Consider the following 72,089-nt stretch of genomic DNA (forward strand, 5'->3'; position numbering starts at 1 on the left):
TGTAATTGTGCAGTAGTTCGAACATTCTTTGGCATTGCCCTTCTTTGGGACTGGAATGAAAATTGACCTTTCCCAGTTCTGTGGCCACTGTTGAGTTTTCCAAATTTGCTGGCATATTGAGTGCAACACTTCCACAGCATCATCTTTTAGGATTTGAAATAGATCTTCGTAGAATCATGCGACTTCAAGTTTTTCAGCATTAGTAGTTGGGGCATAGACTTGGATTACTGTGATGTTGAATGGTTTGCATTGGAAACAAACTACTCCATTCCTTCTAAGGGATTCTTGCCCACAGTAGTAGATATAATGGTCATCTGAATTCAGTTCGCTGATTCCCGTCCATTTTAGTTCACTGATTCCTAAATTATCAATGTTCACTCTTGCCATCTCTTGTTTGACCACAGCCAATTTATCTTGATTCATGGATCTAATGTTCCTGGTTCCTATACAATATTGTTCTTTACAGCATCTGACTTTACTTTCACCAACAGATGCAACACAACTGGGCATCGTTTCTGCTTTGGCTCAGCCTCTTCATTCTTTCTGTAGCTATTTCTCCACTTTTCCCCAGTAGTATATTTTACAGCTACTGACCTGGGAGGTTCATCTTTCAGTACCTTATCTTTTTGCCTTTTCACACTGTTCATAAGGTTTCGAGGCAAGAATACTGAAGTGGTTTGCCATTCCCTTCTCCAGTGGACCACATTTTGTCTGGTACTAACAGAGACATACCTTTAAGCCACTCATTGTAGCTGGATGACATGCCCAGTGCCCTGATTGTCCCAATGCTGGTCCTTGTTGAGTGTTAAAACCTTCACTGGCTGAAGGGTGTCAGTCGATGTGTGGCTGGGAGTCAAAAAATGGCCCTACTGGGGTGGCTGGGAAGCAAGTCTGGGGAAGGCTGGAGCCAACATTGGATGATGCCCGGAGCAGGGGCACCCTGGCGTCACCACTGCCCTCCCTGGAGCCAATCCATCACCCAGGAGTGGACGGTACCCCGGCCTCTCTGCATTGGTCTCCCTGGGGTGGATCCACCATCACCACTGGTGGATCGGCTCCATGGGCAGACATCAACTCCTTGGTGGCAGAATGGCTCCATGGGCAGACAGCGACTCCTGGGTGGTGGATAGGCTCCAGGGTGGGCAGAGGTAAGGCCAGGGTGCCCTCCACTCCTGGGCATCCTCCAACATCAGCTCCAGCCTTTCCCAGACCCCCTTCCCAGCCACTCCAACAGGGTCTTTTCCTTGATCCCCTGGCCGCACACTGACTGACATCCCATGGCCAGTGAAGATTCACACATTCAACAAGGACCAGCATTGCAACAACCAGGGCACCGGGCATGTCATCCAGCTATGCTGAACAGCTGGATGGTTAGTAGGAGGCAGTTTTAATAAATAAGGTGGCTTACATACAAGGTTTGTCTTTGTCAGTCTCAAGACAAGTAGATTTTTCCATCCTCCTGCCACAATCTTAAAAATTTATAAAGAGGCCTTTACATTTTTATTTATTTATTTATTTATTTAATTTTTTAGCTGTGCTGGGTCTTTGTTGCTCTGCATGAGCTTTCTATAGTTGTGGCAATTGGGAGCTACTCTCTAGTTGTGATGGGTAGGCTTCTCATTATGGCAGCTTCTCTTATTGCAGAGCACAGGCTCTAACATGGTCTGGCTTCAGTAGTTGTGGTGTGATGGCTCAGTTGTGCCATGGCATGTAGAATCTTTCTGGACCAGAAATCAAACCAGTGTCCCCTGCATTGACAGGTGGATTTTTAACCACTGAACCACCAGAGAAGTCCTACAATAGGGTCTAGTCACACATCCAGTTCAGATGGTCTCAACAACACAATACTCTCTCTGCATCCTTGAAGTGGCTGCTGGTATGGAAATAGTAGGTGGAAAGTACATTCCAAGGACAGGGCAGAGGTTAAGGAGCCTCTGATCACCTGATTCCTGTTCATGGGTCAATTAGCAGTCACATCCTCTTGATGATCTCCCCCAACAATGACATGACCATCTATATAGGAAATCTGGAAGAAAAAACAAACAACTCATAGAATAAGAAACTACAGCAAGATTGCAGGATGCATGGTTAATATACAAAAGTCGATTGCTTGCCTCTATAACAGCAATGAACTCATGGACTTTGAGATTAAAGACATAATACCATTTATATTAACATCCCCAAAATGAAATGCTGCTGCTGCTGCTAAGTCGCTTCAGTCGTGTCTGACTCTGTGCGACCTCATAGACGGAAGCCCACCAGGCTCCCCCATCCCTGGGATTCTCCAGGCAAGAACACTGGAGTGGGTTGCCATTTCCTTCTCCACCAAAATGAAATACCAAGGTTTAAATCTAAGAAAATATGTGAATATCTGCATGAAAAAAACTATAAAACTCTGATGAACAAAATTAGTGAAGAACTAAATAAATGGAGAAATATTTCTTGTTCAGTTCATTGATAGAAAGACTGAGTACTGTCAAGTTGTCAGTTCTTCCCAGATTGATCTATAGATTCAATGCAATCTCAGTCAAAATCACTGCAAATTATTTTGTGCATATTGATAAGCTGATTATGAACTTTATATGGAAAGGCTTAAGATCCAGAATAGCTAACAGACTATTGAAGAAGAATAGTTTGAAGATTGATGTAACCTGACTTCAAAACTTACTGCAGGCATATCTCAGAGATATTACAGACCCTAGCAATAAACTGAATACTACAATAAAGTAAGTCACACGAACTTTTATTGTTTCCCGGTGTACATGAAATTATGTTTACATTATACTGTAGTCTATTAAGTGTGCAATAACACTGTGTCTAAAAAATGTAAATAATTTAAGTAAAAAATACTTCATTGCTAAAAAATGCTAACCATCACCTGAGCCTCCAATAATTCATAATCTTTTTGCAATGGTAATATTAAATATCACTAATCAGGGATCTCCATAACAAATATAATCATAATGAATATGTGAATTAACAATGAATTGAAATATTGTGAGAATTACCAAAATGTGACAGAGAGATCCAAAGTGAGCAAATGCTGTTGGAAAAATGCCACTGATAGACATGCTTAGGTCAGGGTTGCCACAAAACTTCAATTTGTAAAAAATAAAAATATGTGAAAAGTGCAATAAACTAAAGCACAATAAAACAAGATATGCATGTGTAAACTACAGTAACCAAGATAGCATCATCTTAGTGAAAGAAGGGATCAATGAAATATGATAGAAATCTCACATCAGTTCAGTTCAGTCGCTCAGTCGTGTCCGACTATTTGTGACCACATGGACAGCAGCACGCCAGGCTTCCCTGTCCATTACCAACTCCCAGAGCCTACTCAAACTCATGTCCATCGTGTCAGTGATGCCATTCAACCATCTCATCTTCTGTCATCCCCTTCTCCTCCCACCTCCAATCTTGTCCAGGATCAGGGTCTTTTCCATTGAGTCAGTTTTTCCCATCAGGTGGCCAAAGTACTGGAGTTTCAGCTTCAGCATCAGTCCTTCCAATGAATATTCACGACTGATCTCCTTTAAGATTGACTGGTTGGATCTCCTTTCAGTCCAAGGGACTCTCGAGAGTCTTCTCCAACACCACAGTTCAAAAGCATCAATTCTTTGGCGCTCAGCTTTCTTTATGGTCCAACTCTCACATCCATATATGACTACTGGAAAAACCATAGCTTTGACTAGACAGACTTTTGTTGGTAAAGGAATGTCTCTGCTTTTTAATATGCTGTCTAGGTTGGTCACAGCTTTTCTTCCAAGGAGCAAGCATCTTTTAATTTTGTGGCTTCAGTCACCATCTGCAGTGATCTTGGAGCCTCGAAAGTAAAGTCTGTCACTGTTTTCATTGTTTCCCCATCTATTTGCCATGAAGTGTTGGGACCAGATGCAATGAACTTAGTTTTCTGAATGTTGAGTTTTAAGCCAACTTTTTCACTCTCCTCTTTCACTTTCATCACGAGGCTCTTTAGTCCTTCTTTCCTTTCCACCATAAGGGTGGTGTCATCTGCATATTTGAGGTTATTGATATTTCTCCTGGAAATCTTGATTCCAACCTGTACTTCATCCAGCCCAGGTTTTCTCATGATGTACTCTGCATATAAGTTAAATAAGTAGGGTGACAATATACAGCCTTGATGTACTCCTTTTCCTATTTGGAACCAGTCTGTTGTTCCATGTCCAGTTCTAACAGTTGCTTCTTGACCTGCATACAGATTTCTCAGGAGGCAGGTCAGGTGGTCTGGTATTCCCATCTCTTGAAGAATTTTCCACAGTTTGTTGTGATCCACACAGTCAAAGGATTTGAGGTAGTCGATAAAACAAAAGTAGATGTTTTTCTGGAACTCTTGCTTTCTCAATGATCCAGTGATGTTGGCAATTTGATCTCTGGTTCCTCTGCCTTTTCTAAATCCAGCTTGAACATCTGGAAGTTCACGGTTCAAGTACTGCTGAAGTCTGGCTTGGAGAATTTTGAGCATTAGTTTGCTAGCATGTGAGATGAGTGCAATTGTGCAGCAGTTTGAACATTCTTTGGCATTGCCTTTCTTTGGGATTGGAATGACCTTTGGAATGACTGGAAAACTGACCATTTCCAGTCCTGTGGCCACTGCTGCATTTTCCAGATTTGCTGGCATATTGAGTGCAACATTTTCACAGCATCATCTTTGAGGATTTGAAATAGCTCAACTGGAATTCCACCACTTCCACTAGCTTTGTTCATAATGATGTTTCCTAAGGCCCACTTGACTTCGCATTCCAGGATGTCTGGCTCTAGGTGAGTGATCGCACCATCGTGGTTATCTGGGTCATGAAGATCTTTTTTGTATAGTTCTTCTGTGTATTCTTGCCACCTCTTCTTAATATCTTCTGCTTCTGTTAGGTCCATACCATTTCTGTCCTTTATTGTGCTTATTTTCACATGAAACTTTTCCTTGGTTATCTCTAATATTCTTGAAGAGATCACTAGTCTTTCCCATTCTATTGTTTTCCTGTATTTCTTTGCATTGATTGCTGAGGAAGGCTTTCTTATATCTCCTTGCTATCCTTTGGAACTCTGCATTCAAATTGGTATATCTTTCCTTTTCTCCTTTGCCGTTAGCTTCTCTTCTTTTCTCATCTATTTGCAAGGCCTCATCAGACAACCATTTTGCCCTTTTGCATTTCTTTATCTCGGGAATGGTCTTGATCACTGCCTCCTGTACAATGTCACGAACCTCTGTTCAGGTGCTCTGCTATCAGGTCTAATCCCTTGAATCTATTTGTTGCTACCACTGTATAATCGTAAGAGATTTGATTTAGGTCATACCTGAATGGTCTAGTGATTTTCCCTACTTTCTTCAACTTAAGTCTGAATTTGGCAATAAGGAGTTCATGATCTGAGCCACAGTCAGCTCCCAGTCTTGTTTTTTGCTGACTGTATAGCTTCTCCATGTTTGGCTGCAAAGAATATAATTCATCTGATTGCAGTATTGACCATCTGGTGATGTCCATGTATAGAGTCTTCTCTTGTGTTGTTGGAAGATGGTGTTTGCTATGACCAGTGTGTTCTCTTTGGAAAAGCTGTTAGCCTTTGACCTGCTTCGTTTGTACTCCAAGGCCAAATCTGCCTGTTACTCTAGGTAGCTCTTGACTTCCTACTTTTGCGTTCCAGTCCCCTATAATGATGAGGACATCTTTTTGGGGTGTTAGTTCTAGGTCTTGTAGGTCTTCATAGAACTGTTCAACTTCAGCTCCTTCAGCATTCCTGGTTGGGGCATAGACTTGGATTACTGTTATATTGAATGGTTTGCCTTGGAAACAAACAGAGGTCATTCTGTTGTTTTTGAGATTGCAACCAAGTACTGCCTTTTGGACTCTTTTTTTGACTATGATGGCTACTCCACTTCTTCTAAGGGATTCTTGCCCACAGTAGTAGATATAATGGTCATCTGTGTTAAATTCACCCATTCCAGTCCATTTTAGCTCACTAATTTCTAAAATGTTGATGTTCACTCTTGAAATCCCACATGAATACATCCAATTGATGTTTGACAAAGAGCAAGGGAAATACAATGGAGCAATGACAGTCTCTTCAACAAATGGTGCTGGAAGAACTGAATATCCACACATGCACAAATAAAATGAATCTAGATACAGATCTTACATCCTTCACAAAAATCAACTCAAGATCAACCTATACGTAAAGCGCAAAATGTAAAATTTTTAAAGATAACATAGGAGAAAATCTAGACAACCTTGGGTAAGGTAATGACTTTAGATACAACACCATAAACATGATCAATGACAGAAATAATTGTAAAGTTGGACTTCATCACAATTAAAAACGTCTGCTCTGGTGGTACAGTGGATAAGAATTCACCTGCCGATGCAGGAGACGCGGGTTCAATCCCTGGCCCAGGAAGATTCCCCATGCCACAAAGCAACTATAGCCCAGAGGCCACAACTACTGAGCCTGAGTATTGCAACTACTGAAGCATACCTAGAATCTGTGCTCTGCAACAAGAGAAGCCACCACAATGAGAAGCCCACACACTGCAATGAAGAGTAGCCCTTGCTTGCTGCAACTAGAGAAAGCCTGCATGCAGCAATGAAGACCTAGTGTAGCCAAAATAATACAAATTTTTAAAAAATGTCATGCTGTGAAAGGCACCATCAATCTAATGAGAAGACAAGCCATAGACTGGCTGAAAATCTCTGCAAAAAGCTATATCTGATAAAGGACTTGTCGGATATTATCCAAAATATACAAAGACCATTAAAGCTCAATAGGAAAATACTAATTTTTTAAAAAATGGGCCGAAGACCTTTATGGCAAATAAACATATGAAGATATATGGCAAATAAGTATATGGAAAGATCATCATATGCTCTACATCACATGTCATTAGGGAAATGTATATTAAAATAACAATGAGATTCCTTCACGTGCCTATTAGAATGGCCAAAATCCAGAACACTGACAATACCAAATGCTGTCAAGGATGTAGAGCAAGAGGAAGTTTCATACTTTGCTGAAGGGAATGCAAAATGGGACAGCCATTTTAGAAGACAGTTTAGTAGTTTCTTACAAAACTAAACATATTCTTACCATATAATCCAAGTGTGAAAGTATTAGTCATTCAGTCATGTCTGACTCTTTGTGACCCCATGGACTGTAGCCCGCCAGGCTCCTCTGTCCATGTTGTTTCCCAGACAAGAATACTGGAATAGGTTGCCATTTCCTTATTCATATGACCCAAGAGTCATGCTCAAAAGAGAATTTGAAAGCTATGTCCACACAAAAACTTGCACATGGCCATTTAAGGCAGCTGTATTCATAATTGCCAAAACTTGTAAGCAATCTAGATGCTCTTCAGTAGCTGAAAAGATAAAATTATGGTACATTCAGACCACAGAATATCATTCAACTTTAAAAATCAGTGAACTATTAAGTCACAAAAAGATGCAGAGGAAACATAAATGCATATTACAAAATGAAAGGAGCCAGTTTGAAATGGCTTCATACTGTGTGATACCAACTATATGACATTCTGGAAAAGGCAAAACTATGGAAACAGTAAAAATATCAGTGGTTGCCAGTTAGGGGATAGGGAAGGATGAACAGGCAGAGCACAGAGGATTTAAAGCTGTGAAACTACTCTGTAATCATAGATATGTCATTCATTATATATTTGTTCAAACCTATAGAATATACAAAACCAAGAGTTAACCCTAAAGTAAACTACAGAATTTGAGTAACTGGGATGTCACTGTAGGTTTATCAGTTGTAACAAACATACCACTGTGGTGAATGATGTTGATAATGAGGGAAGCTATGATATGTTGGTGTAGAAAATAAGTGAAAAATTGTTTTATCTTCCTCTCAATCTTGCTGTGAACCTAAAATTGCTCTTTAATACTTTTTTTTCTTTTCTCAAAATTAAAAAAACAGAGGTCTGGTGGACACAGTGGGAGGAGGAGGATAAGAAGAATTGAAAGAGTAGCACATACATGTATACATTTGTTGTCATTGTTGCTGTTCAGCCACTCAGTCGTGTCTGACTCTTTGTGACCCCCATGGACTATAGCACATCAGGTTTTCCTGTCCTTCACCATCTTCAGAAGCTAGCTCAAACTCATTGTCCATTGAGTCAGTGATGCCAGGTACACACTACAATGTGTAAAATAGATAGCTATAGATAGCTAGTAGGAAGCTGCTGTATAGCACAGGGAGCCCAGGCTGTCACTCTGTGATGGTCTAGAGGGATGGTATGGGGGGGGTGGAGGCTGAAGAGGGAAGGCATATTATATATAATTATGACTGATTCATATTGATGTACGATAGAGACCACCACAACTTTGTAAAGTAATTACCCTTCAAAAAAAAACCAAAATGGAGCAAAACAAGAAATTAGTCACCTCTCCCAGTCTTTGCAGACTGGATCTGTGATAGAGAAGTCCTTTACTAATTATCTGGCTTGCTCTCAGCCTATGAATCAGACAGAGGTGAAAACTTAAGATCCCTTTAGGTCTCCTGTGGACATGAATCTTGGTTGGGCCTTGTGTTGCTTTCTCAGCTGCTTTTAAATGTACTGATTTCCCAAGTCTAATTGCAATCACCCCTTAATGGATTACACTCTTGTAATGGCAAAGGGGCTTACATACTCAATGAAGCTATGAGCCATGCTGGGCAGGGCCACTCAAGACATACGGGTCATAGTGGAAAGTTCTGACAAAACATGGTCCATTGGAGGAGGCCATGGTTACCCAATCCAGTGCTCTTTTTTTTTTTTTAACATTTCCAATTTTTATTCATAAAATTATTAATCAAAACAGCAGAAGTGGATTTACAAAGCCACATCAATAATAATAGCAAAACAGGAAGGAAATAAAATACTCCAGAGGGAGACATCTTGAAAAGTTTTAAAGGCCTACATGCCAGGCAAAAAATCTACAGATAAACCGTGGTTGTGCAACAGAGTATATTCATTCCTGCATTTTCTCAATAAGTTCCTCCTTATATTTTCCTTTCTCTTTCCCAACCTGTCGAGATTTGGCTTGGCGTTCAAGAATTTTTTTTCCTATCTTTGTCCAGTTTTAGCCTGGTGATGACCACCTTGCTTGGGTGAATGCCCACGTGGACAGTTGTGCCATTAGCCTTCTCACGCTGCACCCGTTCAATGTAGATGACGTATTTCTTTCTATACACCTGGACTACCTTGCCAATTTGCTGACTTGTAGTGTCCTCGAATCACCTGGGCCTCGTCGTCCTTGTGGATGGGCATGGAGCAGACCTTGTACTTCTGTTGCAGCTCCTTGAAGAGTGGAGACGACATGATTTTCCTGCGCACGTGGGAGGGGGCATTGAAGTGAAGTTTGTGGTTTTTGCTGCGGTCCGAGGTCAGGAAGGGGTTGAACTTCATGGTGTTCGTCGACCGAGCGACCGCCAAGTTCAGGCGGTGCGCACGTAGGGACGGAAGTAGCCCAATCCAGTACTCTTGCCAAGAGAACCCCATGAACAGTATGAAAAGGAAAAAAGATATGACACCAGAAAATGGGCCCTACAGGTCAGAAGATGTCCAGTATGCTAGTGGAAAAGAGCAGAAGGCAGTTACGAAAGAATGAAGCAGCCGGGCCAGAGAGGAAACAACATGCAGTTGTGGATGTATCTGGTGGTGAAAGTAAAGTCTGATGCTGTAAAGAACAACATTGCATAGAAACCTGGATTGTTAGGTCCATGAATCAAGATAAACTGGACACAGTCAAGCAGGAGACGGCCAGAGTGAACATTGACATCTTTGGAATCAGTGAACTAAAATGGACCGGAATGAGTGAATTTAATTCAGATGACCATTATATCTACTACCATGGGAAAGAATCCTTCATAAGAAATGGTGTAGCTCTCTTAGTCAACAAAAGAGTCCAAAATGCAGTATTTGGATACAGTCTCAAAAATGAGAGATTGATCTCAGTTCGTTTCCAAGGCAAACCATTTAACATCACAGTAGTGAAAAGCTATGCCCTAATCACTGATGCTGAAGATGAAGTTGACCAATTCTACAACGACTTACAAGACCTCCTAGAACTAACACCAAAAAGATGTCTTTTTCATTATAGGGGACTGGAATACAAAAGTAGGAACTTAAGAGATACCTGGAATAACAGGGAAGTGTGGTCTTGGAGTACAAAATGATACAGGGCAAAGGCTAGCAGAGTTTTGTCAAGAGAACACACTGGTCATAGCAAACAGCCTTTTCCAACAACCCAAGAGACTACACATAGACATCACCAGATGGTCAATATGAATATCAGATTGATTATGTTCTTTGCAGCCAAAAATGGATAAGCTCTATACAGTAAGTAAAAACAAGGCCTGGAGTTGACTGTGGCTCATATCATGAACTCCTTATGGCAAAATTCAAGCTTAAATGGAAGAAAGTAGGGAAAACCACTAGGCCATTCAGGTCTGGCCTAAATCAAATCTCTTATGATTATACAGCAGAAGTGACAAATAGATTCAAGTGATTAGTTATGGTAGACAGAGTGCCTGAAGAACTATGGACAGAGGTTCCTAACATTGCATAGGAGTTGGTGACCAAAACCATCCCCAAGAAAAAGAAATGCAAGAAGGCAAAGTGGTTATCTGAGGGGGCTTTACAAATAGCTGAAGAGAGAAAGGCAAGGGAGAAAGGGAAAGATATACCCAACTAAATGCAAAATTCCAGAGAATAGCAAGGAGAGATAAGAAAGCCTTTTTAAATGAATAATGTAAGGACACAGAGGAAAACAATAGAATGGGGAAGACTAGGGATGTCTTCAAGAAAATTGGAGATATCAAGGAAACATTTCATGCAAGGATGGGCACAATAAAGGACAGAAACAGTAAGGACCTAAGAGAAGCAAATGAGATTAAGAAGAGGTGGCAAGAATACACATAACTATACAGGAAAGGTCTCAATGACCTGGATAACCATGATGGTGTGGTCACTCACCTAGAGCCAAACATCCTGAGCTGTGAAGTCAAGTGGACCTTAGGAAGCATTACAATAAACAAAGCTAGTGGAGGTGATGGAATTCCAGCTGAGCTATTTCAAATTCTAAAAGATGATGCTGTGAAAGTGCTGCACTCAATATGTCAGCAAATTTGGAAAACTCATGAGTGGCCACAGGACTGAAAAAAGTCAGTTTTCATCCCAATACCAAAGAAGGGCAATGCCAAAGAATGTTCAGACTACCATACAATTGCACTAATTTCACATGCTAGCAAGATTATGCTCAAAATTTTTCAAGTCAGGGTATAGCAGTATATGAGCCAAGAATGTCCAGATGTACAAGTTGGTTTTCAAAGAGGCAGAGGAACCAGAGATTAAATTGCCAACTTTGGCTGAGTCATGGAAAAGTAAAGGAGTTTCAGAAAAGCATTTACTTCTGCTTAATTGACTACGCTAAAGCCTTTGACTATGTGGATCACAACAAATTATGGAAAATTCTTAAGAGATGGGAATACCAGAGTACCTTACCTGCCTCCTGAGAAAACTCTATGTGGGTCAAGAAGCAACAGTCATAACTGGACGTGGAGCAATAGACTGGTTCCAAATTGGGAAAGGAGTACGTCAAGGCTGTATATTATCACCCTGCTTGTTTAACTTCTATGCAGAGTACATTATGTGAATTACCCAGCTGGATGAAGCACAAGCTGGAATCAAGATTGCTTGGAAAAATATCAGTAACCTCAGATATGCAGATGACATGACTCTTATGGCAGAAAGTGAAGAGGAACTAAAGAGCCTCTTAATGAAGGTGAAAGAGGAGAGTGGAAAAGTTGGCTTAAAACTCAACATTCAAAAAATGAAGATCATCACATCTGGTCCCATCACTTCATGAAAATAGAAGAGAAAAAAATGGAAATGGTGAAGGACTTTATTTTCTTGAGCTCCAAAATCACTGCAGATGGTGAATACACCCATGAAATTAAAAGGCACTTGTTCCTTGGATTCTTTACCAACTGAGCTATCAGGGAAGCCCAGTTTTTCCCTCAGTCAGTCTCTCCCATCAGGAAGTTTCCACAAGCCTCTTATCCTTATCCATCAGAGGGCAAAGAATGAAAACCACAATCACAGAAAACTAATCAAAACTGATCACATGGACCACAGCCTTGTCTAACTCAATGAAACTATGCACCATGCCATGTAGTGTTACCCAAGAAGGACAGGTCATGGTGGAGAGTTCTGACAAGACACTGTCCGCTGGAGAAGGAAATGGCAAACTACTTTAGTATTCTTGCCTTGAGAACCCCATCAACAGTATGAAAAGGCAAAAAGATAGTACACTGAAAGCTGAAATCCCCAGGTGGGTAGGTGCCCAATATGCTACTGGAGAAGAGTGGAGAAATAACTCCAGAAAGAATGAAGAGAAGGGGCCAAAGCAAAAACAACACCCAGTTGTGGATGTGACTGGTAATGGAAGTAAAGTCTGATGCTGTAAAGAACAATATTGCATAGGAACCTGGAATGTTAGGTCCATGAATCAAGGTAAATTGGAAGTGGTAAAACAGGAAATGGCAAGAATGAATATCAACCTTTCAGGAATCAGTGAACTTAAACGGACTGGATTGGGTGAATTTAACTCAGATGACCATTATATCTACTACTGTGGGCAAGAATCCCTTAGAAGAAATGGAGTAGCCATCACAGTCAACAAAAGAGTCTGAAATGCAGTACTTGGATGCAATCTCAAAAATGACAGAATGATCTCTGTTCGTCTCCAAGGCAACCCATTCAATACCACAGTAATCCAAGTCTATGCCCCAGCCAGGAATACTGAAGAAGCTGAGGTTGAACAGTTCTGTGAAGACCTACAAGACTTCCTAGAACTAATACCCAGAAAAGATGTCCTTTTCATTATAGGGGACTGGAACGCAAAAGTAGGAAGTCAGGAGCTACCTGGAGTCGGGCAAAGTGGAGTCGGACACAACTGAGAGACTGAACTGAACGAACTGTTCCTTTGAAGGAAAGTTACAAGAAAACTAGAGAGTGTATTAAAAAGTAGAGACATCACTTTACCAACAAAGGTCCGTATAAGTCAATGCTATGGTTCTTCCTGTAGTTGTGTATGAATATGAGAGCTGGTCATTAAAGAAGGCTGAGTGTGGAAGAATAGTTGCTTTTAAACTGTTGTGCTCAAGAAGACTCTTGAGAGTCCCTTGGACTGCAAGGAGACCAAACCAGTCACTCCTAATAGCAATCAACCCTCAATATTCATTGGAAACACTCTTGCTGAGCCCCAATACTTTGTCCACCTGATGCAAAGAGCTGACACATTGGAAAAGACCCTGATGCTGGGAAAGACAAAGGCAAAAGGAGAAGGGGGTGGCAGAGTATAAGATGGTTAGATAGCATCACTGCATCAATCAACAAGAATCTGAGCAAACTCCAGGAAATAGTGGAGGACAGAGGATCCTAATGTGCAAATGTCCTAATGTCCATGAGGTCACAAAGAGTTGAACACAACTTAGTGACTGAACAAGGACAACAACAACCACAGCCTCTCCTCAGAGTTTTAGATGGTCTATCTTATGTTTCTATACTTAATGTCTTGCCCCAAGTGTCTATGGGACTGTAGTCCACCCACATCTTCCACAAGCAGTGCCTGCCACTTCTCCTCACCTGTGTTCTGAGATAGACATGACAGAGCCCAGTATTTCTGGCAGCCCTCAGACAGGGTAGAACTTTACAATAAAAGTTCCTCTGTTCCCACTCTGTTGGAGCAAGGGAATTGGGAACTTAGCTTTGGCCACTCAAGGCAAAGATTTTGCTAAAATGAGACAAGGATGGGGCAAGGGTAAGTAAAAACCACAAAATTTCCCATGATTTCAAATGTGGTTTTCTCCTTGACTGAGTTTTCTTTTTTTTTCTGTAGATCTTTTATGGTTTTTCAGAGCTTTCATATGGTTATTTTAGTTAGTTTCTAGTTGTTTTTTATGTTTACATGGGGGGGGTGGGATATGGGCTTGGAGTTCCCTGTTAAGTCATTTCGCTGATGGCCCTCTACTTTGACTCTTTTGTATTAACATTGTTCTGAAAGGTTGTCGCTATGAGCCGTGAAAGATGCCAGGATTCTTGGCCGCCGGAGGAGAGGAATCCAATCTAGGGCCAGTGACGAGGCTTGACTGCTCAGAGCTTTTGTGTAATAAAGTTTTATTAAAGTATAAAAGAGAGAAAGCTTCTGACATAGACATTAGAAGGGGGCAGAAAGAGTGCCTCTTTGCTAGTTTTTAGCAAGAAGTTATATACCTATCGGCAAGGTGCTAATTAGAGAAAGGAAACGTCTCAAAATTCAGAGAGTGGCACCAGGCCTCTCACCCACAACATGCATTTTGAGATAGCATTGGCACAAGGTGAGTCATCCTTGGCTATGAAACCATAGCTTAAGAGAACATTTCCATGAGTGAAACATACTGGTTTGTTGAGCCATTTTCAGTTCTGAGTCTTAGGCAGAATGGACTTGAAGAAAGACAGAGTCTATGGTAAATACAGAGTTCATTAACATAGCTTAAGAAAAACATTTCCATAAGAAAAACGCATTGGTTAGCTCAAGGTCTGAGAAAAGTTAAATTCGGGTGGAACCAGGTATCATCATGGCAACACAGAATTTTAAAAGAAACTTCCTTTTAATTGCATATAGAGAAGGTAAAAAAAGTCTGATACTTGTAGTGTGTTTCCTCCTGCCACTTAAGAGAGAGATTAAAATGACACTTGCAATCTATTTCCTCCAATTGGGGGTCCCTAGCCTTCTTGCCTGTTACCCTCTCAGTTCTAGAAATTATAGCCCACTCAGTACAGCAACTGAAAGAAATAAAATACAAAAGAAGCAAAAGTTTTGTGAAAGAAGAAAAACTATCATTCACATGTTATATGACATTACACAGAAAATCTGAAACACACAGTAAATTCATTACTGGAATTTATAAGACTTTAGGCAGTAAGTTATACATAAAACCAGTACTTTACAATGAAACTTAAAAAGATATCACTTACAATAGCATCAAAAGTTATGTTGTTTAGTCTCTAAATTGTGTCTGACTCCTTGCAACTATCTTGACTTCTGCACACCAGGCTTCCCTTTCCCTTACTATCTCCCAGAGTTTGCTCTAACTCATGTGCATTGAGTCAGTGATGCTATCTAACTATCTTACCCTCTGCCACCCTCTTCTCCTTTTGCCTTCAGTCTTTCCCAGGATCAGGGTCTTTTCCAGTGATTCAGCTCTTTGCATCAGGTGGCCAAAGTATTGGAGCATCAGTCCTTCCAGTGAATATTCAGGGCTGATTTCCTTTAGGATTTACTGGTTTGATCTCTGAGAGTGTAACAGGCAGGAAGGCTAGGGGTCTGCAAACTGAGGAAATAGGTTGAAGTGTCAGACATTTTTTATCTCTCTCTTTAGCAGCAAGAGGAAACAAACTACAAGTGTCAGATTTTTTCCCTTCTCTATACAAAATTAAAGGAGGTTTCTCTTAAAATTCTGCCATGATGACACTTGGTTCCACCTGAACTTAACTCTTCTCAGATCTTGGGCTGACCAATGCGTTTTTCTAATGGAAATGTTTTTCTTAAGCTATGTTAATGAACTCTGTATTTACCCTAGACTCTGTCTTTCTTCAAGTAGGTTCCCTTAAGACTCAGAACCTATAAGGGTTCAACAAACCAGTATATTTTACTCATACAATTGTTCTCCTAATCTTTGTTAATGAAACCATGTATTTGCTTGGAAACCTGCCTTTCTTCAAGATCCATGTCAGTCGTTTTATGGCCCAGGATGACGCACCTTGTGCCAATGTTATCTCAAAATGCATGTTGTGGGTGAGGGCCTGTGCCACTCTGAGTTTTGAGACATTTCCTTTCTCTAATTAGCAGCCTGCTGATAGGTATGTAACATACTGCCAAAGGCTAGCAGGGGGGCACTCTTTCTGCCCTCTTCTGATGTCTATGTCAGAAGCTTTCTCTATCTCTTTTATTCTTTAATAAAACTTTATTACACAGAAGCTCTGAGTGATCAAGCCTTTTCACTGGCCCCGGATCAAATTCCTCTCCTCCTGAGGCCAAGAATCCCAGCACCTTTCATGGCTCAGCAACAACCTTTCAATCTCCTTGCAGTCCAAGAGACTCTCAAGAGTTTCTCCAGTACCACAATTCAAAAGAATCAATTCTTCGGTCCTCAGCCTTCTTTATGGACCAACTCTCACATCCATATATGACTACTAGAAAAACTATAGATTTGATAATACAGACTTTTGTCAGCAAATTGACATCTCTACTTTTTAATATGCTGTCTAGGTTTGTCATCGCTTGCCTTCCAAGGAGCAAGCGTCTTTTAATTTCATGACAGTAGTCACCATCTGCAGTGATTTTGGAGCCCAAGAAAATAAAGTCTGTCCCTATCCCATTTTTTTCCCATCCTATTTTCCACGAAGTGGTGGGATTGGATGCTGTCATGGTATGGGCACATATTGGAAAAGAATTTCCAGACATGAGACAGAATGAGAGGGAAATAAAGTTTATTAGAGTGGGAGATGCTGTTAGAACAGTGGGCCAGCTCAAGGGAGAACCGACCTTGAACAGGGGTCCTTAGTTCACTTTTATACTCGGGGTAAAAGGAGTGGGATAGGGGTCTTGCAGGTCATTTGCTATTGGATGTGGCACATATACTGGGTGGAAGGAAGAGTAAGGCAAATACCTTCTCCCTATTGGGTAGGAGGACAGACAGTTTATATTGCTCAGTTCAGTTCAGTTCAGTCACTCAGTCGCGTCTGACTTTTTGTGACCCCATGAATCACAGCACGCCAGGCCTCCCTGTATATCACCAACTCCCAAAGTCCACCCAAACCCATGTCCATTGAGTTGGTGATGCCATACAACCATCTCATCCTCTGTCGTCCCCTTCTTCTACTGCCCTCAATCTTTCCCAGCATCAGGGTCTTTTCCAATGAGTCAACTCTTCGCATGAGGTTACCAAAGTATTGGAGCTTCAGCTTCAACATCAGTCCTTCCAATGAACACCCAGGACTGATCTCCTTTAGGATGGACTGGTTGGATCTCCTTGCAGTCCAAGGGACTCTCAAGAGTCTTCTCCAATACCACAGTTCAAAAGCATCAATTTTGTGATGCTTCCTAAGGCTGCGTTCAGCCTTCTTTATAGTCCAACTCTCACATCCATACATGACCACTAGAAAAACCATAGCCTTGACTAGACGATCCACACAGTCAAAGGCTTTGGCATAGTCAATAAAGCAGAAATAGATGATTTTCTGGAACTCTCTTGCTTTTTCGATGATCCAGCAGATGTTGGCAATTTGATCTCTGGTTCCTCTGCCTTTCCTAAAACCAGCTTGAACATTTGGAATTTCATGGTTCACGTATTGCTGAAGCTTGGCTTGGAGAATTTTAAGCATCACTTTACTAGTGTGTGAGATGAGTGCAATTGTGCGGTAGTTTGAGCATTCTTTGGCATTGCCTTTCTTTGGGATTGGAACGAAAACTGACCTTTTCCAGTCCTGTGGCCACTGCTGAGTTTTCCAAATTTGCTGGCATATTGAATGCAGCACTTTCACAGCATCATCTTTCAGGAATTGAAATAGCTCAACTGGAATTCTATCACCTCCACTAGCTTTGTTCTTAGTTGATGCTTCCTAAGGCCCACTTGACTTCACATTTCAGGATATCTGCTCTAGGTGAGTGATCACACCATTGTGATTATCTGGGTCGTGAAGATCTTTTTTGTATAGTTCTTCTGTGTATTCTTGCCACCTCTTCTTAATATATTCTGCTTCTTTTAGGTCCCTACCATTTCTGTCCTTTATCGAGCCCATCTTTGCATTAAACGTTCCCTTGGTATCTCTAATTTTCTTGAAGAGATCTCTAGTCTTTCCCATTCTATTGTTTTCCTCTATTTCTTTGCACTGATCACTGAGGAAGGCTTTCTTATCTCTCCTTGCTATTCTTTGGAACTCTGCGTTCATATGGGTATATCTTTCCTTTTCTCCTTTGCTTTTTGCTTCCCTTTTTTCACAGCCATTTGTAAGGCCTCCTCAGACAGCCATTTTGCTTTTTTGCATTTCTTTTTCCTGGGGATGGTCTTGATTCCTGTCTCCAGTACAATGTCACGAACCTCTGTCCATAGTTCATCAGGCACTCTCTCTACCAGATGTAGCCCCTTAAATCTATTTCTCACTCCCACTGTATAGTCATAAGGGATTTGATTTAGGTCATACTTGAATGGTCTAGTGGTTTTCTCCACTTTCTTCAATTTCAGTCTGAATTTGGCAATAAGGAGTTCATGATCTGAGCCACAGTCAGCTCCCAGTCTTGTTTTTGCTGACTGTATAGAGATTCTCCATCTTTGGCTGCAAAGAATATAAGCAATCTGATTTCGGTGTTGACCATCTGGTGATGTCCATGTGTAGAGTCTTCTCTTGTGTTGTTGGAAGAGGGTGTTTGCTATGGCCAGTGCGTTCTCTTGGCAGAACTCTATTAGCCTTTGCCCTGCTTCATTCTGTACTCCAAGGCCAAATTTGCCTGTTACTCCAGGTGTTTCTTGACTTCCTACTTTTGCATTCCAGTCCCCTATAATGAAAAGGACATCTCTTTTTGGGTGTTAGTTCTAGAAGGTCTTGTAGGTCTTCACAGAACCGTTCAACTTCAGCTTCTTCAGCATTACTTGTTGAGGCATAGACTTGGATTACCATGATATTGAATGGTTTGCCTTGGAAACAAATAGAGATCATTCTGTCATTTTTGAGATTGCATAATATAATGCTCAGGAGGATCTGAAATCCATTAATAGTTACAACATGGGGGAGGGAAGGATGGTAAGGGTCTGGTTTTTCTGTTCCTGCATTCCAAGACCCTCCTTGGTTTTATCTGCTCTTTTGTCCTTGGGTTACCACATTCCCCCCTCTCTTTATCTTTAGGGCCAATTCTTTGGCTCCTGTTGATACCCTGCTCATGTCTAACTATCTGCCTATTTCCCTTCTCAGACATTTGAGAACCTAGTCTCAAAGGAAAGGGGGCGATGATTGCTCTGACTTCTTCAGGCTGTATAGGGGCATCGTGGGGCTCTGGGTTCCCTTTGCCTGCTCTCTGTCAAGGTGCATTTATGGAGGGAGAATCCATGGAATGATAAGGTGGCTTCTTTCAGCATTGTCTAGGTGTTGGTCAAGGAATATTCTTGTTGTACTACCACTTGGGGATTTGTTGTATTCTAGAAGAAACAAATTTAACAAGAAAGTTAAAGGTACATGGCCCAAAGATTAATAGAAGTAGAAAAACTGCTCAGGGGTTAGCCAGGGGAACCAAGACCAGACATTGGTTTGTGACATTAGTGTTTCTCTAGGTATGAGAAGATGTAAGAATTTGGGCTCATAAAATCTTTACCTGAAAACATCTGATTATCTGAAGGCCGGTTCTTCTGAGTTTTTCCCAGAGCACAGAGTGCCTTATTTCTGATCTCCACCCTGAAATCCTTTCAGGGGGTGTTGAAGGCCAGTAGCTTGCAGTGGTCATGATGTAATCTTTGTAGAGGAAGCTGACCAGTGCCAACTTTCAGTCAGTAGGGTCCCTTCATAGCCACATATCTGACCATGCTTTGGGGGCATTTCGTGGCCATTGTGTCCCGCAGTGCTGGGAAGGCTCATTCCCAGGTCTACCGAAGATTCCATTGACAGGCCACTCAGTGTGCTGTTACTGGACCAGACCTTGCAAGTAGCAAAAGTCTCTGGACCATACCTGTCTTACTAGCCTCTTGGTCCAGGAAATGATTCCTCTTGTTGTTTCTTCCCATATCTAGAGTTACATTATTATAATCATTGATCTCATATGGAACTGCATATCAGCATTTTATCACAGGCTCAGTCACACATTTAGTAACATAAGAAATAATCTTCTGAAACAAGCGACATGGAAAATAACATAGCAGTTATTAGTAAGGTCATAAGCAAGAGTTTAGTCAATAACTTTCATTAGGTATAGCCCAGTATATCCCAGGTCATCTGACTTCATTTGTTAAATGACTATCAGTTCAGTTCAGTCACTCCGTCATGTCCGACTCTTTGTGACCCCATGGACTGCAGCACACCAGGCCTCCCTGTCCATCACTAACTCCTGGACTTTACCCAAACTCATGTCCCTTGAGTCGGTGATGCCATCCAACCATCTCATCCACTGCCATCCCCTTCTCCTCCAGCCTTCAATCTTTCCCAGCATCAGGGTCTTTTCAAATAAGTAAGTTCTTCGCATCAGGTGGCCAAAATATTGGAGTTTCAGCTTCAACATCAGTCCTTCCAATGAACACTTAGGACTGATCTCCTTTAGGATGGACTGGTTGGATCTCCTTGCAGTCCAAGGGACTCTCAAAAGTCTTCTCCAACACTACAGTTCAAAAGCGTCAATTCTTCAGCACTCAGCTTTCCTTATAGTCCAACTCTCACATCCATACATGACTACTGGGAAAACCATAACTTTGACTAGACGGATCTTTGTTGGCAAAGTAATGTCTCTGCTTTTTAATATGCTATCTAGGTTGGTCATAACTTGCCTTCCAAGGAGTAAACGTCTTTTAATTTCATGGCTGCAGTCAGCCTCTGCAGTGATTTTGGAGCCCCCAAAATAAAGTCTGCCACTGTTTCCACTGTTTCCCCATCTATTTGCCATGAAGTGATGGGACCGGATGCCATGATCTTAGTTTTCTGAATGCTGAGCTTTAAGCCAACTTTTTCACCCTCCTCTTTCACTTTCATCAAGAGGCTCTTTAGTTCTTGTTCACTTTCTGCCATAAGGGTGGTGTCACCTGCATATCTGAGGTTATTGATATTCTCCCGGAAATCTTGATTCCAGCTTGTGCTTCATCCAGCTCAGGGTTTCTTATGATGTACTCTGCATATAAGTTAAATAAGTTGGGTAACAATATACAGCCTTGATGTACTCCTTCTCCTATTTGGAACCAGTCTGTTGTTCCATGACCAGTTCTAACTGTTGCTTCTTGACCTGCATACAGATTTCTCAAGAGGCAGGTCAGGTGATCTGGTATTCCCATCTCTTTCAGAATCTTCCACAGTTTGTTGTGATCCACACAGTCAAAGGCTTTGGCATAGTCAATAAAGCAGAAGTAGATGTTTTTCTGGAACTCCCTTGCTTTTTAGATGATCCAGTGGATGTTGGCAATTTTATGTCTGGTTCTTCCTCTGCCTTTTCTAAATCCAGCTTGAACATCTGGAAGTTCACAGTTCACATATTGTTGAAGCCTGGCTTGGAGAATTTTGAGCACTAGTTTGTTAGCATGTGAGATGAGTACAATTGTGCGGTACTTTGAACATTCTTTGGCATTGCCTTTCTCTGGGATTAGAATGAAAACTGACCTTTTCCAGTCCTGTGGCCACTGTTGAGTTTTCCAAATTTGCTGGCATATTAAATGACTATAGCCTGATGTTAATATCCTGGTTGTACATCATGGAGCATCTGATCTTTATCTGAAGATTGGTTACTGAGATAAGCTTTAGAAACAAACTTAGAGTGTCCTTCTTAATAACTTAATTGAATCTTTTATCAATATAACATAACAGCAAGGAACTATTTCAGAAGTGAGTCTTAGTAAACACTAGACCTTAATTAACAAAACTAGAAACTTAGTTTAACAATTAACAAAACTTAACATTCAGTTAAACATAATTTTTCATTATGAGGGCATTAACCCTGTAGCCAGGGAAGGCTTTAACCCATCAAATAAAAATCAGGTTTGTCAGGGAGCCAGGAAAATCCAAGCAGCCATCTTGGATTTCCCATAGCCCTAACGCTTTGATTTACAGCTACTGTTTGCCCATTTTTAATTCCCCGATTTAGGAGTAGTCTATTGCCATGTTTTAAGGACATCAGGATAGCAAAAGTATAACCATGAGGGCTTATTTTTTTGTAGAAGCAGAATAAGCTTTGTCTACATGTACCATAATCTTAAATAATGTTTATTTAGTTTACCAAAGTAACAAAAGATTTTAAAAATAAATATAAATCACTTAAAGGCAAAGAAATTCATAATCTGTTATTGAAAGCTGCATTCTAAGAAAACTTTGTTCTCTTAACATAGAGAGTAGACTAAATTCCAGTCTGGTACCAGCTTACTAGATAAGAAACAAAACTTGTTTATCAGTTAATCTTAGAAAAGTTGTTTCCATAAATCTTGAAGTAGCAGTATTCTTGCAAAGGGATCAGAGTGAAACCATAGAAGGCAGGTTTAAAATCTGATCAAATTTTAATTGACAAAGTCACCTGGTCATTGCTGTGACTTGTAACACTTTAACATGATAACTAGAATTATAACTGACAACATTTTACCAGGACATATCAGATTTTCATGAATTTCACATAATTTCTAGGATATCTATATTAGTAACATCAACCATACAATATAACCTGAGAAGATTTATCACCCCTTCAACAGTACTTCCCATGTAATTTAACATGTCCAATGAACCCAGGTAGTTTAATAGCTCCTTGGGATGTCTCAGGGGCCCTCTGAAGCATCCCAAAGTTAGCTAGAAATCAAGTTATTTAGGAAGTTTTGTCGATAAATATCGAAAGGGTTTATAACACTCAGTCAGATAGAATCATATAGATCATTGCGAAAAAATATATTCACTTAGCCAAAGTAACAAAGAAGATTTCAAAGGTAAACATAGAACAGATCACTTCAGAGGTAAAGAAACTTAAAATCCATTATCAAAGCAGTTCAACATCTCAATAAAACTTATATTTATGCCCAAAACTCTTCCCTTGGGGTTCACTTTCCATAAAACCTTCTTATCACTTTCTGTACCCATTACTCTGTTCTCCCATCCTGAAACAGTCATCTGTAAGGCAGACCTACTTCCTTTTCCCTTCATAAAATGTAATTTCATTCCTCATACCTTCTTTACTGAAAACACACATCCTACTTTCTTTAAGCAACCAAGAACTGACCTTTATATTAGCATTCTATAGACTGGTAAACATAAATATCAGTGATAAATTCTAAAAAAAATTCTAGAGAACATCTCAGGATGGTATCAAATATTATTCAACAGTAGTCCAAAATCACCAGTTTCTCTGTAAGAGGAAGTTAGTGTTCAGTTATGAATGTTTCAGAATCTTATTTTATTTGGAAATGACCTACCTATTCAATATACTTCCATCACTTAGTTTAGCACAACCCTAGAAATTCAAGTTACCTCAATCTGAAGAGACTATTTTAGATGGACATTCCTAAACTATAATTATTCTTAATAATTTAACTAAAAGCTCTTGTCTCATTTATATTTTTCTTTTTTAAAAGTTTCTTCACTCAAGTTACTTTCCTTGCTGACAAACTTGTAACAGATATAACAATATAACAATATTTAACTTATAATAAACCTAGGCACAATGAAAATACTAGCTTAATGACTCTTAGACATGTTTACATTAGATTAGCAAGCAAACATTAATGCTAGATATTTAATACTGAAAATTTCCCAGTTTATGTAAATCTGAAATTTATTTAGGTTAATTTCTCTTGTATTTAGGATTGTATGATTTGTAAGCGCTTACTTTTCTTTAGGCCAATTAAATTAGAACTCATTTACAACTTCAGCAATATTATAAAAAAAAAAAAGACACACACTGAGAGATACATAAACCCAGACAGACAGACAGACGGAGATCTCATAGTTTTCCACTTGAGATTTAAAATGTCTCTTTGGCCCCTTGTTTTTTGTTTTTGTTTTTGGCTTGAAGTGCTAATTTGCCCAAGGCTGAGGTCTCAGGTAAAATGGGCTGTGCATTTCTTTTTTTTTTTTTTTATTCTTTTTTTTAAATTTTTTTTTATTTTTTATAAATTTATTTATTTTAGTTGGGGGCTAATTACTTTACAATACTGTAGTAGTTTTTGCCATACATTGACATGAATCAGCCATGGGTTTACATGTGTTCCCCTTCCTGGACCCCCCACCCACCTCCCGCCCCATCCCATCCCTCTGGGTCATCCCATTGCCCCGGCCCTGAGCCCTTGTCTCATGCATCAAACATGGAATGGTGTTCTGTTTCACATATGATAATATACATGTTTCAATGCTATTCTCCCAGAACGTCCCACCCTCACCTTCTCCCTCAGAGTCCATAAAATTGTTCTATGCATCTGTGTCTCTTATTCTGTCTCGCATATAGGGTTATCGTTACCATCTTTCAAATTCCATTTCAAGGACATGGAAAGGGTTAACTTCAAGCTTTTCCCTAGACAAGCCTTTTAACAAGCTAGTTGTTTTTAACTGCATATGCAAAAACAACTGGTTTTGCAGTTTCAAAGGAAAAAAATTTCACTTTAACCAGTTTTCTCCAGAGTCTAAAGAATATCATGGCCATCCTGTGTCAAAAAGTCATCTTTCCTTTCTATAGTCATAGTTTTATACCTAAATTATAGACCAAATAGTGCTCAAATTGATTCTGATATCAGGGATAGATCAGTTGATAAAAATCTTGGATTGTCTCTCTGGTGGGAAGTGAGGTCTTTGTCCCATCAGAAGAATCTGAAGGATTAAGGAAATTTGCAGGGGGAGGCTTGGTCCTTCCTCACTCTTAGAAACAGGAGTAGTTAGAAGGAGTAGCTAGAAGATGTTCAGGAGTGGGGGAAACTTGGTTCCCTCCCCACCTGAGAGATAAACATAGAGGAGAGGTTTTGATCTTTCAGGCTTTTGAATACAGGAGAAAGACCTGGACCAAAGGGAACATCAGAATCCTTTTCTAGAGATCATGTGGATATGCAAGGTCAAGTAGGGGTCATTTAGGAAATCTGATGGAGAGAGACAGAGGGGGCCAGGTGATAGGAAGGCAACAGAAAGACAGATGCAGCATGAGTCCTTCAAATCCAGATTCTGACTGAGGACCATGAAGGACTGAATGTAAGGAAATTCTGAGTCCTTTTCCTGCTTTTGGCAAAAGATAGTGTGCCACTCAGAGGCCATTTTTTGGGAGTCCCCCAGTTTGTATTGGGGCCAGGCCTTTTGCAGGGTCAAAATTTTCCAGTTTCTAAGAATGTAGCCAAGGGGTGAGTCTAAGAGACGCTCCCAAGATGTACCAGAATCTACTCTTAGCCTATTTGCCATAGAATGTGGGTACTGAGAGACACTGGTGACAGAAAGGTGTCTCTTTTGTCCCAGTGATCTCTCCGTGTGACTAATGGCACAAAAATGGCCAACCATCCCAAGTCACATCCAACAGTGAGAGGTGACCCCTGAGAACCATGTGGCTAAGGCACCATGTGACCTGGGCAGAGACAGACAGAGATTCCTGGGAGCAACAAGGTGACTCACTGTTTGGCGATTCCCTGAAACGTGGAAGCCATTCTTGGGATGGCTCAGAGGCAACACCTAGGCTCCTGTAAATCAATCTGGACTGAAAGGGAAAGAAGTGAAAGTGACAGGGAAGAAGGCTGAGGAATCTGCCTTACAATCCTATCGGGGAGGGAGGCGGTGGCCAGGGGACAATGGCCTCTGTTTTGCTTCAATCACTATGTGCCTGACACAGTGCATGGAAGTTGTCTTGCTGCAGGCGGATGCCCTTGTGGCCTGATCCGTTCCGTGTCCCCCTTATCCTCACACAGGAGTCTTCATGTGGCAGGCACCCTAATGGCTTTTAAGTGCCTGACCTGTGCCCACACAACATTGGTTGGCCTAGTCCTCAGTTGGAAAGAAGACACAGGAGAGACCCTCATCCATTCAGGCAGCAGCTACTGGGGTGCAGTAAGCAGTGGGGCCTTTGGAACACACCAGAGGGTAACCCTGGCCAGAGTTCCTCAGTTGCTTCCATAGCACTTGTCTGTTCGCAGAGGGTCCCTATGAGAAAGGAGAAGAGAGGAGGTGGAGGAAGAGGCCCCAAGGTCCCCGTACAGGCCACTAAAAATGTCGTGGTCCAAGCACGGGTTGGAAAAGAATTTCCAGACATGAGACAGAATGAGAGGGAAATAAAGTTTATTAGAGTGGGAGACGCTGTTAGAACAGTGGGCCAGCTCAAGGGAGAACTGACCTTGAACAGGGGTCCTTGGTTCACTTTTATACTCAGGGTACAAGGAGTGAGATGGGGTCTTGAGGGTTATTTGTTGATTGGATGAGGCACGTATACTGGGTGGAGGGAAGAGTAAGGAAATACCTCCTCCCATGGGACAGGAGGGGAGACAGTTTATACTGTTCCATTAATAGTTACAGCATGGGGGAGGGAAGGAAGATAAGGGTCTGGTTTTTCTGTTCCTGCATTTCAAGACCCTCCTTGGTTTTATCTGCTCTTTCATCGTTGGGCCACCACAGATGCCATGATCTTAGTTTTTTTAATGTTGAGTTTTAAGCCAGCTCTTTCACTCTCCTCTTTCATTTTCATCAAGAGGTTCTTCTTTGGAAAATTGGAATGGAAACTGACCTTTCCAGTCCTGTAACCACTCCCGAGTTTTCCAAATTTGCTGACAAATATTGACAGCAGCAATTTCACAGCATCATCTTTTAGCTCAGGTGGAATCCATCACCTCCACTAGTTTTGTTTGTAGTGAGGCTTCCTAAGGCCCACTTGACTTCATATTAGGATATCTGGGTCTAAGTGAGTGACCACACCTTCGTGGTTATCCAGGTCATGAAGACCTTTCAGGTACAGTTCTTCTGTGTATCCTTGCCACCTCTTATTAATCTCTTCCGCTTCTGTTAGGTCCTTACTGTTTCTATTTTCTTGAGATTTCTAGTCTTTCCCATTCTATTGTTTTCCTTTATTTCTTTGCATTGTTCACTTGAGAAGCCTTTCTTGTCTCTCCTCGGTATTCTCTGGAATTCTGGTATTCAGTTGGGTATACCTTTACCTTTCTCCCTTGCCTTTCACTTCTCTTCTTTCCTCATCTATTTGTAAAGACTCCTCAAACAACCACTTTGCCTTTCTTTTTCTTGGGGATGGTTTTGGTCACTGCCTCCCATACAATGTTAGAAACCTCTGTTCCTATTTCTTCAGGCACTCTATCATATCTAATCCCTTGAAATTATTCACCAGCTCCACTGATGAAGGGATTTGATTTAGGTCATATCTGAATGGCCTAGAGGTTTTCCCTACTATCTTCCATTTAAGTCTGAATTTTCAAATAAGGAGCTCCTTTTTGGCTGCAAAGAATATAATTATTCTGATCTTGGTGTTACCATCTGATTAGGTCCATATGTAGCATCATCTTTTGTGTTGTTGGAACAAAGTGTTTGCTATGACCAGCATGTTCTCTTGGAAAAACTCTGTTAGCCTTTGCCTTGTATCATTTTGTACTCTAAGGGCAAATTTTCCTGTTATTCCAGGTATCTCTTGACTTCCTACTTTTGCATTCCAATCCCCTGTGAAGAAAACGACATCTTATTTGGGTGTTAGTTCTAGAAGGTCTTGTAGGTCTTCATAGAACTGTTCAACCTCAGCTTCTTTAGCATTAGTGATTGGGACATAGATTTGGATTACTCTGATGTTGATTGGTTTGCCTTGGAAATGAACCAAGATCATTCTGTCATTTTTGAGATTGCACCCAAGTACTGCATTGTGGACTCTTTTGTTGACTCTGAGGGCTACTCCATTTCCTGTGAAGGATTCTTGCCCACAGTATAAGTCATCTGAATTAAATTCACCCATTCCTGTACATTTTACTTCAGTGATTCCTAAGATGTCAGTGTTCACTCTTGCCATCTCCTGCTTTACCATGTCCAATTTATCTTGATTCATGGACCTAACAATCCAAGTTCCTATGCAATATTGTTCTTTACAACATTGGACTTTACTTTCACCACATCCACAATGGAGTGTTGTTTCTTCTCTGGCCCTGCTGCTTCATTCTTTCTGGAGCTATTTAGTAACTGCCCTCTGCTCTTTCCCAGTAGTATACTGGACACCTTCTGACCTGTGGGGCCCATTTTCTGGTGTTAAATCTTTTTTCCTTTTCATACTGTTCATGGGGTTCTCTTGGCAAGAGTACTGGAGTGGGTTGCCATGTCCTCCTCCAATGGGCCATGTTTTGTCAGAACTTTCCACTATGACCCGTCTGTCTTGAGCGGCCCTGCCCAGCATGGCTCATAGCTTCATTGAATTATGCAAACCCCTTCACCATGACAAGGCTGTCATCCATGAATGGGTCAAAAAGTATGTAACATCCTCAAATAAAACTCACAAAAATATGCAATACTGCCATGGAGAAAATACATAGAAACCTAAATATAGAGAGACTTTAATAAGACCAAAATAAAAGAAGAGCTATACCATGGTAATGGACTATTAAAATCAATAATGTTAGATAATATTTTTTCCCAAGTAGATTTAAGGATTCAAAGAATCCCATTGAAGTCTCAGCATTTTTATTTATAAGTTGTCATGATGACGATTATTCATATGAGTTGAGCATAGCCAAGACAGTTAAATAAGAACTTACAGAAGCCACTATGGAAGATGGTATGGAGATTCCTTAAAAAACTAGGAATAAAACCACCATATGATGCAGCAATCCCACTCCTAGGCATATACCCTGCGGAAACCAGGGTTGAAAAAGACACATGTATCTCATTGTTCATTGCAGCACTATTTACAATAGCTCGAACATGGAAGCAACCTAGATGCCCATCGACAGATGAGTGGATAAAGAAGTAGTGGTACATATACACAATGGAATATTACTCAGCCATAAAAAGGAAAGCATTTGAGTCAGTTCTGATGAGGTGGATGAACCTAGAACCTATTATACACAGTGAAGTGAGTCAGAAAGAGAAAGATAAATATCATATTCTAATGCACATATACAGAATCTAGAAAAATGGTTCTGAAGAATTTACTTACAGGGCAGCAATGGAGAAACAGACATAGAGAATAGACTTATGGACATGGGGAGAGGGGAGGAGAGGAGGAGAGGGTGAGATGTATGGAAATAACATGGAAACTTACATTACCATATGTAAAATAGATAGCCAACGGGAATTTTCTGTATGGCTCAGGAAACTCAAGTATCAACCTAAAGGGATGGGCTGGGGAGGGAGATGGGAGGGAGGTTCAAAAGGGAGGGGATATATGTATACCTATGGCTGATTCATGTTGAGGTTTGACAGAAAACAATGAAATTTTGTAAAGCAATTATGCTTCAATAAAAAATAAATTGAAAAAAAAGAACTTACGGAAGGATACTTATTCTACCTTATCAAGATTGTTTTCTGCTATATTAACAAAGGGTGGTATTTGTGACCCTATTACTTGCTGCAACCTGCAGATTCTTCCTACCTTTCTTTTCTTTTGCTTTTCCCCATAATGCTTATTTTCTAAAATGCTATATAATTTTGTTCATGAGTCCTTGTCTGCTCGATCTCTCTGTTAGGGAAAGCACACTGACTGAAATCGCCCACCTTGGCCAGGCACCATAGTAACCATTTGCATGAGTTATTTCACGACAGGAGGCGGTCCTAGTAAAGAACAGGAACTAATAAGCCACCACCAACCAGAAGAGTTCGGGAAAGGTCAAAAGGAAGCACCACATGTCCGATCATCTCCCAGAATCTTTCTTCCTGGTATCCATCTTGGCTGAGCAGCGTATGCACCACCAGGAAGGACTCTGAGTCAGAACAATTGGCCAAAGACAACCCGGAAAGTAATCCCCCATTACCATAATGCCTGAGCTGTGAGCCATGTGGCAGAGCAGTTCTCCTGGGTTCCCTTACCCTACTGCCCTCTAGGGGGTTGGGGGGGGTGGGGTCAGGGTACTTTTTCCAATAAAGGCTCTTGCTTTGTCAGCATGCGTGTCTTCTTGGACATTTCATTTCCGAATGTTAGACAAGAGCCCTCTTTTGGGCCCTGGAAGGGGTTTCCCTTCCTGCAACAACTCCTTCCCCGACCTCCGACCCAGAAAAAAGTTCTCCGGAGCAATGATCTCTGTTTTGCTCACCGAGGTAGGGCTTATCTCTAACAGGTGCTCAATATACTTGTTGAAAGACTGAAGAGAAAATAGGTTTGCTCCTGTCAGTTGTCTACTTGCCTTACTATCATTTACAAAGATGCAGAGCTACACCATACTATCCTGGCAAAACTGTTTCCTCCCGGAAGAACCAGGAACCCACGACCCAGTGGCCCAGGAAGCACCAGCATTAGCTCAGAATGTGTCTGGGCGTGGGACAGACTTAGACCGGCCTCTCCTGGCAGACAGTTACGAAGAACTACACTTCCCAGAATCCTTGGGTTCTGGTGTGGACTACATTTCCCAGAGGGGATAGGGACAGCCCCTGAGGGTCCCGGACCTGCGTGGGTTTTGCCGCTGGCGTGAAAGGCCTCCCGGCGTGAGGTCGACCCAGGCAGCACCTCGGACAAGCCCCTACCTGAAGCAGCTGTCTGGCCGTGGCAGTTCTGGAGCATACCACTTGCTGCCCGCGGAACCCCCGGAGGCCTGAGCGAGGTGAGCGGCGGAGGGTCGGCGGGATGCAGGAGGGAGGACCGGGCCTCGGGAGGATGCTGCGTCGGGGCACGGGACAGAGGCCCAAGAGGCGAGAGCGGGTTCTTCGTGGGTGCCGGCGGGCCGTGGGCGGGGCACCACCAGCTCTGTCTTCTTGGCGCCACCGCCTTCCACAGATGTGCCCTGAACGCCGCAAGTCAGGCACTTCCTCCCCATTCGCCGTGTTCTGCCACCCTGCTGCTTTCTCCCGACCTGTTCCCAGCGAACTACCTGCCCAGCTCCTGCTGGCGTTTCAGTTTGCTCCGGGCCGGCAGTGAATGTGAGGATTATTTCCTCCCCCTAACATCTCCACTGCCCTCCTTGGTGAAAGGCTTGTTTTGCGTGAGAAGTGAGTCACTGGTTTTCCCCAGTGGCAGAATCAGGACTGGAATACCGGTCTTTGGTTGTCCGTGCCTCCTCCCTCAAGCCTGCTCCCCGCTTTAGGAGAGCTGATGTGTTCCCTTCCGGAAGCAGGTTTTTTAGAAAAATCTGGAAATTGTTTCCTTTACAGGAGAGGGAGGAGTTGGGTGGGAAGACTTGGGTGGAGAAAAGTTGTCACGTGCATGCAGGGAGGTTAAAGCATGTGTTCTGGAGCCAGCTGTGGTTGGAATCCTGGTACCACTCTCCCTTGGCTATGTGGACTGGGGTAAGTTGCTCCCACTCTGCCCTCAGTTTCCTGATCTATAAAATGGGGGGTTGACAGTCCCAACTGTGCTCAATGATGCAGGTAGTGCCTGACACTTGGTGAGGCTCAAGGAGCTGCTGCTACTGCTGATAGAGTCCTAGGACCTTTACCTCTGAGTCAGGGAGAGAGCTGGGCCTGGAACAGGATGACCCAACCCTTCTCTCTGGTGCTGTCTATTCCTATATCCTGACTTCCTTCTCTGAGGGCACATGGTATCATTCTCAGGGAATGTAAAGGTTTTAGAGCTGCTGATTCTGAGGGGTGGAAAGAGAAGGGGCTTCCTCCTGGCTCCCTTTTTCTTCTCTCAGATCTGACTTCTGGAGACTTCACCCATCCTCAAGGGAAACTGCTCAGAAAGAAGATATGGCTGGCGAACAGAGGGAAGCAAGGTCTCAGGTGAGTTCATCGCCCTCTCAAGTCTTACAGACAAATAGATTTGTTTTTTTATTTTCAAACTGGAGTTCTCTCCCTAATACAATCTTCACCAGGATTTAGAGCCCATATCCTTTTCTCTTTGAAGAGCTGGCCCACAGAGGTGGATGGTGGATTCCATAGAGAATGTTCACTTCCAACTTTGCAATCCATGTCTAGTGTTTCTCTTTTGTTTTCCTGGTAGACACTCTTTTATTCATTAATCTCAGCTCACCATGTGATTACTAATTAGACATGTAAGATGCCACACGTCTTATATCAGTTGAGGTCAGAACAAACAAACATGCACACTTGGCAGAGTTCCTTTCTGGCCTGGCCCCTTGGCTCATTCCTGTCCCTCTCCCTACTCTTGGCCAGAATGCTTTTCTTTTTCTTTCCACCCCTGAGACTCCTCATGCTATCTTTCCCAGATTTTTCCCAGTCCATAGTTTTTAGGTTTTTTTCTCCCTTTTAACTTTCTGGATCATGTATCTTGCTTCTGTCACTCTCTTGAAAGCTGATCTTGACCTACTATTTTCATCTTTATTCTGTGGAAATGAAGATGGGGTCTCCACCCAGGTTAACCATATTAGAGGGAACATAAATGGAGAGATCTCTTGACTTCAAGAGCAGAGAGAAGACTCCTCAGGAAGTGGCAGGGAGGATTTTATGGGATATCAGTAGTGGAGAGTCAAGGTCTACAGGGTGTACAGTTAGAAGTGGGGCTCTCAAGCCAGACAATCACGTTTGAACCCATATCCTCCATTGCCATTTATAGGCCTTAGGTATCTGCATCTCTCTGTGCCTCAGTTTCCTCAGCTGTAGAATGAGAATAACAACCATGCCTACCTCATAGGGTAGATGAGAGGATCACACGAAATTCTAGCTTGAAAAGTGTTCTAATCAGGGCTGGGCACATCAGAGATGTTCAGTATATGGTGATTGTGGTAGCTGAACAATAACATTCTAGTCCATGATACTATTACTGTTGATAGATAGAAATTACTGTACAGTGTTTTCCGGACCCAGAAAATACTGTCAATTTTTACTCATTTTCATCTAACAATAATATTGATAGTTAATGTTGCTAGGGACTATCCCGAGGGCTTTACCTTTGTTCTCACTCTCATAACAGCGCAGCAGTTGTTACCCCATTTTACCTAGGAGGGAACTGAGGCTCAAAGAAGTCAAGTGACCTGAAATCAAACCCAGGTATGTCTGGCCTCTCAGTTCACGCTGGTTATTGTCCAGCCGTTCCTCTGGTGCATTTCTCAGAACGCAGAGTAGGCCCAGACCCTGTATTATCAGCACTCTTTGCTATGTGATGTTGTATGTCATTTGAAGTCACGAAATGTGGTGATTGATCTTCTGAGGCAATGGCTAGGACCTGCCTTTGTACATTTGAGCTGCTTGGCTTTCACATTGCATTCCAACAAAGTCAAGCTGCTCTTTTGGCTAGAATCTTCTCCGTCCCTGCATGTGAGTCCTATATGACATTTCTCCCTAACCTCACCTGCTGCATGGACTTGTATGTAAAACTCAGTGACGGGATGTTTTAGGGTCAGAGAGAGAATATACCAAGTGCTATGTTAAAAGGAGACTAGTTGTCATCCTGTCTCTGCCATTAATAAAGTATGTGACTTGGAATCCTAACTGCCCTGGATCTTGTGTTCCTCGTCTCTAAAATAAGCATTAATGGAAATGATGTGTGGTCATATTCAGCTACACATTTTCTTTTATTGTTCAAATTCATGTACTTTTCTTGTCTGTTAGCTAGATTGTAAATTCTTTGACAGCAAAGATCATTTCTTGTATTCCTCACCAATATGCCATTAATTTAATGCCTCATCTTACCATAAAAATATTGCATTGCATAATTGTGGCAAAAAACTTTACAGAGAATAAAATATACACATACATATGTGTATATGTATATATGCTTGTATATGTACATATGTGTGTAGATGTGTGTATGTGTGTGTATATATTTTTTCCACATATGCAAAAAAACCCCCACCATCTGGAGATAATTGCTGTGAGCCATTTGTTGTGTATCTCTCGGCATCATTTTCTATGTACATATTAAATTCTTTTCCAAAATGGGAACAAACTATACATACTGATACATAACCTGCTTTTTGTACTTAATGTACAAGACATGAATGTCTTTTTAAGTCAACATTGTTGACTTATACTATAAATTTTAATGATTGCATAATACTTTATATTGATGTGATAATAGGTAACATCTGAACCTTTAATATAAGCTTGGTATGGTTTTAAGTACATTGTATGCAGTATTTCAGTTATTTACTAATTATTTGGTAGATTTTGAGAGACCTTTTACAGGGTGGTTAAGAATGGAGCCTTAGACATGCACCTGAAATTGGAATCCCAGCACTACCGCTGACCAGCTTTATGACTTTAGACAGATGTCTTCCCCTCCCTGTGAGTTCTCCTGTGTAAAATGAGGATAATAATAGTACCTTCTTCTCAGGGTTGTCATGAAGATAAAAGATTTATACTAAAGATTAATATAAAGCTTTAAGAATAGTACTTGGCCTGAAGAAAGCATTCAATAAATCATAGCTATTTTAATTGCCACTATTGTCCTCAGGCTTCAGAGAGCACACAGATAATGCCTTAAATTATTTAACCCAGCCTCTATCAATGATTATTTATGTTGTTTCCATTTCTTTGCTCTTACTAACACCGTAATAAATGTCCTTGTATGTGCATTTTTTTGCACGGTTCATTATCAAACAAATACAGTAATTTGGAGAGTTAAAGAGTATAAACATTTTAAAGCTGCTTAATATGTTTTATTGGATTCCTTAAGAAAGATTATTCTAAGAACATTCCTACTAATGGCCTTAATACTGCCACACATCTCTGTGGTTAACACAGGGCATGGTTCAGACTTCATGCTACTCAGTATATATTTGTCACAAATCAAGTGTTCATTAAACAAGTGACTTGAACCTTTCAGAACCTAGAATAATATAGAAGCATTTCATGGTAACCTGACTACTTCGCATTGCTGCTGCCTTCACCTTGTGTGATGGGTGGTCCTGGATGAGCTCGGATGGCTTGTCTCTACAGGTGTCAGTGACATTCGAAGATGTGGCTGTGCTCTTTACACGGGATGAGTGGAGAAAGCTGGCTCCTTCTCAGAGAAACTTGTACCAAGATGTGATGCTGGAGAACTATAGTAACCTTGTCTCATTGGGTAAGGAAATTTCCTCTGATCGGAAATTGGGATAACTCAGCACCCAGTTCCCTGGATAAAAGCCATGGAATTTCAGCTGAATTTTGCCTTGCTGCTGCTGCTGCTGCTAAGTCACTTCAGTCATGTCCAACTCTGTGTGACCCCATAGACGGCAGCCTACCAGGCTCCTCCGTCCATGGGATTTTCCAGGCAAGAGTATTGGAGTGGGTTGCCATTGCCTTCTCCGGGATTTTGCGTTAGCACTGTACAAATTAGATCTCCAAAAATAAATCTGAAAAATTTTCCTCCTCATAAGCATGGATGCCTCGTGCCTCATGGATGGGACAGTCTACAGAGCTGCACATTAGAAATTCCCTCATAGTTCAGGCCATTCCCCCTATGATATGTTTGCTCATTTCTAAGCAGACAGCATCCTTCAGCCCCCTTCTTTGACCCACCACTTGCCTTTCCCAGTTTTCTTTTCCAGCCAGATGAACACCATATAATCCATGTTTTAAAGGGAGCTAGATAGTGTTTTCTCATTTTAAACAAGCTACTTGTTACATAATCCTTTCCATACATACCTGTTTATAGATATTAGTCTGGACATGTCACATATTTCTTTTTCTACAGAAAGCTAATGGTACCCTATTTCAGGGCTGCATGTTCATTGTATTTCCCTAACATGTAACAAATTATTCCATTGTTACGTACTACAAGTCCCTTGCTTTTTCCCTAACCCACCCCTTTACATCATAGGGGCATAGCTTGAACACCCCACAGAAGCTCTTTGTATCATCCTCTCAGTTTCCACTCAGAACCAGTTACCTCTTTGTGTCAAGACTGAGTTTGTTGTTGTTTTTATTTTTTTTGCTGTGAGCAGGACTCCCATTTTCCAAACCTGAGGTGATCTCCCTGTTGCAGCAAGGAGAAGATCCCTGGAAGATAGAGAAAGAAAGCCCTGGATGTTCCTCTCTAGGTGAGTGGGTGGGGAATTTCTGCAAGCAGCAGTCTGGTAAATGAGTGGATGTGTGACTTGGAGATGTTGGTCAGTGAACTTTCTGCAGGTTCTCAGTCCTCAAGAAATGATGGAGAAGGAATGCTAAGGCCCCCAGTCACAAGCGTCCTCTCTTTCTCTTACAATTACTTCACAGGTGAATCTCTTAGGATCTTTTTTCTTATTCTTTCCTGTTTCAGAGGAGGGCTACATTTTCATATATTCATTCAGCAGACTTAGTGTATTTAAGGAACTGTAGCTGATTCATTCTGACGAAAGGTCAGGGTTATAGGAAAAGAAAGAGATGAGAAAGGAAATAGAATGGAAAGCCGGGTGGGGGCCACACTACAGGTGCTTTGGTACAGTTCTTAAAGATGAGAACTATGATTGCCTGGAAATAATTTAAGAATTTTTTGATAGTTTTATTTATTTGTTTATTATTTTTTGGCTGTGCTGGGTCTTTGTTGCTGTGGGTTGCTGTCTAGTTGCAGTGCTTGGGCTTCTCACTGCGGTGACTTCTCTTGTTGTGGCTCCCAGGCTCTAGAGCACAGGCTCAGCAGTTGAGGCTCATGGGCCTCATTGCTCCTTGGCCTGTGGGATCGTCCTGGATCAGGGATTGAACCTGTGTCTCCTGCATTGGCAGGCTGACTCTTTACCAGTGAGCCACCAGAGAAGCCCCAATTCAAGACTTTTAAGCTGAAGAATTATGTGGTCCTTGATATTTTGGAAAAATTGATCTGAGTTTGAGACACTTTAAACGTCCTGAGATGGGTCCCTGTGTCGGCACACAGCACCACAGTTAGAAAGGAGCACTGGTGTGGGCTGAGCTCCAAGGCATGTGAGAAACTAAAGCAAGTTACAGAGCATGATTATAACATGTCACCGTTTACGTGTAAAGAAAATTACATGGTGTTTGTCTACATGCATGCATGTGAAAGTAGCTCAGTCATGTCCAACTCTTTGTGACCCCATGAATATACAATCCATGGGATTCTCCAGGCCAGAATACTGCAATGAGTAGCCATTCCCTTCTCCAAGGGATCTTCCCAACCCAGGGATCAAACCCAGGTCTCCCACATAGCAGGTGGATTCTTAATACCAACTGAGCCACCAGGGAATCTCCTGGTGTTATGCACGTTTGTCTACATGCATAATATGTGCTTAAGTGCTTAAAAAAAGGTCAGAGGACACTAGTTACATGTGGACTGGGATCAAGAATGGATGTGATGAAAGAGGACTTTGTTTACATTTACTTTTATTAGAATTTTCACAAAATATATTCATGAAGTCCTTAATTATGTAATTTGAATTTAATAAGAATAGTCACTTTGGAAACATTGCTGGGCTTAGGTTTGAAGTGAGAAAAAAATAGAGGTGGGAACCTTCTAGAGATTATTGCATAATGTAGGCAAGACATTACCTGGAAGAAGTCGTGTGCAGTGGGTTCAGGAGGAAAGAGGAGGGCCTCCTTTGTTAAGGGTATATGATGAGTTTAGTGTGGGATGGATTTCATTTGAGATGTGAATGAAATATGGGTAGAGGTCAGCAGTGGACAGTTATAGAAAGATTAGGGGGTTGGAACTCAGCAGGGAGGTCAGGGAGCCATCAGTGTGAAGGAAGCATTTGAAGCCTTGAGCTGAGCAGGTGAGGGAATGGAGGAGAGGTCAGAGTTCCAGGAAACCTCAATGTTCATGAGGTGGGTTAAGAAGGAAGATTCTGTGACTGAACCAGAGAAGTAGTCACCAGAGGAGAGAAATGGCAGAGGTGGCTGTCGTGAAAATTAGGGACTGACAGCTGTTGAATTGGGGAGGCTGGGGCTCTGGGAGAACCAAGTTCAAACCCTCATCCACTGCTTTCCTGTCCTGTGATAAACAGCGGTGCAATCTTGGACAGAGGGACGCAGGTCCTGCCCTGGCAGAGCTCAGTTGAGGGGAAGACTAAGTGCACACAGGAGTGTGGAATGACAGATTCTGGTGGGGATCTTGGGGGAAGAGCCACAGGAGCTGTGAGAATGTGGATCAGGAGGAGCAGTGTGGGCAATGCTTCCCAAGGAAGGATCCTGGGATGTGAGAATCTTTCAGAAGGATGTGTGTGAGTCCAGAGAAAGGGAGCTGGTGTGTAAAGGTGGGAGCGGGGAGAAAGAGGAAGGGACCAGATCCTGCTGGGCTGGGAGCCCTGTCACAGGACCTGGTCTGTGCCTGAGAGCTGGTCACAGCCTCTGAGGAGTTGAAGTCGCCTGGCCACAGGCTCAGGCTTACCTTCTGCAAGGATCAGCCTGCAACCAGTCTGGAGCCACCTGGCGTAGATGTGGTAGGACTTGTCTTAGGTTGTTGTCAGGTCCCAATGAGTCAGTGGACCCATCAAGATGTGGAATTGGGGCCCAGCAGACAGGCTAAGAGACAGGCTGTCTTGATTCCTAAAGTGCCCACACCTTTAGGAGAATGCTTTCTTCCCCATCCAAGGTGAGATCTTTTGAGGTTGGAACCACACTTGTCTCTCTTATTAACTGTCATTTGGGAGAATATACTAATTTTGTAGGGACAGCTGAAGATAACCACAAAATAAACAGAGAACTCAGGCAGTAGGGAACCAGTAGAGAGTTAGGAGAGGCGTCAGTCCCATTGTCAGGTGTGGGCTGAGTTTGGAATGAAAGATCAGAGGAAAAGAAGGAGGAATTGTTACCCTTCTCTTCGCCTTGGCAGCCTCTGATCCATGAGGAGTCCCCCTTTCTGAGTTAAGCTAGTTAGATTAAACTGAATGAAAGTACAACTGTCCAGAGCTGTCCAGAGAGATTTTGGAGCCAGAAAATAAAGTCTGTCACTATTTCTATTGTTTCCCCATCTATTTGCCATGAAGTGATGGGACCGGATGCCATGGTCTCAGTTTTTTGATGTTGAGTTTTAAACCAGCTTTTTCACTCTTCTCTATAACCTTCATCAAGAGGCTCTTTAGTTCCTCTTCACTTTCTGCCATAAGGGTGGTATCATCTGCATATCTGAGGTTATTGATATTTCTCCTGGCAACCTTGCTTCCAGTTTGTGCTTCATCCAGCCTGGCATTATGCATTATGTACTGTGCATATAAGTTAAATAAGCATGGTGACAATATACAGCCTTGATATACACCTTTCTCAATTTGAAACCAGTCCGTTGTTCCATGTCTGGTTCTGTTGCTTCTTGACCTGCAAACAGGTTTCTCAGGAGGCAGGTCAGGTGGTCTGGTATTCCCATCTCTTGAAGAATTTTCCACAGTTTGTTGGGATCCACACAGTCAAAGCCTTTAGCATAGTCAATGAAACAGATGTTTCTCTGGAATTCTCTTGCTTTTTCTATGATCCAACAGATGTCGGCAGTTTGGTCTCTGGTTCCTCTGCCTCAGATAAGTTTATTTGCATCACATTTTAGATTCCACATGTAAGTGATATAATGTGTTATTTGACTTTCTCTTTCTGACTTACTTGACTTAGTATGATAATCTCTAGGTCCATTCCTGTTGCTGCAAATGGCATTATTTCTTTCTTTTTATGGCTGAGTAGTATCCATTGTGTATATATACCACATCTTCTTTATTCTTTCATCTTTTGAAGGACATTTAGGTTGTTTCTATGTCTTGGCTATTGTAAATGGTGCTGCTGTGAACTTTCGGGTGTGTGTATCTTTTCAAATTACAGTTTTTTCCAGACATATGCCCAGGAGTGGGATTGCTGGATCATATGGCAACACTATTTGTAGTTGTTTTGAGGAACTTCTATGCTGTTTTCCATAGTTGCAGCACCAATTTATATTTCCACCAACAGTATAGGAGGGTTCCCTTACCTCCACACCCTTTGCAGCATTCTTCCATCTTTTTTAATCCCTTCATCATGTGTTATTTTCTCTCAGAGTCCTTATCACTGCAAAATAGTAAGGATTTATTTATAATCTGCTCTTTCTCTGAATTATAAACCCCCTTGTGCTGGGTTGTCTGGTTCATTTGTACCTGTTTCCCCAGTACCTAAAATAGTGCCTGGTCCAAGTCAGTTTCCAGTTAATGAATGCATGAATGACTTGCTTAGCCTAGTGGTGATGGAGACAGAAAGAAGGAAACCAGTTTCAGAGATATTTAGGAGATAAATGCAGCAGGAATTAAAGATGGATTCAATACTGAAGATAAGGGATATTGAGCTGTCAAGGTTGCCTGCTTGGCTTGTGACTTGTTTAGGGATGGACAATGATATCATTCACTGAGGTAGTGGTACTAGGAGATCAGATTTGGGGGACTGATACCAATTTGATTTTTTTACTTTAGAGGGAATTAAAAAAGCTTTCATTTTAAGATAATTATAGATTCACATAAGAAGTATTGAAACTTTTTGGTCAACCCAATAGTACAGAGAGATCCCATTGGTCCTTCACCCAGTTCCAGAACTATAATAGAAGATTGCAAATAAGATATTGATGTAGTAAAGATATGGAAGAATTCCTTCTGTTACCATATGGATCCTACCTGTTACCTATTTTTAGACACACCCACTTTCCTCTTATTTCTTGTCCCTGTTTTTCACCTCCCCTTGTTCTTTCTCTTTTTTAGCTCCTAGTCCATTTCTATAATTTCGTCATTTCAAGAATGTTATTTAAATGGTCATACAGTATGTTACATTTTATGATTTTTCTTTTCACTCAGCATAATTCTCTGGAAAAATTTTAAAGTAGTTTCTTATATCAATATTTCACTCCTTTTGATTGCTAAATAGTTTTTTGTAAAGTACACATACCACAGTTATATAACCATTCACTTGTCGAAGGACATAGATTGTCTCCAGTTTCTGACAATTACAAGCAACATGGCTAAAATATTTGTGTACAGGTTTTTGTACAAAAGAAAATTTTCATGTCTCTGTGATAAATGGCCAGGAGTATAATTGCTGGGTCATGTTGTAGTTGCATGTTTAGGTTTTGAAGACACAACCAAATTGTTTTCCAGAGTAGCTGTACCAATTTATATTCTACCAGCAATGCAGCAGCATATGAATGATTCAATTTCTACGTATCCTTGCCAACATTTTGTGTTGTTGCTACTTTTATTGTAGCCATTCTGGTAGGTATATATGGGGTTTCCCTGGTGGCTCAGATGGTAAAAAATCTGCCTGCAATGCAGGAGACCCAATTATACCTATAATTTAACTTGCATCTTCCTAAGTTCTAATGACATTGCACATATTTTTTTGTGCTGTTTTGATATCTGTATATCTTCTTTGGTGAAATGTCTGTTTGTATCTTTTGTCCATTTTCTAAGTGTGTTGTTTGGTTTTTTGCTGTTGAGATTTGAGAGTTTTTTAATACCTTCTGGATCATAGTCATTTGATGGATATGTGGTTTGCAAATATTTTCTCCTAGTCTTTAGTTTCCCTTCATCCTTTAACTGTGTCTCTTGAAGAATGAAAGTTTTAATTTTGATGAGCCCCAGTTCATCAATGCTCCTTTGTATGGATTGTCCTTTCATTGTCAAGTCTAAGAACTCTTTACCTATCCTTAGATCTTACAGATTTTCCTGTGTTTTTTCTAAAAGTGCTATAGTTTTACATTGAACATTTATTTCTGTGATTCTTTTGGGTTAATTTTTGTATCAAATGTAGGATTCAGTCAAGATTCATTATTTTTGCTGGTGGACAGTCAGTTGTCCCAGCATTATTTGTTTAATAAGCTATCTTCTTTCACTCAGTTCTTTTACGCCTTTGTCCAAAAGCAGTTGAGCACATTTGTGACTTTATTTCTAGGTGTTCTCTGCTGTTCCACTGATCTGTGTATCTTTCCCTCTACCTGCATCACATAGTTTTGATTACTGTAACTATGTATAGGCTTTAATATTGGGTAGGTTGATTATTCCTAGTTTATTCATCCTTTTCAAAGTTGCTTTAGGTATTCTAGTTTCTTTGCTTTTCCATATAAATTTTAGAATAATATTATTTATATCTACATGCAGAGATACTGTAGTAAACCAAGTAAATTTCAAGACAATTGAGGTCTTTACTAGGCTGAATCTTCCAATCCGTGAATATGGTATATCTTACTATATATTCAGTTCTATTTTGTTTTTGTTTTTGGCCATGCCACATGATTTGTGAGATCTTAGATCCCCGACCAGAGATTGAACCCTGGCCCTTGAGCCCTCAGCAGTAAAAGTGCTGAGTCCTAACCACGGACCCACCAGGGAATTCCCCATTTAGCTCTTATTTAATTTCTTTCATCAATGTTTCGTAGTTTTAATAATACAAGTCTTGTACATATTTTGTTACATGTTTACACTTAAATGTTTTTGAGTAATTATAAATGGTATTGTAAATATAAGTTCAGTGCCCATATGTCCATAGTATGTAGAAATGATACTGATTTTTGTATGTTTGTCTTTATCCTGTGATCTTCCTAAACATCTTATAGTTTTAGGAAACGTTTTATAGATTCCAAGGAATTTTCTGCGTATGGTTATCTACAAATAGGGATAGTTTTATTTCTTCCTTTCCAATTTGTATACCTTTTATTTCATTTTTTTACCATATTGTACTAAGTAGACTTTCAGTACTATACTGATTATGAGTGGTGAGAACAGACATAGTTGCCTTGTTCCAGATCTTAGGTATAAAGCATTCAGCCTTTCACCATTAAGTATAATGATGTGTGTGCATAGTTGCTCAGTCATATCTGACTCTTTATGAACCTATGAACTGTAGCCCATCAGGTTCATTCATCCATGGAATTGTCTAGGCAAGAATACTGGAGTAGGTTGCCATTTCCTTCTCCAGAGGATCTTTCTGATCCAGAGATCGAACCCGCGTCTCTTCCATCTCTTGCACTAACAGGCAGATTCTTTACCACTGAGCTACCAGGGAAGCCCAAGTGTGATGTTAGCTCTAGGTTGTTGTGGATGCTCTTTATCAGGTTAAGATATTTTTCTGGGATGGCAAATGATCTTCACTTCACCAGATTACAGATTACATTTATAACCTAATGATTAGAAAAAATTTAAGAGTCATACCAACCAAGGTGGGTGAACCTTGTTTCCTAATTGAAAAAATTTATGAGACAGTTCAGTTCAGCCGCTCAGTCGTGTCCGACTCTTTGCAACCCCATGGACTGCAGCACACCAGACCTCCCTTTGCATCACCAACTCCTGGAGTTTACCCAAACTCATGTCCATTGAGTTGGTGATGCCATCCAACCATCTCATCCTCTGTCATCCCCTTCTCGTCCCGCCTTCAATCTTTCCCAACATCAAGGTCTTTTCAAATGAGTCAGCTCTTCGCATCAGGTGGCCAAAGTATTGGAGTTTCAGCTTCAACATCAGTCCTTCTAATGAACACCCAGGACTGATCTCCTTTGGGATGGACTGGTTGGATCTCCTTGCAGTCCAAGGGACTCTCAAGAGTCTTCTCTAACACCACAGTTCAAAAGCATCAATTCTTCAGTGCTCAGCTTTCTTTATAGTCCAACTCTCACATCCATACATGGCTACTGGGAAAACCATAGCCTTGACTAGATGGACCTTTATTGGCAAAGTAATGTCTCTGCTTTTTAATATGCTGCCTAGGTTGGTCATAACTTTCTTTCCAAGGACTAAGCGTCTTTTAATTTCATGGCTGCAGTCACCATCTGCAGTGATTTTGGAGCCAAAAAAAATAAAGTCAGCCACTGTTTCCACTGTTACCCCATCTATTTGCCATGAAGTGATGGGACTGGATGCCATGATCTTAGTTTTCTGAATGTTGAGCTTTAAGCCAAGTTTTTCGCTCTCCTCTTTCACTTTCAAGAGCTTTTTAGTTCTTCTTCACTTTCTGCCATAAGGGTGGTGTCATCTGCATATCTGAGGTTATTGATATTTTTTCCGGCAATATTGATTCCAGCTTGTGCTTCATCCAGCCCAGCGTTTCTCATGATGTACTCTGCATACAAGTTAAATAAGCAGGGTGACAATATACAGCCTTGACGTACTCCTTTTCCTATTTGGAACCAGTCTGTTGTTCCATGTCCAGTTCTAACTGTTGCTTCCTGACCTGCACACAGATTTCTCAGGAGGGAGGTCAGGTGGTCTGGTATTCCCATCTCTTTCAGAATTTTCCAGTTTATTGTGATCCACACAGTCAAAGGCTTTGACATAGAAAAATTCAAATGCTGCCTGTATATAAGATGCTACTAGTAAATAGTGTTAATTTCATTGGCTGTGAAATGTTTTGCTTTTTCTTGCTTTTTTTTTAATGCCCTTTGAGAAATGCATTTGGAAATATTTTCAGGTGAGATGATATGTTTGGGATTTGCTTTAGCCAGTCTGGAGGAGGAGTGAAGCTTATATATGAAGTGTTGGTGGTTTTTGAAGCATTGTACAATTCTCTCTACTTTCATATATATTGAAATTTTTCCATAATAAAAAGTTTTTAAAATTGACATTGCCAAAAACATTGTCTAGACCAGCATTTCTTTTTTCAGTAAGACAGAGGGTGTTCACAAATGTGCAGTACTACACCCATGTATAATTATACTGTTATGTATAATTCCCAGCATACCGATTTTAATTCTCTCAGCCCTCTGGTTCTCAAGAAGCCTTGTGAGAGTGCCAATTAAAGTCACATTTTTGTTAAGAAAAAACTTTGAATCTGACTGATTATTGGATAAATCAGGGGAATACTTTAGAAAATAAGGCCAAAAACTATTTTGGGTAAAAAAAAAAAAAAAAAAATACTGATTCTGCCTTCAACCCTCATGCTTATCCCTTCATGTAATATGGGGGAAAGTTTTATTACACCTCCTGCCAATCCAGAAAAACCTCTCCAAAAAACAGAAAACATTGTCACTATTGAATAAGCATTAAACTAGACTGCATAGGTAACCTGCTGATGAGATCACAAAAACAGGAAAAAAAAAACCCGCCCTTTTTTAATGTAGCTGAGCAATTACATATTCTTGAGAATACATGTTCTTGAGATTAATTGTCATTTGTCTTCATCCTGGTGGCTCAGATGGTAAAGAATCTACTTGTAATGTGGGAGACCTGGGTTTGATCCCTGAGTTAGGAAGATTGCCGGAGAAGGGAATGCCAAGTCACTCCAGTAATTTTGCCTGGAAAATTCCATGGACAAAGGAGCCTGGCAGGCTATAGTCCATGGATCACAAAGAGTCGACATGACTGAGCGACTAACACTTTCACTTTCAAGGGGACTGAGGACAACACAGCTATACATACTTTTATATTTATCCTAAATTCACCAGGCAGTTGGGCTGTCTGTCCTAGTGATAAGAAAACTAGTATCCTATGATGAGCAGATAGTGCCAGTTTGGAACTAGGCACTAGGCTAAACTTTCACAAGGACAGGAAGATAGTATCACTATATTTCTTGATGTTTATATTTTAAAGAGATGGCTCCCAAGCTCTCAAGAATTTTTAGTGCTGGTTTGTAATGCTAACAGAGGCTTTACAAGTTTAAATACATATCAAAGGCATAGGGAAATGATTTACAAATAAAAATTTTCTCAAAGAATATGCTAAGAAAAAGGATGGGAAAGCACATATTTTTCCATTTTGACGAAAGGGAAGATTCAATTTTTAAATTTCCACTAGCAAACTACTAATCCCCTAAAATCCTAGGAAACTGTAACTATTGCCTGGACATCTTTCCTGCCTATATCCTCCACTTTCTAAGGATAGTTTGGATACTATTTAAAGCGCACATTTGCTTCTGTTTCTATCTTTTGTTTTTGATGTAGAAGTGATCACATTTTGCTATGATTGCACATTGAATTAATTCTCATGTTAAACTAGGCTCCTAGAGGAAACAAAACATTTTTTTCATTACTGGATCCCTAGTGTCTTACAGAGCAGGAGTCCCAGTAGCAGGAGGTGAGTGGTAAGCTGCATGACAGGAGGTGAGCAGCAGGTGAGCAGCAGGAGAGTGAGGGAAGTTTCATCTGTATTTATAGCAGCTCCCCATCACTTGCATTTACCACCTGAGCTCTTAACTCCTGTCAGATCAGCAGTGGCATTAGATTCTCATAATAGTGTGAATGCTACTGTGAACTGTACATGCGAGGGATCTAGATTGCTCACTCTTTATGAGAATCTAATGCTTGATCTGATGTGGAACTGAGGTGTTGATGCTTTTGCTGGGCAGGGTGGGGGGTGTGTGTGTGCAAATACCTATTATCCTTAGCAGAGAGGTGTGACTGCACAGAGACCATAATAAATCAATTGCTTGAAGACTTGTATCAAAACCCTATCAATGAGTGGCAAGTGACAACTAAGATGTATCTGGTGGCAGGCTTTATAGTGGCAAGTGAGTTGATGTACTTGAATTGTACAGCTGCATCTAGTGGCGGGCTTTAAATCAGAATCTTACACTTACTTTAGTCCACACATGGCCTGTCCATTATTTTATTTATCACTTCTATCCACACCTCTTTCCCTCATTGCACACTTGTCTCAGTCACAGTTTTGATAAGCCCACAAAGTAACCCTTGCCAAAATGAGTAAAAAACAAACATCACTGGAGAGCTTCTTTGAAAAGGGGAAAGACACAATAATGAGACAGCAAAAGGCTCTAAGACTGCCAACAAAAATAAAGCTGCATTTAAGAGAAAATGGGGCTTCCTTGGTGGTCCAGTGGTTAAGAATTCACCTTACAATGCAGGGGACACTGGTTTGATCCCTGGTCCAGGATGATCCCACATGCTGCAGGGTAACTAAGCACTTGTGCCACAACTGCTGAGCCTGTGCTCCAGAACCCAAGAGCTGCAACTGCTGAAGCCCTTGCATTATAGAGCCAATGCCCTGCAACAAGAGAAGCCACTGCAATGAGAAGCCTGCGCGCTCCACAACTAGAGAAAGCCTGCGCACAGCAACGAAGACCCAGCAGCCAAAAATAGAAATAAATAATAAAAGTTAAATAGAATACTAGCAGTCCAACTTAAATTACAGGTTTATTGAAACAGGTGATTCACATTCTCTAAGCCCACTTTGTATAATATGTGATGACTGGCTATCCAACAAAGTTTCGAAACCTTCGAAACTGCTTTACCACAGGAAGACCAAGCACCCTGCAATAAAATGCAAGTCTCTGGAGTTTTTCAAAAGGGGAAAAAAAAGAAAGAATATGAAGAACAGAAGCAATTACTGAAGGCCACCACTTCATCAAATGTATCTGCACTGAGAGCATCATTCTTAGGGCTAACTGCATTACTAAAGGTAAGAAGTCCTTTACTATTGGTGAAGAGTTGATCCTGTCTGCTGCTCAAGTTCATTTGTCATGAACTTTTAGGAGAGGTTGCAGTGCGAAAGGTGGCACTTGTTCCTCTTTCAGCTAGCAGTGTAAGTAGACAAATGGATGAAACAGCAGAGGATATTGAGGCACAATTGTTAGAGAGGATTAATGGGTCACTGTGGTACGCAATCCAGGTTGATGAGTCCACCGATGTTGACAACAGGAAAACAGTGCTTGTTTTTGTACAGTCTGTTTTGCAGGAGGATATGCAGGAGGATATGTTATGTGTGCTTTTGTTGGCAACCAACATCACAGCTGCAGAACTATTCAAGAATGATTTCATATCAGGGAAACAAAATTGGTCATTTTGTGTCTGTATATGCATGGACAGAGTGGCTTCCATGACTGAGCTCTTAACTCCTGTCAGATCAGCAGTGGCATTAGATTCTCATAATAGTGTGAATGCTACTGTGAACTGTACATGCGATGGATCTAGGTTGCTCACTGTGAGAATCTAATGCTTGATCTGGTGTGGAACTGAGGTGTTGATGCTATTGCTGTGGTGGGGGGGAAGTGCAAATACAGATTATCCTTAGCAGAGAGGTTTGACTGCCCAGAGACCATAATAATGGTCTTTAGACCATTATTATTATTAGATGGTCAGAAAGCCACTAGATGGCTTTCTGGCTTCATTCAGTTCAGTCGGTCAGTCATGTCTGCCTCTTTGCTATCCCATGGACTGCAGCACGCCAGGTTTCCCTCTCCATCACCAACTCCCAGAGCTTGCTCAAACTCATGTTCATCGAATCAGTGATGCTCTCCAATCATTCATTCTCTGTCATCCCCTTCTCCTCCTGCCTTCAGTTTTTCCCAGCATTAGAGTCTTTTCCAATGAGTCAATTCTTCACATCAGGTGGCCAAAGCGTTGGAGTTTCAGGTTCAGCATCAGTCCTTCCAATGAATATTCAAGACTGATTTCTTTTAGGATTGACTGGTTTGACCTCCTTGCAGTCCAAGGGACTCTCAAGAGTCTTCTCCAACACCACAGTTCAAAAGCATCAATTATTCAGCACTCAGCTTTCTTTATAGTCCAACTCTCACATCCATACATGACTACTGGAAAATCCATAGCTTTGACTAGACGGACCTTTGTTGGCAAAGTAATGTACTTGGGTCAAAGAGGTCACTTCTGAATGTGAGTCTACACACTGTGTTATCCGTAGAGAAATGCTGGCCAGCTGGAAAATGTCACCTTAACAACTTTTTGCAGAATGTGATTAAAATTATCAACCACATTAAAGTACACGCCCTTAACTCACGTCTGTTTGCGCAGCTCTGTGAGATGGATACAGAGCACACATGTCTTCTTTTATACACAGAAGTGAGATGCTTTCTAAAGGTAGATCACAGGCCAGAGTTTCTGAGTTATGAGAGACATTCCAGAGATTTCTTTTAGAAAAATGGTCACCACTAGCAGCATATTTCAGTGACACAGAATGGGTCACAAAATTTCCTTAATTGTGTGACATATTCAACCTGCTCAACAGACTCCATCTGTCAGTTTAGGGGAGAATGACAGTGTGTTTAGGTTGGCATACAAAGTGGCTACATTCAAAGCCAAACTGAAATGGTGGGGGTGGCAAGTGAACATTGGAATTTTTGATGTTTCAAGCATTAGCAGAGATTTTGAAAGAGACTGAGTCAGAGCTTTCTTTCTCCTAACTGGTGCATGATCACCAATGCAGTTCAGAAGGGTTCCAGTTTCTCCATATCCTTGCCAACATTTGTTACTTTCCATCTCTATATATAATTAAAACACACACACACATATGTTTGTTAGCCATAATAACAAATATGAAATAGAATATTGTGGTTTGGATTTTTATTTCCTAACACGTTGAGCATCTTTTCATGTGCTTATTAGAGTCCACTGGTATACCTTCTATAGAGAAATGTCTGTTCAAGTCCTTTGCCCATTTTTGAATTAAATTGTTTTTTATCTCCTTATTGTTGAATTATAGGAATACTTAATATATTTTTAATATTAACCCTTTATCAGATATATAATTAGAAAATATTTTTCCTAGTCTTTTGTATTCTGCTGATGTCTTCTTTGATGTACAGAAGCTTAATTTGTTTATTTTGGCCACACTGCTCAGCTTGTGGAGTCTTAGTTCCCCAACCAGGGATTGAACCCAGACCCCAGTAGTGAGAGTGCCAAGTCCTAACCACTGGACTGCCAGGAATTCACCCAGAAGCTTGTAATCTTGATTAAGTACAATTATTTGTCTATTTTTTCCTTTGTTTCCTATGTTTTTGGTATTCTATTCCAGAAATCAATGGTAAATCCTAAGTCATGAGGCTTTTTCCCTATGTTTTCTTATTTACAGTTTTAGGTCTTACATTTAAGTCATATATTCATTTTGAGTTAAATTTTGTGTATGGTGTTACACACATGAAGGGTCCAACTTCATTTGTTTTTTTTTTTGCACGTGCATATCCAGTTTTCCCAGCACTATTTGTTGAAAAGACTATCTTTTCCCCATTGAATGGTCTTGGCACCCTTATCAAAAATCATTTGCCCTTATATGCGAAGGTTTGTTTTCAGACTTCCTATTCTGTTCCATTGGTCTATATGTACCTTTATGCCAGTACTACAATGCTTCCATACTGTAACGTTGTGTAAGTTTTGAAATCAGGAAGTATGAGTATTCCAACTTTATTCTTCTTTTTCAAAATTATTTTGACTTTTCAGGGTCCCTTGAGATTTCATACACATTTTAACATGAGTTTTTCTATTTCTGCCCAAAAATGGCATTGGAATTTTGATGGGGCTTGCATTTAATCTCTAGATCACTTTGGGTAGTATTGACATCTTATCAATATTAAATCTTAAAATCTATAAATACTTGATATTTTTCCATTTACCTTTGTCTTCTTTATACAGTGTTTGTAGTTTTCAGTGTACAAATCTTTTACTTCCTTTGAGTTAATTCCTAAGTATTTTATTCTTTTTGATGCTATAGTAAATGAAATCCTTTTCTCTATTTCTGTTTTGACTTGTTCATTGTTAGAATATAAAAACACAACTGATTTTGTGTAGATTTTTTTAGCCTGCTACTTTGCTGAGTTTGTGTATTCTATCAGTTTTTTTGTTGAATCTTTAGATTTTCTGTATATAAGATCATGTCATCTATTGCAAACTATTATATAGAGTGGACAAACAACAAAGTCCTACTGTATAACACAAGGAACTATATTCAGTATCCTGTGGTAAACCATAAGTAATGGAAAAGAATATGAAAAAGAATGTATATATTGGGTTTACCAAAAGGTCATTTGGATTTTTCCATAAGAGGTTATAGAAACATTTGAATGAACTTTTTGGTCAACCCAATATATGTATGTGCTGTGTTCTTAGTTGCTCTGTTGTGTCCGACTCTTTGCAACCTCATGGACTGTAGCCTGCCAGGCTCCTCTGTCCATGGGGATTCTCCAGGCAAGAATGCTGGAGTGGGTTGCTATGCCCTCCTCCAGGGGATCTTCCCAACCCAGGGATCGAACCTAGGTCTCCTGCATTATAAGCAGATTCTTTACCATCTGATAACTGAATTACTGTGGTACAGCAGAAATTAACACACCATTATATGTCAACTGTACTTCAATAAAATAAATTTTAAAAAAGACCATGTCATCTGTGACTAAGATCATTTTACTTCTTCCTTTCCAGTTTAGATACTCTTTATTTTTCTTGCTTGATTGGTCTGGCTAGAAATTCCAATATTGGGTTGAAGTGGTAAAAGTGGGCATCCTTATCTCGTTCCTGATCTCAGAGGAAAAGATTACGGTCTTTTGCCATTGAATATGATGTTAATTGTGGGTTCTTTAAGGATAGTGTTTATTTTGTTGGGGTAGTTTCCCTCTAGTCCCAGTTTTGTTCTTTTTCTTTTTTTTTTAATCATGAAAAGGTGTTGAATTTTGAGTTTTGTTAGGTGCATTTTTCTATATCACTTGAGATGATTGTGTGGTTTTGTGTCTTCATTCTGTTATGTGATGTGTTGCTTTAGTTGGTTATCATATGTTAAATCATTCTTGCATGCCAGGGATAAATTTCATTTGGTCATGACGTATAATCATTTTAATATGCTGAATTCTCTTTGCAAGTACTTTATTGAGGTTTTTAAAATCAATATATGTAATGAATATTGGTCTTTAGCTCTCTTTGCTTGTAGGGTTTTTGTCTGGTTTTATTATCAGGGCAATGCTGGCTTCATAGAATAAGTTAGAAAGTATTGCTGCCTCCTTTGGTTTTCTGAAGCATGTCAGAAGGAATGGTGTTACATCTTTAATGTTTGGTAGGCAGTAAAACCATCTGGTACAGAGCTGTTTTTTATAATTATTATTATTATTGGGAGGTTTTGATTACTGACTCAGTTGCTTTTCTAGATATATATCTGTTCAGATTTTCTACTTCATAATTCAGTTTGGGTAGGTTTTGTGTTTCTATGAATTTGTCCATATTTTCTAGGCTATCCAGTTTTTGTCATACAATTATCTGTAGTTTTTCCTTATAATCCTTTTTATTTTAATCTGTGGTAATGTCACCACTCACATTTCTGATTTTACTAATGTGTGTCTTTTCCCTTTTATTCTTAGTCTCACTAAAGGCTTATCAATTTTCTAGATCTTTTCATATAACTGATTTTGGATTTGTTGATTTTTCTCTGTTGTTTTTCTATTTTATATAGCTAGGCTCTTGCCTTTATTATTTCCTTCCTTCTGCTAGCTTTGGGTTGAGTTTGTTTTTTCTGGTTCCTTAAGTAGTAAATTATGTTTTTAAGTACTTCTTTAAATTTTCTTCCTAGCACTGTTTCACTACACCCCATAAGTTTTAGTAAGTTGTGTTTTCATTTTCATTCATATGTAAGTATTTTCTAATTTCTCCCTGATTAGACATGGTATAAAGGGGGAAAATATTAACCTATTCTCTCCTCTTGCAAGAAATTAACAGAAAGTAAAAGAAAATTTAATTTTTACTTTTATTATAGAAAAGTTTAAACATATATGAAAGTAGAGAAAATAGTATAAGGAATTCCTGTGTATCTATCACCCAGTTTCATCATTTATTAACTTACTGTCATTTTTATTTCATCCATACCATTGGTTCTCTACCAGGGGTGATTTTATCATTTCAGTGCTTCAGTGTCTTGAAATATTTTTAATTGTCACAACTTGAGAGAGGGTAGGAGTGGTGAAAAGAGTAGGTACTATTGCACAGGCCATCACTGAAAAAGAATTATCCAGCATAAAATGTCAGCTGAAGTTGAGAAATCCTGCAGGATTTAAAATATCTATCTATCTATATACACACATACACATGTTTAATATCTTTATATTTTTATAATATTTAATTGTTTTATCCATGAATAGGAGAGGTTTTGCTGTTGGTTCAGGTATACTTTAATGTCATTCAAGACTTTTAAATTTTTCCTCATATAAGTTTTTCATATTTCTTGTGAATTTATTTCCCTATATTTTTGTATAAATGAAGATTATTGATTTTAGTATGTTAATTTTATATCCTGCTATGTCACTAATCAAGTTTTATCATTGATTCTCTGAGGTTTAATTTTAGATGTAGCATTAATAGCATCAGCAAATAGAAGTAGTTTAATTTTCTCCTTACTCATCCTTATGCCTCTTTATACACAAAGCCAAAAGACTTTGCTGTGTACTTGTATTGGTTAATATGTCTAGTACAATGTTGAATAGAAGTGAAGGTAGTTGGTATCCTTGCCTTGTTCTTAATCATGGTGGAAATGTCTCTAGAGTTTCTTTATTAAATAAGATATTGACTTTAGGACTAAAGTATATGTACTTTACCTTGTTGAGGAAGGATCCCTCAATTCCTGTTTTCTTGCACGTGTTTATTATTAATGGTGCTGAATTTTTTTTATGGCTTTCTCATTGTCTCTAGATATACTCAGTTTTTTCCCCTAAATACATATTATGGTATACTATGGTAAGTGGTATAATAAGGGGAATAGATTGTTGGGGCTCTGAGTCAGGAAAGGGTGACAGACGAGCTAACATTGGAACTGAATCTGAGGGCTGCAGAGAAGTTTGACGTGTAGGAAAAGTAGGGAAGATATTCAAGATTAGAAATAATTACAGAAATAAGAATGATGTCATGGAGATAATTTATGAGCCTGTCATATGCTTTGGGTGCTAGACTGCATTTCCCAGTTCATACTTCTCCTCTGATCCCTTCTCTCCATTCTCCTGGTCATGCATATATGCTCACCTTCTTTAAATGAGGATCCCTTATTTTATTCACCCTAGTACATCATCTCTCATTCATTATTGTTTTGTATATACAGTGTTACTTTCCTATTTTTTCCTCTTCCTAGTTTTTTTTTTTATCCAGAAAACGAGGCCTTATTTAGATATCATTAATCTTTATTCCTTCTATACATTTAGTCTCAGCTAATCATGTGAATCATGGGCACTTCCTTTTTTTTTATTTTTTTCAGAATGTAAGAGCAGTCCTAAAACCACAAAGGCAACTCAAACTCAAGATTCATCATTTTCGGGGCTAATAAGGAAAACACTCAAAAAGGATGAACCATGGAATTTCATATCAGAAAACCCCTGCATATATGAAGACAGAATAAAAAAACAGAAGGACAAAAATGAAAGTTTACAGATAATTTCAGTCACCCATACAAAAATCCTCACTGTAGAAAGAAGCCATAAAAATAATGACTTTGGCCAAAATTTCAGCCTGAAATCAGTGTTTGTTAAGCAACAGAGGGTTGCTAGAGAAAAAACACCCTCAAAATATGAAATACAAAGAAACAGCTTCAGGCAGGATTCAAATGTACTTAACCAATCGAAAATAAAGACAACAGAAAAACGCCATAAATGTAATATATGTGAAAAAGCCTTCATTCACAAGTCATCCCTTCGTAAACATCAGAAAAACCATACTGGAGAGAAATTATTTCAATGTGATGAATGTTTGAAAGCCTTCAGCCAAAGTTCAGCTCTTATTCAACATCAAAGAACTCATACTGGAGAAAAACCCTATATATGTAAAGAGTGTGGGAAAGCCTTCAGCCATAGTGCATCCCTTTATAAACACGTAAAAATACATACTGTGGAAAAATCCTACAAATGTAAAGAATGTGGTAAATCCTTTAGCAGACGGTCTGCCCTTTTTATACATCAAAAAATTCATGCTCAAGACAATCCCCACAAATATAACCCAGGAAGGAAGGCATCCACTTGCAGCCTTCCTGGTTGTCAGAGAATTCATCCAAGAAAGAAGTCCTATTTATGTAACGAATGTGGCAACACCTTTAAGTCTAGTTCATCCCTTCGTTACCACCAGAGAATTCACACAGGAGAGAAACCTTTTAAATGTGGTGAATGTGGGAGAGCCTTCAGTCAGAGTGCATCTCTTATTCAACATGAAAGAATTCACACTGGAGAAAAGCCTTACAGATGTAATGAATGTGAAAAAGGTTTCACTTCTATTTCACGGCTTAATAGACATCGAATAATTCATACTGGAGAGAAATTGTATAATTGTAATGAGTGTGGTAAAGCCTTAAGTTCCCACTCAACACTCATTATTCATCAGCGAATTCATACTGGAGAGAAACCATGTAAATGTAAAGTGTGTGGGAAAGCCTTCAGACAAAGTTCTGCTCTCATTCAACATCAGAGAATGCACACTGGAGAAAGACCCTATAAATGTAATGAGTGTGGGAAAACATTCAGGTGTAACTCATCCCTTAGTAATCATCACAGAATTCACACAGGAGAGAAACCATATCGCTGTCTGGAATGTGGGATATCTTTTGGTCAAAGTGCAGCTCTTCTTCAACATCAAAGGATTCATACAGGAGAAAAACCCTTTGTGTGTATTACCTGTGGGAAAACTTTTAGACAGAGCTCATCACTTATTGCGCATCAAAGAATTCATACTGGAGAGAAACCCTATGAATGTAATGCATGTGGGAAACTCTTCAGCCAGAGGTCGTCCCTTACGAACCATTATAAAATTCACATTGAAGAGGACCCCTTCAAAGTAGATTTGCATGTGTGAAACCCTTAAACCAAAGGTCATTGGAATAAAATTGGTCCCACATATCTGTGGGTTCCACATCCACTGGTTCAAATAACTGCAAATTTAAAATACTAAAAAAAATATATATTCAGAAATATCCAAAAAACAAAATTTGAATTTGCCACACACTGGCAACTATTTTCATAGCATTTGCATTGTATTAAGTATTTCAAGTCATTTAGAAATGATTTAAAGTTTATGAGAGGATGTGCATAGGTTACATGCAAATTCTATACCATTTTACATAAGGGACTTGATCATCCTCAGATTTTGGTACCTGTGGGGGGGTCCTGGAATCAGTCCACTACAGATAGTGTAGGACAACTGTATACACACTTGAGAATGACTTAGTAAATGTAATGAATACAATAAAACTTCAATTTTAATTTAGTCCTTATCAGTTATTTAATTTTAAGGAAAAGCTTTGACTGTGTAATAAATATGTGGAATACTTTAATACCTGTCAGTCACTTTTTAAAATATCCTGAGACAAATAAATCGCAATTGAAAATACTGATTTTGGCCATTTGTAAGATAAATGTGAGGTTTTTCTGTCTCTTTATACAGTGTTATGCACTATATGCAACATGTAAACAGAAAAAATCTGGGTATAAAGGTGTTGGATTTCTCATTAGAAAGACACCAACTGCATAAACTTAATACCATGTTTCTTACAACTAACATTTTAATAGCAAACAAAATCTTAAAGTATATGCATTTTTAGAGCAAAGGGCCAAACAATAGATAAAAATAAACCGCAGCCTCTGCAACTTACTTTTCCTAAATTGCTGTCAAACTTGGTGCATAGTTTTTATCAAAAAGGAGGCCAAAAAACCCACCCTCTGTTCTCTTCCTCCTTTATTTTTCTTGTTACTTCCAAACTACACCTAAAAGTGTCCCAAAATTTTTACACAATTTTTAATTTAGCATTATTTTTCTTTGTTGCATTGAAGTCATATTTATCATATAACTGTATTTGCTCTGTTCTGTACAGCATGCTAATTTAAGTAGGAAAAATATAGTTTGATGAGATAATCACTTTAAAGCTGTTAATTTTTTTTTTAGTTTGCTGCAGAAGTCCTAAGAACTTGTGGCAGTCTTAAAAAGGAATCAATTTCATGAAATAAAAGCATGTTTCCCCCACTTAAGATTTTCTAGTTTTTAAAAATCTCAGACTCCAAAGGAAAATAAAAGAAGGGAAATTTTTCTGAACCTTTAAAAACCAGTTTACTCAGTAAATGCTTAACCCCAAGTGTGAGCCAGCTATTATTCTAGGCACTGGAAATCATACAAGAGAAAAAGAACAGGCCTTTAGGAAGTCCTGATTTGACAGGCAAAAAGATGGAGTTGAAGAGAATAACAAATGAGTAAGCAGATTACAATGTGTTAAAGTAGTTTAACAGAGAAATAGATGTTACAATGATACTATGTTATAGAACACAAATGCTGTGTTTTTGTGCTGGATGCATAAAGAAGGAATGGACCTAACCAAGGGAGTCTGAAAGGACTAGGGACAGTGAGGTCTGAGCCTAGTTTTGGAAGAATAATAAGAATTCTCCAGAGAGTGAGATGAGTACTTCAAGGAGAGGGAGCCACATAAGCAAATATAAAAGTGGGTGACAGCGTGACATATTTGTAGAACACCTGTTAAGTGGTGAGAATGACAAGTTGAAGCCTGAGAAGATGGCAGAGCCAAAGGTCTTAACTTGCCATCCTAAAGCATTTGAAATTGATTTGGAAATTTATACCAATGAAAGATTTTATATAAGGGAAGTGGATCTAACAATAAGGTGTAGAGACTGAGTTTAGAAGGTTGAAGACAGCTGAACAGACAAGCCTAGAAGTCTAGACCCAGAGACTAGAATTCAGAGTAAAATACAGAATTGATAATCAAAACCATCATGTGTGAACTTATCCAGCATAGTGTATAGATTAGAACGGGGAGCAGGGGTCATTGATAAAACCCACAAAAGTATCAATAAATAAGGAGCTGGTGGAGGAAAAGTAATTTAACATGAAAAGGAATGGCCCCAGAGGTAGGAGAAAAGCTGGAGGAGTGAAGTCAGTGAACCCAAAGGAGAACTGGATCTCAGTAGTGTTAGGTGCCACAAATCACGTAAATGAGAGTAAATTTAAATTAGTAGCTAGCATGTTGAAGACCTTGGCAAGAACAATTTCTGTTAATCAGAGTGAACAGAAGCCATATTATTCTAGGTTAGATGGAAGATGTGAACTTCAGGAAGTTTTTAAAAAAAAAGGGAAAAAAGAAGTTTATTTCAATGGGAGAAAATGACAATATTTCTGTGTTAATAATTGAGGCAACAGTGTATGTACATATTGAGAGTGAATTAAAGAGGTCACTGGGACAGATTTTCTGAGATTATGAGAGAATGAGAGCATAGGTGGAAGAATTCAACTTAGGCTGGAGAGAAAAGCCTACAGAAATGAATGCAAATAAGTTTCTGTTTGACTTGGAGGTGAAAGGATTTGTATATGCTGATCTTATTTTCTATAAAGCTGGAGAAAGATTTCACTTTTTTAAGATGTTGGCTGTAGTAGCAATTTTTGGATCTTTGGGTGCTTAAAAATCTTAATGAGTTTCAGTCTGTGCTTAGGAGCTTTTTTAGGAAGTTATGACTCTGAGTTTTTACTCTACTCATTTCAGTAAGAAAGCTCCACTGTTATTAGTTCTATATGTTTGATATCTGTGTTAATTTTTGTTTTAAGAAGAGAAGTTGAAAAAGTACCGAAAAGGGTAAGAAAAAATGCTTTAAAACAGTGATTAACCCTGAAAAGAGACTGGAAAGAATTGTAGGAGTTCAACAAGTGTGTGGAAGTAGATGGAAAGACATTAACACAGAGGAAAAGTTCATGTAATGGCAAAGAACATAGGAGACATGATGTCTTCACTGTACTGTTGTAAGTAGTATTTTTTAACCTTCATTTCCCAATTGTTTATTATTAGAACATGAATATGCAATTGATTTTTATATATTGACCTTATATCCAGTAATCTTGCTAAACTGACTTTCTCTAGTAGCTTTTTTATAGATTCTTTGGAATTTTCTGCAAACATAATTGTTCAGTTGCTCAGTCATATCTGACTCTTTACGACCACATGGACTGCAGCACACAAGTCTTCCCTGTCCTTCACTATTGCCTGGAGTTTGCTTAAACTCATGTCCATTGAGTTGATGATGCTGTCCAACCATCTCATCTTCTGTCACCCCCTTTTTCTTCTGCCCTCAATCTTTCGTAGCATCAGGGTCTTTTGCAATGAGTCAGCTCTTCGCATCAGGTTGCAAAGGATTGGAGCTGCAGCTTCACCATCAGTCTTTCCAATGAATATTCAATGTTGATTTCCTTTAGGATTGACTGGTTTGATCTCCTTGCAGTCCAAGAGACTCTCAAGAGTCTTCTCCAACATCACAGTTCAAAAGCATCAATTCTTCAATGCTCAGCCTTCATTATGGTTCAACTCTCACATCTGTACATGACTACTGGAAAAACCATAGCTTTGATTAGATGGACCTTTGTCAGCAAAGGAATGTCTCTGCTTTTTAATATTCTGTCCAGGTTAGTCATTGCTTTTCATCCAAGGAGCAAGCATCTTTTAATTTCATGGCTGCAGTCACCATCTGTAGTGATTTTGGAGCCCAAGAAAATAAAATCTGTCACTGTTTCCATTCTTTCCCCATCTATTTGCTGTGAAGTGATGGAACCAAATACCAGGATCTTCATTTTCTGAATGTTGAGTTTTAAGCCAGTTTTTTCACTCTCCTCTTTCACCTTCATCAGGAAGCTCTTTAGTTCCTCTTCACTTTCTGCCATTATGGTGTTGTCACCTGCATATCTGAGGTTGTTTGTATTTCTTCTGGCAATCTTGATTCCAGCTTGTGCTTCATCCAGCTCAGCATATAGTATAATGTACTCTGCATATAGATTGAATAAGCAAGGTGACAATATACAGCCTTGACGTACTCCTTTCCCAATTTTGAACCACTTCATTGTTCCATGTCTGATTTTAACTACTGCTTTTGACCTGTAAACAGGCTTCTCAGGAGGCAGCTAAGGTAGTCTGGTATTCCATATTCTCTCTAAGAATTTTCCATAGTTTGTTGTGATCCACACAGTCAAAGGCTTTAGCGTCATCAATGAAGCAGAAGTAGATTTTTGGGGGATTCCTTTGCTTTCTCTATGATCCAACAGATGTTGGCAATTTGATCTCTGGTTCCCCTGCCTTTTCTAAATCCAGCTTGTACATCTGAAAGTTCTCAGTTCATGTACTGCTGAAGCCTAGCTTGACGGATTTTGAGAATGACCTTGCTAGCATGAAATGAGTGCAATTTTGCTTTGAATGTGGTGCACAGTTGTGTAGTTTGAACATTCTGTGGCATTGCCTTTCTTTGCAATTGGAATAAAAACTGACCTTTTCCAGTCCTGTGGCCACTGCTGAGTTTTTAAAATTTGATGACATACTGAGTGCAGCACTTTAACAGCATCATCTTTTTGGATTCAAAATAGCTCAGCTGGAATCCCATCACCTGCACTAGCTTTGTTTGTAACGAAGCTTCCTAAGGTTCACTTGACTTCACACTCGAAGACGTCTGGCTCTAGGTGAGTAATCACACCATTGTGGTTTTCTGGGTCATTAAGACCCTTTTTGTATAGTTCTGTGTATTCTTGCCACCTCTTCTTAATCTCTTCTGCATCTGTTAGGTCCATACCATTTCTGTCCTTTGTTGTACCCATCTTTGCATGAAATGTTCCCTTGGTATCTCTAATTTTCTTGAAGCGATCTCTAGTTTTTTCCATTCTATTGTTTTCCTCTACTTCTTTGCATTGTTCACTTAGGAAGGCTTTCTTATCTCTCCATGATATTCTTTTTTTTTTTTTAATAAATTTATTTATTTTAGTTGGGGGCTAATTACTTTACAATATTGTAATAGTTTTTGCCATACATTGACATGAATCAGCCATGGGTTTACATGTATTCCCCTTCCTGGACCCCCCTCCCACCTCCCTCCCCATCCCATCCCTCTGGGTCATCCCATTGCCCCGGCCCTGAGCATTTGTCTCATGCATCGAACATGGAATGGTGTTCTGTTTCACATATGATAATATACATGTTTCAATGCTATTCTCCCAGAACGTCCCACCCTCACCTTCTCCCTCAGAGTCCATAAGACTGTTCTATGATCTGTGTCTCTTATTCTGTCTCGCATATAGGGTTATCATTACCATCTTTCAAATTCCATATATATGCATTAGTATACTGTATTGGTGTTTTTCTTTCTGGCTTACTTCACTCTGTATAATGGGCTCCAGTTTCATCCATCTCAATAGAACCGATTCAAATGTATTTTTTTTAATGGCTGAGTAATATTCCATTGTGTATATGTACCACAGCTTCCTTATCCATTCGTCTGCTGATGGACATCTAGGTTGCTTCCATGTCCTGGCTATTGTAAACAGTGCTGCGATCAACACTGGGGTACACTCGTCTCTTTAATTCTGGTTTCCTCGGTGTGTATGCCCAGCAGTGGGATTGCTGGGTCATATAGCAGTTCTATTCCCAGTTTTTTAAGGAATCTCCACACTGTTCTCCATAGTGGCTGTACTAGTTTGCATTCCCACCAACAGTGTAAGAGTGTTCCCTTTTCTCCACACCCTCTCCAGCATTTATTGCTTGTAGACTTTTGAACAGCAGCCATTCTGACTGGTGTGAAATGATACCTCATTGTGGTTTTGATTTGCATTTCTCTAATAATGAGTGATATTGAGCATCTTTTCATGATATTCTTTGGAACTCTGTATTCAGATGGGTATATCTTTCCTTTTCTCCCGTGCCTTTCACTTCTCTTCTTTTCTCGCCTATTGGTAAGGCCTTCTTGGATGACCATTTTGCCTTTTTAAATTTCTTTTTCTTTGGGATGGTTTTCATCACTGCCTTCTGTACAGTGTTATGAACCTCTGTCCATAGTTCTTCAGGCACTCTGTCTATCAGATCTGATCACTTAAATCTATTTGTCACTTCCACTGTATAATCATAGGGGATTTGATTTAGGTCATACCCGAATAGTCTAATGGTTTTCCCTACTTTCTTCAATTTATGTCTGAATTTTTGTGAATAATGACCATTTTATTTTTCTCTTTGAGTTGTAGTACATTTAATTTTAAATCAAAATTTCTTCTTACATGGTAGTACTGTATAGCACAGACCAGTACAATGTTGAAAAGTAGTGAAAGTGTTAGTCGCTCAGTCGTGTCCAACTCTTTGCAACCCTGTGGACTTTGGCCTGCCAGGCTCCTCTAACCTTGGAATCCTCCAGGCAAGAATGCTGGAGTGAGTTGCTATTCTGTTCTCCAGGGAATCTCCCCAACCTAGGTAATCTTCCCAACCCAGGGATTGAACCTGAGTCTCTTGCATTACAGGTGGACTCTTTACCATTTGAGCCACCAGGAAAGCCCATTTAATGATGTTACTTTTAATTTTTTGTGTATATTTGTTATCAGAATAGAAACATACCCCTGTATTCCCAGTGTGCTGTTTCTTTTAATCATAAATAGGAGTAGTATTTTTCATTTTTATTTTATGTACTTAGTGAAATAATATTTTATTCTCTTCACACTTTTAATAGATAATTTTATAGACTGAATTTTTATGCTGACCAGTGTTGCACTGTTATTGTTATTTAGTTGCCCAGTCATGTCCGTCTCTGTGACCCCATGGACTGCAGCACACCAGGCCTCCCTGTCCCTCACCATTTCCTGAAATTTGCCCAAGTTCATGTCTATTACATCAGTGATGCCATTCAGTCATCTTATCCTCTGACACCCTCTTCTTCTGCCCTCAATCTTTCCCAGCATCAGGGATTTTTCCAATGAGTTGGCTATTCACATCAGGTGACCAAAATACTGAAGCTTCAGCATCAGTTTTTCAAGTGAGTAGTCAGGGTTGATTTCCCTTAAGGTTGACTGGTTTGGTTTCCTTGCTGGTCAAGGGAGTCTCAGGAATCTTCTCCAGCACCACAGTTCCTAAGGCACTCCTGACCTCACACCCCAGAATGTCTGGCTCTGGGTGACATACTGGCTCTGGCTCTCATAGTTATCCAATTCATTAAGATCTTTTTTGTACAGTTCTTCCATGTATTATTTTCATCTTGATCTATTAGATCAAGAAGTTCTATTAGATCTCTTCAGTGTCTATTAGATCTCTTCAGTGTCTATTAGATCTCTACCATCTCTGTCCTTTATTGTGTCCATCTTTGGGTAAAATGTTCCCTTGATATTTCCAGTTTTCTTGAAAAGATCTCTAGTCTTTTCCATTCTGTTTTTTTCCTCTATTTTTATGCACTGTTCATTGAAGAAGGGCTTCTTGTCTCTCCTCGCTATTCTTTGGAACTCTGCATTTAGTTGGACATATCTTTCCCTTTCTCCCTTGCTTTTTGCTGCTTTTCTTTCTTCAGCTATTTGTAAAGCCTCCTGAGATAACCACTTTACCTTCTTGCTTTTCTTTTTCTTAGGAGTGGTTTTGTTCACTGCCTCCTGTACAATATTATGGACCTCCGCCCATAGTTCTTCAGGCACACTGTTTATTAGGTCTAATCCCTTGAATGTTGGCTTTACTAAAATAAATTCTACTTGGTCATGGTATATCATTATTTACATGTATGTGTTTATAAGATCAGGTTTCTTTTTTAACAAGTAGAAGCCAAGTGAAGTGACCAAGATTGTGATCTAAGAACTCAGAGTAGAATTTTTTTTATCATCCAGATCTGAAGCATGGATGGAATTATAACATCTAGAGAGAAGAAGGGGATGGCATGGACAAGAGTACCATAAGAACTAGAGTCTCAGAAGGAGAGTGAATGCAGCATCTGATGAGACCAGTAGAGAAACGAGCTCTGCTGATGTAGAGGATTTCTGATACAAAAAAAGAAACAGTAGTATTGGAAATGAAAGCTAGAGTTAGGTTATCAGAAAATTTAAATACTACCTGAGAGTATAGGAGTTTGGATAGGATCCTTAGATATTAAATCAGTGTATATTTCTGAGTAGCAAATGGCCAGTTCGAAGCCTGTTTTAGGAAGAATGTCTGATGTGGCAGATGGTTCAAAGATGATTTGATAGTTTCTGACTTGAGAAACTGGCTGAAAGATGAACTTTTGGAAATATGAGTTTAGGAGTCTGTAAAAAATATTTAATGAGAAGTTAAAAAAAGAAAAAAGAACAGAGGCTAGCTCTACTCTTGGTGCCTGACAGTTGTCCTGGTATTTTGCTAAATAACAGATGATAAAATTGTTAAAACTGACAATTTACTTAATTTACTTTTTAAAATTAAGGTGCAGTTAGTCTTCCCCTGTGGCTCAGCTGGTAAAGAATCCACCTGCAATGTGGAAGACTTGGGTTCGATCCTTGGGTTGGGTAGATCCCCTGGAGAAGGGAAAGGCTACCCACTCTGGTATTCTGGCCTGGAGAATTAGTCCATGAAAGTGCAAAGAGTCAGACATGACTGAGTGACTTTCACTATGCTTTCAAAATAAGAACATATAATTTCTGTATTGTAAGTCAGTATGCTTCAGATTATAAGAACAACTTCCAACAGCTACTTGTAAGGTTTCATTTTATTTTATTTTTGAGAGAGATAACATTCCATGAGAGCATTGGACAAAGAGTGAAGAGACGTATATGTTTTCCTACCTCTATTCAGGTTCAAGTTACACAGTCTCTGACTTTTTAAACCCTAGAAATCCCACCTTTTTCATATACTGCTTTATGATTCCTAATGGTGTGGATTAAGTGTGAAAAGGCAAAAAGATATGACACCAGAAGATGAGCTCCCCAGGTTGATAGGTGTTCAATATGCTACTAGGGAAGAATGGAGAAATAGCTCCAGAAGGAATGAAGAGGTTGGGTCGAAGCAGAAACCACACCCAGTTCTGGATGAGTCTGGTGGTGAAAGTAAAGTCCCATGCTGTAAAGAACAATATTGCATAGACACCTGGAATGTTAGGTCCATGAATCAAGGTAAGCTGAACAGGGTCAAGCAAGACATGGCAAGAGTGAACATTGACATTTTAGAAATCAGTGAACTAAAATGGATGGGAATGGGCAGATTTAATTCAAATGACCATTATATCTGCTACTGTAGGCAAGAATCCCTTAGAAGAAATGGAGGAGCCCTCATGGTCAGTAAAAGAGCCCAAAATGCGGTATTTGGGTTCAGTCTCAACAATGACAGAATGATCTCAGTTTGTTTCTAAGGTAAGCCGTTTGACATCACAGTAATCCAAGTCTATGCTCCAATGACTAATGCTGGGGAAGATGAAGTGGAACGGTTCTATGAAGACTTACAAGACCTTCTAGAACTAACACCAAAATAGATGTTCTTTTCATCATAGGAGATTGGAATGCAAGCATAGGAAGTTAAGAGATACACGGAGTAACAGACAAGTTTGGCCTTGGAGTACAAAATGAAGCAGGGAAAAGGCTAACAGAGTATTGCCAAGAGAGCATACTGATCATAGCAAACACCCTCTTCCAACACCAGAGACAACTCTACACATGGACATAACCAGATGGTCAATACCAAAATTGAATTGATTGTATTATTTGCACCTGAAGATGGAGAAGCTCTATATAGTCAGCAAAAACAAGACCTGGAGTGGACTGTGTCTCAAGTCATGAACTCCCTATGGCAAAATTCAGGCTTAAATTGAAGAAAGTAGAGAAAAACACTAGACCATTCAGGTATGACCCAAATAAAATCCCTTATGATTGTGCAGTGGAACTGATGAATAGATTCAAGGGATTAGATCTGGTAGACAGAGCACTTAAAGATCTACGGATGGAGATTCATAACGTTGTATAGGAGATGGTGACCAAAACCATCCCAAAGAAAAAGAAATGCAAGAAGGCAAAGTGGTTGTCTGAAGAGGCCTTACAAATAACTAAGAAAAGAAGAGAAGAAAAAGGGAAAGATATACCCGACTGAATGCAGAATTCCAGAGAATAGCCAGCAGAGATTTAAAAAAAAAATGTCTTCTTAAGTGAGCAATGCAAAAATAGAGGAAAATAATAGAATGTGAAAAACTAGAGATCCCTTCAAGAAAATTAGAGATACCAAGGGAACATTTCATGCAGAGATGGGCACAATAGAGGACAGAAATGAGAAGGACCTAACAGAAGCAGAAGAGATTAAGAAGAGCTGGCAAAAATTCACAGAACTATACAAAAAAGGTTTGATGACCCGGATAACCATGATGGTGTGACCACTCACCTAGAGCCAGACATCCTGGAATGTGAAGTCAAGTAGACCTTAGGAAGCATCACTACAAACAAAGCTAGTGGAGGTGATGGAATTTCAGGTGAGCTATTTCAAATCCTAAAAGATGATGCTGTTAAAATGCTGTATTCAATACGTCATCAAGTTTGGAAAACTTAGCAGTGCCACAAGACGGGAAAAGTCAGTTTTCATTCCAATTTCAAAGAAAGGCAATGCCAAAGAATGTTCAAATTACCACACAATTGCACCTATTTTACATACGAGCAAGGTAATACTCAAAATCCTTCAAGCTAGGCTTCATCAGTACATGAACCAAGAACTTTCAGATGTACAAACTGTATTTAGAAAAGGTAGAAGAACCAGAGATCAAATTGCCAACATCTGTTGGATCATAGAGAAAGCAAGGGAATTCCAGAAGAGCATCTGTTTCACTGACTACATCAAGGCTGTATATTGTCACCCTACTTATATAACCTATAGGCAGAGTATGTCATAGAAAATGCCAGGCTGGGTGAATCACAAGCTGGAATCGAGATTGCTGAGAAAAATGTCAACAATCTTAGATGTGCAGATGATACCACTTTAATGGCAGAAAGCAAAGAAGAGACCCATGGCTGATTCAAGCCAGTGTATGGCAAAAACCACTACAATATTGTAAAGTAATTAGCCTCCAACTAAAATAAATAATAAAAAAAAAATAAGAATATAAAAAAAAAAAAGAGCTAAAGAGCCTCTTGATGAAGGTAAAAGAGGAGAGTGAAAAAGCTGGCTTAAGATTCAGTATTAAAAATCTAAGATCATGGGATCTGGTCCCATCACTGCAAATAGAAGTGGAAGCAGTAACAGATTTTATATTCTTAGGCTCCAAATTCACTGCAGACTGTGACTGCAGGTATGAAATTAAAAGACACTTGCTTTGAATTGTGACGCTGGAGAAGACTTGAGAGTCCATTGGACAGCAAGGAAATCAAACCAGTCAATCCTAAAGGAAATCAACCCTGAATATTCATTAGAAGGACTGATGCTGAAGTTGAAGCTCCAATACTATGGCCACCTGGTGTGAAGGGCTGACTCATTGGAAAAGATCCTGATGCTGGGAAAGAGTGAGGGCAGTAGGAGAAAGGAGCGACAGAGAATGAGATGATTAGATAGCATCACCAACTCGATGAAAATGAATTTGAGTGAAGGACAGGGAAGCCTGGTGTCCATGGGGTGGCAATAAGTCAGACACAACTTAGTGATTGAACAACAACAACAATGAATAGTGTAGAATAACTCATAGTTTTAAGTGTTCATCTTTTGTGTTTTGGTGGCAGAAACATCATTAATTAGTAACAGTATATATTATGAACTCAACTTTTCAATCTGAAAATAAAATTGTTCCAGGAAGATGGAGTAGGCAGGTATATACTTTGTGTTATTTTCCCACTAAGTACACCTAACCCCCCTGTACATTATATATGATTTATATATGAAGATTCTTTAAAATGGAGAAAAGAGGATAGGCCTGCTAGGAACCTCAGGAGGACCAGAAGAATGATATGGCAATTGTTTTGCCTCTTATATCCCAAACATAGAGCTGAAGAATCAGGAACCAAGAGACAGCAAGAGACATAAACACACAAAAAAGTTTACAAACCCCCAACAAAGGGTTCAGTTTCATTAGCCAAAGGACCAGGAAAAGGGTACCCTAGCCAGACAGATGACTGTTGGATAATAACCATTCTACTCCAGCCAAAAAGCACCAAAAAAAAAAAAAAAAAAAGCATCACTACACACACCAGCAATGGCTGAGTGAAGAGTCTAGACTTCTACCCTTACAAGACTGTAAAGAGGGGCCATAAAATTCTGCTGGTGGTGTCACAGAAGGCCGGGAGCTAAGACATTCATCCATGCTGGGTGGTAGTAAATGACCCATCTTCACAGCAATCTATTATTGGACACTATATGGGGAACTGGAACACCCCTCCACACACACATACCAGTGCCGGGTTAGAACTTTTACCACTGCCCAACAGTGATGAGGCCACAGTCCCATCCCATAGTGCCATTGGAGGACAAATAAGTAGCAAACCAGGCACACATCTGTCTCTGCCAAGGTAATATCAGTGAAGGCTTAGTGAGGAACCAGAAATCCCACCCCTACCAAGCAATAAAAAGGAGACCCTTAACTACTTAGGTTTCTAGGGAGATCAAATGGGAAAGCTGATCTTCTATGTCACATGGCCATTTTGAGGTGGCACTTCCTCTACCTTTGCCGTGATAGTATCAAAGCAAGTCAGCTGAAGCTAAAGATTAAAATAAGATCAAGAATTTTGTAACATAACACCCAAAATTTCAAGGATTCAACAAAAGAAACTTTCATCATACCAAGAACCAGGAAAATCACTTAAATGAAAAAGGCAACAATTAGATGACAAGGATGTTAAAATAATTTAACAAATATTTTTATAACAGCCATCCTAAAAATTCTTCAATAAGAAATTTTAAAAATGTTTGAAACAGCAAACAGTCTTAGCAGAGAAATTTAAGTCTCAGCAAAGAAGTAGAAAAGATAAGAAACAAATGGAAATTTTAGAACTGAAAACATGCAGTAACCTAAATTTTAAAAATATACTGCATGGGCTCAAGAGCAGAGCAGAGTGGACAGAATATCTATAAACTTGAAGACAGAAGAGCAGAACTTAATAGCAGAAAGAAAAAAGACCAAAAAAAAAAAAAAGAATAGAGCTACTCAGGTACCTCTACCTGTAGAAAAAGATCTAGCATTCATATTATGATAGTTTAAAAGTGGGAAGATAAAGAGTATAGGCCGGCAAAGTCTGAAGCAGTAATAGCTGAAAATTCCCAAGTTTAGCAAGAGATGTAAACTTTCAAACTCAGGAAGGTGAATAAACCCCTAAAAGCATTAAAACAAAGAAATCCATACCACAGTACTTCACAGTTAAACTTCTGGAAACTGAAGTGAAACGGAAAAATTTAAAAGAGGTTATAGGGAAGAATGACCCCTTATAAAGGGGAAAAAAGCAAACAAATGAAAGCAGATATTTCATCAGAAACCACACAGGTACAAGGGCTGAAATAAAATATCTGTGAACCCAGATAAATCACATCAGTAAGATGATGAACTAGGAAGCTCCAAGCCTTCATTCTCTTACAAAGAATTTGACTAAATAAGATATAGATCAAATTGCTTTTCTGAGAACTGCAGAGTGCATTTAAGAGGTTGCAGCACTCCAGGTGAGTGCAAAACCAGTAAGAAATGCATATTGTATTGGAGAATAAAATTGGTGCTATTTTACTCACTTTAGCTATGTCCTTTGCCCCAAGCACAGCAAGACACATTCAGCAGAAAAATTCCCAACTCTTAGCTTCTCCCTCAGGAGTGAAAGAGAGAGAAAAAAAAAAACTATACATCCAGTGGTCTGACTTTTCAGGGTCTTGCCTAGGGGACTGATTTCTGTCTCACTTGGCTCAGAGCATTGACTGGAATGGCAGTTTGGACACCAAGTTGGGATTGCTGAAAACCAAGGGGAACACCAAAGACTGTAATACACCAGGACACCAGGTGAAGCAAGACATTACAGTCTCCAGAGAAGCAGCAGCAAGCTCCTTTAATTTGGAAGTTATACACACTAGTTCAGAGAAGAGTCCCTAAAAGAGTCTTGAGACACCCTCAGAATATCTGGCCCAGCTGACTGATAACAGTGTTCCCCTGTCCAGTCCATAAAGACTGGAAGATATGCTGCCAGCCCATAAAGACTGAGGAGGGGACTGCTTTTTCCCATAACCAATCTGACAAAAGGTCACAGTCTAGAAAGGAACAGGGAAGCATGGCACAGTCAAAGGAATAAACTAAATCTCCATTAACCAGCCCTAAGAAACAGAGATTTGTGAATTATCTGAACAATAATTCAAAATAACCTTCTTAAAGACGCTCAGTGAGCTAAAAGAGAACACAGATAGACAAGTAATGAATATTAGGAAAATAAGGACTCCCTGGCAGTCCAGTGGTTAAGATCCTGTACTTCCAATGCATGGGGCTTGAGTTTGAACCCTAGCTGGGGAACTGGGATTCCACATGCCATTTGACACAGCCAAAATAAAAAGAATATTAAGAAAATGATACATGAAACAAAGATACACAAGAATATAAACATAGAAATGATAAATACAAATAGTAGAGTTGTAGAGGAACTAGAGATCAGATTGCCAACATCCGTTGGATGATAGAAAAAGCAAGATAATCCAGAAAAACTTCTGCTTCATTGACTACACTAAAGTCTTTGACTGTGTGGATCACAACAAATTGTGGAAAATTCTTCAAGAGATGGGAATGCCAGACCATCTAACCTGCCTCCTGAGAAACCTGCATGCAGGTCAAGAAGCAACAGTTAGAACCAGACATGGAACAACAGACTGGTTCCAAATTGGGAAAGGAGTACAACAAGGCTGTATATTGTCACCTTGTTTATTTAACTTATATGCAGAGTATATCAAGCAAAATGCTGGGCTGAATGAAGCACAAACTGGAATCAAGATTGCTGGAGAAAATACCAATAACCTCAGATACACAGATGACACCACCCTTATGGCAGAAAGCAAAGACAAACTACAGAGCCTCTTGAGGAAAGTGAAAGAAAAGAGTGATAAAGCTGGATTTAAACTCAACATTCAAAAAATGAAGATTATGGCTTCTGGTTCCATTACTTCATGGCAAAGAGATGGGGAAACAATGTAAACAGTGACAAATTTTATTTTCTTGGGCTCCAAAATCACTGCAGATGGTGACTGGAGTCATGAAATTAAAAGACGCTTGCTCCTTGGAACAAAAGCTATGACTAACATAGATAGCATATTAAAAAGCAGAGACATTACTTTTCTGATAAAGGTCTGTATAGGCAAAGCTATGGTTTTTCCAGTAGTTACATATGGATATGAGAGTTGGCCATAAAGAAGGCTGAGCACCAAAGAATTGATGGTTTTGAACATCCATCAGTCAGTTGAGTTGCTCAGTCGTGTCCGACTCTTTGCAACCCCATGGACTGCAGCATGCCAAGCTTCCCGGTCCATCACCAACATCTGAAGCTTCCTGAAACTCATGTCCATTGAATCGGTGATGCCATCCAACCATCTCATCCTCTGTCACCCCTTTCTCCTGCCTTCAATCTTTCCCAGCATCAGGGTCTTTTCCAATGGGTCAGTTCTTCACATCAAGTAGTCAAAGCATTGGAGTTTCAGCTTCAGCATCAGTCCTTTCAATGAATATTCAGGACTGATTTCCTTTAGGATTGACTGGTTGGATCTCTTGCAGTCCAAGGGACTCTCAAGAGTCTTCTCCAACACCCAGTTCAGCGCTCAGCCTTCTTTGTGGTCCAACTCTCACATTCATACATGACTACTGGAAAAACCGTAGCTTTGACTAGACAGACTTTGTCAGCAAAGTAATGTCTCTGCTTTTTAATATGCCATCTAGGTTGGTCATAACTTTTCTTCCAAGGAGTCAGCGTCTCTTAATTTCATGGCTTCAGTCACCATCTGCAGTGATTTTGGAGCCCCCCAAAATAAAGTCTCTCACTGTTTCCCTTGTTCCCCCATCTCTCTGCCATGAAGTGAAGGGACGGGATGCCATGATCTAAGCTTTCTTATTTTCTCTTTTTTAAAAATTTATTTTTTAATTGAAGGATAATTGCTTTACAGAATTTTGTTGTTTTCTGTAAAACCTCAACATGAATCAGTCATAGGTATACATGTATCCCCTCCGTTTTGAACCTCCCTCACATCTCCCTCCCAATCCCACCCTTCTAGATTGATACAGAGCCCCTGTTTGAGTTTCCTGAGCCATACAGCAGATTCCCATTGGCTATCTATTTTACATATGGCAATGTAAGTTTCCATGTTACTCTTTCCATACATCTCACCTTATCTTCCCCTCTCCCCGTGTCCATAAATCTATTCTCTATGTCTGTTTCTCCATTGCTTCCCTGTAAATAAGTTCTTCAGTACCATTTTTCTAGATTCCATATGTATGTGTTAGAATACGATATTTATCTTTCTCTTGCTGACTTACTTCACTCTGTATAATAGGTTCTAGGTTCATCCACCTCATTAGAACTGACTCAAATGCATTCCTTTTTATGGCTGAGTAATATTCCATTGTTTATGTATATCACAAGGTCTTTATCCATTCATCTGTCAATGGACATCTAGGTTGCTTCCATGTTCTAACTATTGTACAATAGTGCTGCAACGAACAATGGGATACATATGTGTTTTTCAATTTTGGTTTCCTCAGGGTATATGCCTAGGAGTGGGATTGCTAGGTCATATGGTGGTTTTATGGTGGTTTTTAAGGAATCTCCATACTTTCTTCCATAGTGGCTGTATCAGTTTACATTCCCACCAACAGTTCAAGAGCATTCCCTTTTCTCCACACCCTCCAGCATTTATTGTTTGTAAACTTTTTGATGATGGTCATTCTGACTGGTGTGAGGTGATATCTCATTGTAGTTTTGATTTGCCTTTCTCTAATAATGAGCGATGTTGAGCATCTTTTCATGTGTTTGTTAGCTATCTGTGTGCCTTCTTTGGAGAAATGTCTGTTTAGGTCTTTTCCCCAGAATGTTGAGTTTTAAGCCAACTTTTCCACT

General features: G+C 39.8%; 2 protein-coding genes and 1 pseudogene across 5 annotated transcripts; 1 reads left to right on the top strand and 2 right to left on the bottom strand.

The window, feature by feature from the left end:
- Nucleotides 1–1,499: 1,499 nt before the first annotated feature.
- Nucleotides 1,500–30,986, bottom strand: LOC145509298 (uncharacterized). Its single transcript, XM_081497899.1, has 2 exons — nucleotides 30,383–30,986; nucleotides 1,500–2,026 (listed from the first exon to the last, which is right to left on the bottom strand). The coding sequence occupies exons 1-2, from the start codon at nucleotides 30,670–30,672 to the stop codon at nucleotides 2,014–2,016; spliced, it is 303 nt and encodes a 100-aa protein (XP_081354025.1). The 5' UTR covers nucleotides 30,673–30,986; the 3' UTR covers nucleotides 1,500–2,013.
- Nucleotides 5,246–9,445, bottom strand: LOC145509297 (ribosomal protein uL24-like pseudogene; annotated as a pseudogene). The gene has a single exon (XR_014055991.1). The product of XR_014055991.1 is annotated as a ribosomal protein uL24-like pseudogene (transcript).
- On the top strand, nucleotides 30,292–55,662 carry ZNF93 (zinc finger protein 93). 3 transcript variants are annotated; one of them, XM_081497898.1, is made up of 6 exons: nucleotides 30,292–30,459; nucleotides 31,489–31,576; nucleotides 32,727–32,803; nucleotides 34,694–34,820; nucleotides 35,683–35,778; nucleotides 53,551–55,662. In XM_081497898.1, exons 4-6 carry the CDS (start codon nucleotides 34,787–34,789, stop codon nucleotides 55,128–55,130), a joined length of 1,710 nt encoding a protein of 569 aa, XP_081354024.1. In that variant the 5' UTR covers nucleotides 30,292–30,459; nucleotides 31,489–31,576; nucleotides 32,727–32,803; nucleotides 34,694–34,786; the 3' UTR covers nucleotides 55,131–55,662. The 3 variants fall into 3 exon arrangements, with proteins under 3 accessions (XP_081354024.1, XP_081354021.1, XP_081354022.1); XM_081497895.1 differs by lacking the exon at nucleotides 32,727–32,803; XM_081497896.1 differs by lacking the exon at nucleotides 32,727–32,803 and having other exon boundaries at nucleotides 30,292–31,576.
- The last annotated feature ends 16,427 nt before the right edge of the window (nucleotides 55,663–72,089 follow it).

The sequence above is a fragment of the Giraffa tippelskirchi genome, chromosome 6 (assembly GCF_054371585.1).
Source record: "Giraffa tippelskirchi isolate mGirTip1 chromosome 6, T2T-mGirTip1v1.2.pri, whole genome shotgun sequence".
Lineage (NCBI taxonomy): Eukaryota > Metazoa > Chordata > Mammalia > Artiodactyla > Giraffidae > Giraffa > Giraffa tippelskirchi.

Coding starts and splice junctions, on each gene's coding strand:
- LOC145509298 (XM_081497899.1), bottom strand. CDS start 30,672: ATGGGGAGGAAGTGCCTGACTTGCGGCGTTCAGGGCACATCTGTGGAA.
- ZNF93 (XM_081497896.1), top strand. CDS start 31,544: ATGGCTGGCGAACAGAGGGAAGCAAGGTCTCAG. Junction 31,577..34,693: donor AGAGGGAAGCAAGGTCTCAG/GTGAGTTCATCG, acceptor TTGTCTCTACAG/GTGTCAGTGACATTCGAAGA. Junction 34,821..35,682: donor TAGTAACCTTGTCTCATTGG/GTAAGGAAATTT, acceptor TGCTGTGAGCAG/GACTCCCATTTTCCAAACCT.